The sequence below is a fragment of the Rattus rattus genome, chromosome X (assembly GCF_011064425.1).
Source record: "Rattus rattus isolate New Zealand chromosome X, Rrattus_CSIRO_v1, whole genome shotgun sequence".
In the NCBI taxonomy this organism is placed as follows: Eukaryota; Metazoa; Chordata; class Mammalia; order Rodentia; family Muridae; genus Rattus; species Rattus rattus.
Genome location: NC_046172.1, coordinates 122736242 through 122802789, shown reverse-complemented (window position 1 = coordinate 122802789; position 66548 = coordinate 122736242). Strand labels below are relative to the sequence as shown.

The window sequence follows — 66548 nt, the reverse complement described above, 5'->3', positions numbered from 1 at the left end:
TATTTATTCAGTAGCTTAACTATATACCAGTTAATGTAAGAGAAAATGGGGGAACTAAACAACATAAAATTAAACATATGTGTGATAAACAGCAAGAGAAAATATAGAACATCAATACAGGAATAAAAATTGTCTGAAACCTTGGTCTGAATTATGCTTTGCTTGAGAAATGTAAGCTACACTGAGATCCTTTTTTAAAGACACTTTAGTTTCATCTGTACCCTCTACCTTCTTAACTTCTCTTTTATTCTTTTTTAATTGGATTTTTTATTTACATTTCAAATGTTATTCCCTTTCCCAGTTTCCCAGACATAAGCCCCCTATCCCATCCCCCTCTCCTTCTTCTATAAGGGTGCTCCCTTCCCCAACCACTCCCTTCCCCTCCCTTACACATTCCCCTACACTGGGGGTCCAGGACAATTACTCCTCATATAACAAGCAACAGAGGCTTGCTCCAGGAAATATCTACTCCCTTCATGAGCAGGAAAGAGAAGAAACAGAGAAATGAATGTGGAAAAAGATTCAATTCAATTATAAAAAAGAAGAAACAACTGATTAATCTTTTAGCAGCTAGGAAAAGTCAGCAATATTAAGTTTTAGAATTTAAAGAAAATGAAAATGGAATAAAGATGGATAAGTTCTCACATTTTATGAACTAGCCTCTTAAGTGAAAATATTTTAAATATTTTCCTGTGTAGCTGTCATAATAGATATCATTCTTCAAATCATTTGTATCATGAAGAAAATTCTGTAAGAATAAGTAGCTAGACAGATATTTTAGTGAGATAGATAAATCAGAAGAAATGGTTAGACAATAGGTAAATTAACTAGAAATACATAATCAAGCATATCAATGAAAACTTCCCAATAGCATTAACTCAGAAAATAATTATAATTGAACAATAATTTTCCTGTATACAGTAGCCATGCATTTCAGAAAAGAAAATCAATATATGTGAGATATAGCACTGGTGAGATGGTTCAGTGATCAAAGCTAACTCTGGCCAAATATAACGACCTGGGTTCAATCTCCAGACTCTACACTTGGTGGAGGCCAAAAACCAACACTTATAAGATTTTTCTGAATCCCACTAAGTACTGCAATACACACATGTCCACATGGCCTTCCACTCATTCACAAACCAATAAACAATACACACACACACACACACACACACACACACACACACACACACACACTTTACAATGAATAACTTGTTGGGTCCTTTTGCTCAAGGTTAAAGTCCTCGATGTCTGGTCAGTTCTTATCAGCTTGTTGCAAGATGGAGGATTTTTTTTTTTTATTAACTTGAGTATTTCTTATATACATTTCGAGTGTTATTCCCTTTCCCGGTTTCTGGGCAAACATCACCCTCCCTCCTCCCTCCTTTATGGGTGTTCCCTCCCATCTTCCCCCCTTGCCGCCCTCCCCCAACAATCTAGTTCACTGGGGGTTCAGTCTTAGCAGGACCCAGGGCTTCCCTTCCACTGGTGCTCTTACTAGGATATTCATTGCTACCTATGAGGTCAGAGTCCAGGGTCAGTCCATGTATAGTCTTTAGGTAGTGGCTTAGTCCCTGGAAGCTCTGGTTTAGCTTGGCATTGTTGTACATATGGGGTCTCGAGAGCCCCTTCAAGCTCTTCCAGTTATTTCTCTGATTCCTTCAACGGGGGTCCCGTTCTCAGTTCAGTGGTTTGCTGCTGGCATTCGCCTCTGTATTTGCTGTATTCTGGCTGTGTCTCTCAGGAGAGATCTACATCCGGCTCCTGTCGGTCTGCACTTCTTTGCATCATCCATCTTGTCTAATTGGATGGCTGTATATGCATGGGCAACATGTGGGACAGGCTCTGAATGGATGTTTCTTCTGTGTCTGTTTTAATCTTTGCCTCTCTATTCCCTGCCAAGGGTATTCTTGTTCCCCTTTTAAAGAAGGAGTGAAGCATTCACATTTTGATCATCCATCTTGAGTTTCATTTGTTTTAGGCATCTAGGGTAATTCAAGCACTTGGGCTTATAACCACTTATCAATGAGTGCATACCATGTGTGTTTTTCTGTGATTGGGTTACCTCACTCAGGATGATATTTTCCAGTTCCAACCATTTGCCTACGAATTTCATAAAGTCACTGTTTTTGATAGCTGAGTAATATTCCATTGTGTAGATGTACCACATTTTCTGTATCCATTCCTCTGTTGAAAGGTATCTGGGTTCTTTCCAGCTTCTGGCTATTATAAATAAGGCTGAGATGAACATAGTGGAGCACGTGTCTTTTTCATATGTTGGGCATCTTTTGGGTATATGCCCAAGAGAGGTATAGCTGGATCCTCAGGCAGTTCAATGTCCAATTTTCTGAGGAACCTCCAGACTGATTTCCAGAATGGTTGTACCAGTCTGCAATCCCACCAACAATGGAGGAGTGTTCTTTTCTCCACATCCTTGCCAGCATCTGCTGTCACCTGAGTTTTTGATCTTAGCCATTCTCACTGGTGAGGTAAAATCTCAGGGTTGTTTTGATTTGCAGGGAAAACACATCTTAATTATGGGCAGAGTGTTCCCTGGACAATGAATCCCAGACTCCGAAAGTGAAAATGAAGGAGCTAAGCACTCACATGTATGCATTCCTCATTCTCTACTGGCTACAGACCTAAGCTGCACCTTCAAGGCCCTCACATGGTGACTTCTTCACTATGATGAACTGTAACCTGGGATAGTAACCTTTAACCCATTCAGTTGCTTTTACCAGAGTATTTTGTTACAGCACACAGAAAGGAGACAAGGACACATACCTTTAATGAATATGATAGCACTGTGTTTTTAATTTAGCAAACTATGCTGTATTTAACTATCGCTTGGGATTTAGATTGTTGGTCCCCTTTTCTTTTAATATCTTACATGTCTCTTAGTACTACTATCTTCCCCGGTCTTTTGATGTTTCAAGATTACATTTTGTGTTCCATCAACAGCATCACTTGACTTCCCATTTTCCATGACTGTTGCTACCATCCTTCTGGCTCCAACTCCCTGATACTTGGCAGCAATGGTTTTATTTTCTCAGGACAACATTTTATTTTCCAGTTAACTTAGGTTGCCCTAGTGCAAACTACCATAGAGGCAAGACTGCCCATCTATGCATACTGTATCTTGTTATTTTCTTAATAGTAATACTGTCTGCTTAAGAAAGAGAAATTTAAGCAACAATATGAAGAACAAATTGGCCGACAGCTCATGTTCCTATAATCACATAAAATAACAAAATCTGATGTTTTCCTATATTGATCTCTGCCATTTCTTCAAGTGGTTTTTTTTCAAATATGTGTAAAACCTAGTCTTTGAGATACATCATTTGTGAGGTTCTCAGCAAGAATAACATAGTGAAGAAGTAAGGCCATTTCACTATGCCTTAGTGCTGAATGTTGCAGCCAGTCCCCCATTTCCATTTTATAGCAAACACAAAGTCAGCTAAGTATGCATGGGTGGAATCTGATTATGTTAAAAAGTCTGTATGGTATTTCTAAGTCACAGAGAAAAGGCATAAGGAACTTTTATGGAAAACAAGTTGTATCTCTCATTTGCAAATACATAAACAAGCAGACACATACAAGAAGCATATTATATATTATATATCATATGCATATATTTATTATATATACATGTATATAAATGTCCTATATAGTATGTGTGTTCATATGTGTTTGTGTGTGTGACATAAGAAGTGCTCAGAATAATAGATGGGATCCACATCAGTCAAGGACAATTACACTGATTTCATTTCTATTGCCATGATAAATAGCATGACCAAAACCAACTTGGATAGGAAAGGGTTTATTTCATATTACATTTCAGACTTCACCATAAAGGGGATTCAGCTGAGAAATTCTGAGCAGGCACCTGGAGTCAGGACTAAAGCAGAGGTCATGGAAAGGCTAATTACTGGCTTGTTCCCCATAACCTGTTGAGCTTGCTTTCTTACAACACCCAGGACCACCTGCCCTAAAAAGGCACTGCCAACAGGAAAATGACCCACAGATTTGCTGACAGGCCAGTCTCATGGAGGCATTTTCTCAGATAACACTAGCCTCTATAAACTTTACAAATAACTAACCAGAGAAGCAATGTAGAAAGTCTGGCAAACAGGGGCTAAGGCCAGAAGTATTACAAGTGTGTAAGTCTTCACCAAATGCGAGTCACCCCTGATTCTGCCTATTGGAGTATGGTTAACACGAACCAGATGGTGCCTAAGCGAGCATCACCTAAACATGGATAAAGAAAGAAAGAAATACTGCCTGCAGTAAATTATCAGTGTTAAATTATGATGGATATTAGTGAAAAAATCCAAATAAGATGAACTTTCTTTTTTTTTCCTCCATCTTTATTAACTTGGGTATTTCTTATTTACATTTCAATTGTTATTCCCTTTCCCGTTTTTCTGGGACAACATCCCCCATAATGTATATATTAAAAATATTTCTCTTGATAGCATTTTCCTAGAAATTATTGAGTAGAATAGTATCATCACATTTGAACCAATGAGTATTTTACATCAATGAATTCAAACAATTTTGCATGAAAAAGACTTAAAAATAAATTGCATGTGTATAGAGCATTTTCTATTCAGACATGATTCCTTTAATAATCTATTGCACCTATCTTACACAGCATTCATATCATCAGTGAACTATCACAAATTCAAGTTTGCTTAATGTGTGTAAGAACCAATAAAAATTAAAAGAAAATTATATATCATTTTAGATGAAGTACTTGAATATGTACAATTCGTAGAGTCAAAAAATGCTCTAGAAATAGATCCTGAAAGTTACCAAGGGACTACTGTGCTTACAAATAAACATTCACATAAACTTTCACTTTTAAGAAGAAGCATATTCCAAGAAAATCAAAATGAAATGAGGCATATATTAGAATATACTTGACTTTTGTTTTTGGTCTATTCGTACTCACTTTTTGAATAATATTCATGTTTCTGAAGAGAAAGTTGAATTACCTAAATTCACAACTCATAAAACTCTAAAACCTATAGGGAAGTAAATGAACCTGAAGGACTCTGGGAAATCCAAAAACTCTAAGGACTTGCCATAAGCCACTACCTGCTTCCTAGCTCTTGGAAACACAAACTCTTGGCCTTCACTCTTAGACTCTTGTTTTAGATACCCTCCTCTTTTTATTTCCCTCCTCTCCTACTAAGCACCCAAGGAAGCAGCACTGTAAGGGACCCTCTAACATTGTGGAAGCAACTTCTGCTCCTCCATTATGATTGCCAACAAAATGGTTCTGGTGATTCTATCAGCAAATTTATAGAAGCCAACACCATCACTCATCCTAGCAACCTCCAGCCTCTTACTTCCACAAATTCTGTGGCAGCTGAGACTATCTCAACTACCAAAGATGACACTATTCCAACTGAGGCAGGAGGTGATAACCCCATATGCTTTAGATAACATCACTTCAACTTCTATAGACAGTACTCCAATGGCTACAATTAACAATACTCCAACAGCTACACAAATTACCTCACACAGTGCTGTAGTAAATAGCATGCAACAGGTAGAGATGTCATCATTCTTGCAATGGGTGACAGCACAACAGACAACTAGGATTCACAATGATCTAAGATAGTCAGTACAAGAAGACCGTCAAGTACAGGTCAGACCTACAAGAAGACAAGGCAAATCAAAGTTTAAAAGAATTCTAATGTGTTTTCTTATTAGACTTGGAGATGCATACACACTGTGTGTGTGAGGTATATGGGTGCATGTGTGCTTGTGTGACAACAGATTCCTTGGAACAATCAATGACAAGAAAAGACAGAGTAGGATTTCTACCAGCTTCCAGAGCTGAGCCATGAACAGCTCTCTGTACCCAAACACTGTGGGAAAGACAGCTGGACTCTCAGAAGGGCAGAAAATCTTGAGAACTCAGGGGAAACTTTCATTCCTCTCACATTCCTGCCCCAAGAAGAACCTAACTAGTACCCTCTGGATACAGGAACATAGGAGCAGTCAGTGGCAGAAACCAGAGTTGAAATGGTTCCATGGCTCTCTATACCAAAACCCAGTAGGAGAGAGAGTTGGACTCTCAGAATCCTGAGAGCTCAGAAGAGACAAATACTTCTGCCTACATTCCTGACCCAAGAGGAACCTGCCTTGTGTCCTTTGTGCCCTCTGGACATAGAAACATAGGAGCTGTTAGGGACAGGAGCCTTCTGGTTTCTTCCTGTGACTAGAGCCAAAGTCAGTTGCCAGGAGCAACTGCACTCCTGAGAGCAGAGGTAAAACCAACTCTTCTGCTCTAAGTGAACTGCCTGTTAGGCTCAGGACATGCAAAGGCAGGAGGAGTTTGGGACAGGAGACTTCCCAAACTGGGCTCTGATGATGCCAAGTAGTCTTGGTTTCCATTGCTTAGGTTCCTGCACTTGTCTTTCGCCATCAGGTTGTCTATGGTGTTAGCTTGTCTTGCTGTCTCTGACAGTGGATTGATCCTCCTGTAAGCCTGTGTGTCAGCACTCCTGTAGACCTGTTTTCCTTCTGCCGGATCTGGAAACAGAGAGCTGCTCCGGGGTTCCTGTGTTCTGAAGCCTCCAGGTTGGTCGCTTAGAGCAGAAGAGTTGGTCCTACATCTCCTCTCAGGTATGTCAGTGCTTCTGGCAACTGGATTTCAGCTCTGGGCTCAGGCAGAGACTGGAAATGTCCTGCCCCTGACTCCTCCTGGGATTCTGTATCCAGAGGGCACTAGCCAGGTTCCCTTTGGGCCAGGAATGTGAGGAGAAGTGGAGGTCTGCTCTGAGCTCTCAGGATTGTCTGTGAATCTGAGAGTGTAGCTCTCTCTGACAGGATTTGGGTACAGAGAGCTATGGAGCAGTTCAGCTCCAGGCACAGGCAGAAACCACTGTGGAAAGGATTCAATTCTCATGTATTTATATTTACATAGCAGTTTAAATGTATATAAATTTTAACTATATGAATCATTTGTTGTTTTGGGGTCCGTGGGCATGGAATTTGAGAACCTGTCATTAATACATAATGCAATAGATACTCGAGTCTCCCAAAGTGCCATACTAAGTGACTAAAGCAAATACATATCCTCCAAAAGCATTTCAAATTCTTGCTAGACCATACATAATGATTAATGTTAGTTTTACAATTATAATCACCTCATTTTCACCCTTTGCTTGACTCATGCCAGAGCGTCCCAAATGCCCTCCTTTGATTTCTCTAAAATTCATAGCCTCATTTCTTATTAGCTTTTGTACATGTATTCCAAAATATATAAATGTAACCTCCTTAGTCTCTGTAATGTAACATGTATGTTCATGATCTCAGGGTTATCCAATTGGAAGGCTCTTCCCTGAACAAAACAATTTACCCACTGTCACCACCCCTTTGATATCTATACTTCTTTGTCTAGGATTGATGCTTCATGAACTTTCCCTTCCATGTTAAGATGACTACTGATGTCATCCTTTCCCAGGTCCTGCTTAGATTGCCATGTTGAAGAGACTTCATGAGTATAGTTTCTCTGATGTTTCTAAAGAGCCCAATCTCACAGAAAGCATCGGTTCCTCTGGCACTTACACTTTCTCATCTCTGTCTCCTGCAATGATCCCTGACTCTTACTTATAGGAGATGTACTATTTAGGTTCCAGACGTGACTGGGCAAGACACAGGCTCTTTGTTCTCAGCATTTTGATATATTTTGGTTTTTCATAAGTTTCTCCATCATTGAAAAGAAAAAAGAAATTGTTTGATGATAGGGGAGAACTTCCCTGACCTGTGTGTAGACAAGTTATACTAAGCATGTTTTGGGGGATTACTGTGGCTTACTAAAGCTATGGTTATTGGTTCGCCTCCAAAAATCCTGACTGCGGTAGCATTGGGCATTGAAACAGATACAGTCCCAGACATCATTGCCATCGTGTTGAATGGACGTGAAGTCCAACTAAGCTCTTAGTTATCAACTATCAAGTAGCACTATTGTACCTGTAGAATTACAATGCCATGATAATCATTGATGTATTCATAGGCATCATAGCTGCATAAGTGTGTTGGTTGTTTTCCTCCCTTGAAATCTTGCCTGCTGCTCTGTGGAATAATGAAAGCTAGGGATAGAATTCTTGGGTGATAGCATCTTGAAAACCTGACACCGAATGAGTACTGTGAGAATAGCTGTGCTGCTATGCAGAGGACATTGACAAGAAGAAAGTCTTTTCTCAATATTTAAGATCCCTAGAACACTGGTAATGCTTATAATCTTAGAACCCATGAAAACAGACTCTACACATGTGGAGGGTGAATTGTATATGAAATTCGGTGCCCGCACCAACACAGTACTGATAGCCGGGCGAAAGGCTGCAGGCTTTAAGAAGAAACAGATTCGGGTCATTTGTGTCACAAGAATGCCAAATCTTTTTCTCTATTCACTGAATATATACCCCAAGTTCACCCAGTAGAAAATTCCAGTAAGAACAGTGGGAAAAGCGGCTTAAGTCCTCAGGCACAAAGAACAAAGCACAAAAGACAGGAACAAATTTTCACCCAGGTGTACCACCCAGGTGTGTCTCTACAAGGCCAGGGCATTCTTTGTTAGGAACAAAAGAATTCTACATGCACCAGCATGGCTTCAGCGGGGTCAAACACTGCAGGAGACACAGAAGGGTCTGACAAGTCCCCCTTTTTTATTTTTTATTAAGCAGCACCTGACTTAGGACACTTTGGGGTGCCAAACTCTTGCCTGGCTCTGAAAAACTCTGCCAGTCTCAGAGCTTCCTGTCTTAGCTGGGGATTGGTCCCACAGAGTTGCCTATCTTTGGCTAACTGCTTCTGGTAAAGGGTGAGCCAGGTTTGGGCAGAGGGATTTTCTCCTACAACGGAGAGCAATACCTGCTTAGTTGCTGTCCAGGACTGGGAGTGCTGTTTGAGCATGTGATAAGAAGCACAAAGCCGGTTACTCCGGTGCCCGAGGGATAGACCACTGAGGGCCATAACACTGAGGGCCATTGACCAGCTGTCCCTGTAAGAGTACTGACTGTTGATATACATTCCCAATTGTCAGCAACTTCTCCTGAAATTTTACCCACTGTATTTACCTAAACATCAGATCGGAGGAAGGCAATCCCAGACTCTGAAGACACAGTGGCTGCAACAGCAATGGATGCTTCAATAGCATCGAAGACAATAAAGTCTTTTCCGTGAAAGTGCAGGATCAGTTGACCTTCTCCACAATGACTGGCATTCAATGGAACCATGCCTGAGATTCGCATAACCAGGAAATAGTTCCCTGATACACAGCAGCCTCACGAAGATGGCATTCCTGCGAAGACTCTACAGAATTAGCACCATTTGGGTAACATCAAGATCATCAACCCATTGTTCTAAACGAATAAATCTTCTTGAATACTCAAAACATTAACATTTTTGCTAAATGATCAACAAAAGTAACTACCTTAACTTCTTAGGTTGAAATAATAGTGTTATTAATTAAAAAGGTGTACCACTATACCAGCAATAATTAAACCCACTATCTTATTGTTCCTGTTTAAGCCTGAGTCACTTCTCTAATATTAGTAAGCCTTTTAGACTATCAAGTTCCTAAAGCAATAAAACAAAGGCTGGTTTATGCCAGATTTCAATATAATAACCAAATTAGAAAGTGTACAATCAATATAACTTGCATTAAATATTGCAGAAGAAACAAAATTAACTTTAAAATGACCAATAAATTAAAGATTAGGAGTTTTAATACATGTACTAACGTTTCTTTAAAATCTATATCCTGTATCAATTTCTGTACTGCAAATGGACTTCATACAAGAAAATTGTGAACTTTTAAATGTCCAAAACCAATCTTCCAAATGAAAACTGTTATTTCCAATATTGGATTGACCAGTCTATGACTGAGTCACAATAACTTGTCACATTAATGGAAAGAGAAGAGTCATAATTTCTCTTTGACTTTTTGATACTCACCATATTCTCTGTCCCACTAAGTCTAAAAGCCTGAAGCAAGGCAGCTTATACCATCTGGACTATAGGCTAATAAAGATGGGTCAGGACCCTGCCAAGGGTACTCTTGTTCCCCTTTTAAAGAAGGAGTGAAGCATTCGCATTTTGGTCATCCCTCTTGAGTTTCATGTGTTCTGTGCATTTAGGGAAATTCAAGCATTTGGGCTAATAGTCACTTATCAATGAGTGCATACCATGTGTGTTTTTCTGTGATTGGGTTACCTCACTCAAGATGATATTTTCCAGTTCCATCCATTTGCCTATGAATTTCATAAAATTGTAGTTTTTGATAGCTGACTAATATCCCATTATGTAGATGTACCACATTTTCTGTATCCATTCCTTTGATGATGGGCACCTGGGTTCTTTCCAGCTTCTGCCTATAATAAATAAAGCTGCTATGAACATAGTGGAGCATGTGTCTTTGTTATATGTTGGGGCATCTTTTGGGTATATGTCCAAGAGTGGTATAGCTGTGTCCTTAGGTAGTCCAGTGTCCAATTTGTGAGGAATCTCCAGACTGATTTCCAGAATGGTTGTACCAGTCTGCAATCCCAACAACAATGGAGGAGTTCCTCTTTCCCACACCTCGCCAGCATTTGCTGTCACCTGAGTTTTTTGATCTTAGCCATTCTCACTGGTGTGAGGTGAAATCTCAGGGTTGTTTTGATTTGCATTTCCTTATGACTAAAGATGTTGAACATTTCTTTAGCTGTTTTCTCAGCCATTTGGCATTCCTCAGCACTGAATACTTTGTTTAGCTCAGAACCCCAAAAAGAAGCAAATACACCAAGGAGGAGTAGAAGGCAGGAAATGTTCAAACTAAGAGTTAAAATCATCCAAGTAGAAAGAAAAAGGACCATACAAAGCATCAACAGAAACAAAAGTTGGTTCTTTGAGAAAATCAACAAGATAGATAAACCCTTAGCCAGACTAACGAGAGGACACAGAGAGTGTGTCCAAATTAACAAAATCAGAAATGAAAAGGGAGGCATAACTACAGAATCAGAGGAAACTCAAAAAATCATCAGATCCTACTACAAAAGCCTATATTCAACAAAACTTGAAAATCTGCAGGAAATGGACAATTTCCTAGACAGATACCAGGTACCGAAGTTAAGTCAGGAACAGATAAACCATTTAAACAACCCCATAACTCCTAACGAAATAGAAGCAGTCATTAAAGTTCTCCCAACCAAAAAGAGCCCAGGTCCAGATGGGTTCAGTGCAGAATTTTTCATAGTATGAAGACCTTCATAGTAACCTCATACAAATACTATCCAAACCATTCCCCAAAATTGAAACAGATGGAGCACTACCAAATTCGTTCTATGAGGTCACAATTACTCGTATACCTAAGCCACACAAAGACCCAGCAAAGAAAGAAAACTTCAGACCAATTTCCCTTATGGATATCGACGCAAAAATACTCAATAAAATTCTGGCAAACTGAATCCAAGAGCACATCAAAACAATCATCCACCACGATCAATGAGGCTTCATCCCAGGCATGAAGGGATAGTTTAATATATGTAAAACCATCAACGTTATGCATTATATAAACAAACTGAAAGAACAAAACCACATGATCATTTCATTAGATGCTGAGAAAGCATTTGAAAAATTCAACACTCCTTCATGATAAAAGTCCTGGAAAGAATAGGAATTCAAGGCCCATACCTACACATTGTAATAGCTATATACAGCGAAACAATAGCTAACAATAAACTAAATGGAGAGAAACTTGAAGCAATCCCACTAAAATCAAGGACTAGAGAAGGCTGCCCACTCTCTCCCTACTTATTCAATATAGTTCTTGAAGTTGTAGACATTGCAATCAGACAACAAAAGGAGATCAAAGGGACAAAGATTAAAAAAGAAGTCAAAATATCACTATTTGCAGATGATATGATAGTATATTTACGTGATCCCAAAAGTTCCACCAGAGAAATTCTATACCTGAAAAATCTACAATTTAAAAATTATGAGAGGAAAATGTTAGTTTTGTACAGACTACAAATTCTCTTTAGGAATATGACAAACACTATTTCTAAATGTAATTCCATACTTTCAAGAATTCCTTATATAAAGCTTTGGATTCTTGGTTCTGTAGATCATTTTATTTAGAGGTACTCTACCTATAGATTTGTTTATTCATAGGATCGTGTATATATGTAATAGTAAAATGGTAAACTACCCCTTAAGTCTGTGCCTGTCCTTAATTCTTTTCATATTGTCCCACTTATCCTGATGTTCCTAATGTGTGTGTTGCTGAGAACAGACATTAGAAAGGGGAAAGAGAAAGGTTTGGTGTACTATACCTCTAGTGCTATTCATGAAATTTCCAAAACAATTAAATAAAAATTAGGATGAATCCATGAATACTGTCAAAAAAACATTAAGAGAAGTGAAATTGTTTGATTTACATAGCAGGTTTAGCAAGAAATAGTATGTTTGTTTGTATTCATGAGCATAAGATATTCCTACTATACTAAAAGACCACTTTCCTACTTCATATAAAAAAGAACCTTCAGGTATTAATGTGAAGGGGGATTTTCCTTGTAAATTTTAGGAGGAAGGAAATATGATCCTGTTAAATAATTGCTATACTGTCCATTGTTGATACCATAGATTTTTGACCTGATTTCATTTTCCTGCTAACTTTGGATGTTTGAAATTTCAACATCCTTTGAAAATTTCAGTGTAGGGATTTTGCAAAAATTTGCAGAAGTCAGATGTGTAAGTTTTCTCTGATCTGCCAGCTTTACCCCTAAACACATCTAACAAGGCCAGATGTTTACAGACCAAGCAATGGGAAATTTCCATTTTCTACAGAATTTAAAAGAATTCTATGACTTCTAAAGTATGATAAATATTTGGGAAAGCATTAAACTAGATTGGTTTTTTTTGTTTTTTTTAATATCTTTTTTTTTATTAACTTGAGTATTTCTTATGTACATTTCAAGTGTTATTCCCTTTCCCGGTTTCCGGACAAACATCCCCTTCCCCCCCCCCTTCCTTATGGGTGTTCCACTCCCCACCCTCCCCCCATTGCCGCCCTCCCCCCGACAGTCTAGTTCACTGGGGGTTCATTCTTAGCAGGACCCAGGCTTCCCCTTCCACTGGTGCTCTTACTAGGATATTCATTGCTACCTATGAGGTCAGAGTCCAGGGTCAGTCCATGTATAGTCTTTAGGTAGTGGCTTAGTCCCTGGAAGCTCTGGTTGCTTGGCATTGTTGTACATATGGGGTCTCGAGCCCCTCAAGCTCTTCCAGTTCTTTCTCTGACTCCTTCAACGGGGGTCCTATTCTCAGTTCAGTGGTTTGCTGCTGGCATTCGCCTCTGTATTTGCTGTATTCTGGCTTTGTCTCTCAGGAGCGATCTACACTTCTGCACTTCTTTGCTTCATCCATCTTATCTAATTGGGTGGCTGTATATATATGGGCCACATGTGGGGCAGGCTCTGAATGGGTGTCCCTTCAGTCTCTGTTTTAATCTTTGCCTCTCTCTTCCCTGCCAAGGGTATTCTTGTTCCCCTTTTAAAGAAGGAGTGAAGCATTCACATTTTGATCATCTGTCTTGAGTTTCATTTGTTCTAGGCATCTAGGGTAATTCCAGCATTTGGGCTAATAGCCACTTATCAATGAGTGCATACCATGTGTGTTTTTCTGTGATTGGGTTACCTCACTCAGGATGATATTTTCCAGTTCCGACCATTTGCCTACGAATTTCATAAAGTCATTGTTTTTGATAGCTGAGTAATATTCCATTGTGTAGATGTACCACATTTTCTGTATCCATTCCTCTGTTGAAGGGCATCTGGGTTCTTTCCAGCTTCTGGCTATTATAAATAAGGCTGAGATGAACATAGTGGAGCACGTGTCTTTTTCATATGTTGGGGCATCTTTTGGGTATATGCCAAGAGAGGTATAGCTGGATCCTCAGGCAGTTCAATGTCCAATTTTCTGAGGAACCTCCAGACTGATTTGAATGGTTGTACCAGTCTGCAATCCCCCACCAACAATGGAGGAGTGTTCCTCTTTCTCCACATCCTTGCCAGCATCTGCTGTCACCTGAGTTTTTGATCTTAGCCATTCTCACTGGTGTGAGGTGAAATCTCAGGGTTGTTTTGATTTGCATTTCCCTTATGACTAACGATGTTGAACATTTCTTTAGGTGTTTCTCAGCCATTCGGCATTCCTCAGCTGTGAATTCTCTGTTTAGCTCTGAACCCCATTTTTAATAGGGTTATTTGTCTCCTGCTGTCTAACTTCTTCAGTTCTTTGTATATTTTGATATAAGCCCTCTATCTGTTGTAGGATTGGTAAAGATCTTTTCCCAATCTGTTGGTTGCCGTTTTGTCCTAACCACAGTGTCCTTTGCCTTACAGAAGCTTTGTGTTTTAAGAGATCCCATTTGTCGATTCTTGATCTTAGAGCATAAGCCATTGGTGTTTTGTTCAGGAAATTTTTCCAGTGCCCATGTGTTCCAGATGCTTCCTTAGTTTTTTCTTCTATTAGTTTGAGTGTGTCTGGTTTGATGTGGAGGTCCTTGATCCACTTGGACTTAAGCTTTGTACAGGGTGATAAGCATGGATCGATCTGCATTCTTCTACATGTTGACCTCCAGTTGAACCAGCACCATTTGCTGAAAATGCTATCTTTTTTCCATTGGATGGTTTTGGCCCTTTGTCAAAAATCAAGTGACCATAGGTGTGTGGGTTCATTTCTGGGTCTTCAATTCTATTCCATTGGTCTATCTGTCTGTCTCTGTACCAATACCATGCAGTTTTATCACTATTGCTCTGTAATACTGCTTGAGTTCAGGGATAGTGATTCCCCTGAAGTCCTTTTTTATTGTTGAGGATAGTTTTAGCTATCCTGGGTTTTTTGTTATTCAGATGAATTTGCAAATTGTTCTGTCTAACTCTTTGAAGAATTGGATTGGTATTTTTGATGGGGATTGCATTAAATCTGTAGATCGCTTTTGGTAAAATGGCCATTTTTACTATATTAATCCTGCCAATCCATGAGCATGGGAGATCTTTCCATCTTCTGAGGTCTTCTTCAATTTCTTTCTTCAGAGTCTTGAAGTTCTTGTTGTACAAATCTTTTACTTGCTTGGTTAAAGTCACACCGAGGTACTTTATATTATTTGGGTCTATTATAAAGGGTGTCGTTTCCCTAATTACTTTCTCGGCTTGTTTCTCTTTTGTGTAGAGGAAGGCTACTGATTTATTTGAGTTAATTTTATACCCAGCCACTTTGCTGAAGTTGTTTATCAGCTTTAGTAGTTCTCTGGTGGAACTTTTGGCATCACTTAAATATACTATCATATCATCTGCAAATAGTGATATTTTGACTTCTTCTTTTCCGATCTGTATCCCTTGACCTCCTTTTTGTTGTCTGATTGCTCTGGCTAGAACTTCAAGAACTATATTGAATAAGTAGGGAGAGAGTGGGCAGCCTTGTCTAGTCCCTGATTTTAGTGGGATTGCTTCAAGTTTCTCTCCATTTAGTTTAATGTTAGCCACTGGTTTGCTGTATATGGCTTTTACTATGTTTAGGTATGGGCTTGGATTCCTATTCTTTCCAGAACTTTTATCATGAAGGGGTGTTGAATTTTGTCAAATGCTTTCTCAGCATCTAATGAAATGATCATGTGGTTTTGTTCTTTCAGTTTGTTTATATAATGGATCACGTTGATGGTTTTCCGTATATTAAACCATCCCTGCATGCCTGGGATGAAGCCTACTTGATCATGGTGGATGATTGTTTTGATGCTCTGGATTCGGTTTAGAATTTTGTTGAGTATTTTTGCGTCGATGTACATAAGGGAAATTGGTCTGAAGTTCTCTTTCTTTGTTGGGTCTTTGTGTGGTCTAGGTATAAGAGTAATTGTGGCTTCATAGAAGGAGTTCGGTAGTGCTCCATCTGTTTCAATTTTGTGGAATAGTTTGGATAATATTGGTATGAGGTCTTCTATGGAGGTCTGATAGAATTCTGCACTAAACCTGTCTGGACCTGGGCTCTTTTTGGTTGGGAGACCTTTAATGACTGCTTCTATTTCCTTAGGAGTTATGGGGTTGTTTAACTGGTTTATCTGTTCCTGATTTATCTTCGGTACCTGGTATCTGTCTAGGAAATTGTCCATTTCCTGCAGATTTTCAAGTTTTGTTGAATATAGGTTTTATAGTAAGATCTGATGATTTTTTGAATTTCCTCTGTATCTGTAGTTATGTCTCCCTTTTCATTTCTGATTTTGTTAATTTGGACACACTCTCTGTGTCCTCTCGTTAGTCTGGCTAAGGGTTTATCTATCTTGTTGATTTTCTCAAAGAACCAACTTTTGGTTCTGTTGATTCTTTCTATGGTCCTTTTTGTTTCTACTTGGTTGATTTCAGCTCTGAGTTTGATTATTTCCTGCCTTCTACTCCTCCTGGGTGTATTTGTTTTTTTGTTCTAGAGCTTTTAGTGCTGTCAAGCTGCTGACATATGCTCTTTCCTGTTTCTTTTCTGCAGGCACTCAGCTATGAGTTTTCCTCTTAGCACAGCTTTCATTGTGTCCCATAAGTTTGGGTATGTTGTACCTTCATTTTCACTAAATTCTAAAAAGTTTTAATTTCTTTCTTTATTTCTTCCTTGACCAGGTTATCATTGAGTAGAGCATTGTTCAATTTCCACGATATGTGGGCATTCTTCCTTATTGTTATTGAAGACCAGCTTTTAGCCGTGGTGGTCCGATAGCACGATGGGATTATTTCTATCTTTCTGTACCTGTTGAGGCCTGGATTTTTTGACCAATTATATGGTCAATTTTGGAGAAAGTACCATGAGGAGCTGAGAAGAAGGTATATCCTTTTGCTTTAGGGTAGAAACGCTCTATAAATATCCGTTAAGTCCATTTGGCTCATGACTTCTCTTAGTCTGTCTCACGCCTCTGTTTAATTTCTGTTTCCATGATCTGTCCATTGATGAGAGTGGGGTGTTGAAGTCTCCCTACTATTATTGTGTGAGGTGCAATGTGTGTTTTGAGCTTTAGTAAGGTTTCTTTTTTCGTATGTAGGTGCCCTTGTATTTGGGGGGTATAGATATTTAGGATTGAGAGTTCATCTTGGTGATTTTTCCTTTGATAAATATAAAGTGTCCTTCCTTATCTTTTTTGATGACTTTTTAGTTGAAAATTGATTTTATTTGATATTAGAATGGCTACTCCAGCTTGCTTCTTCCGACCATTTGCTTGGAAAGTTGTTTTCTAGCCTTTCACTCTGAGATAGTGTCTGTCTTTGTCTCTGAGGTGTGTTTCCTGTAGGCAGCAGAATGCAGGGTCCTCGTTGCGTATCCAGTTTGTTAATCTATGTCTTTTTATTGGGGAGTTGAGGCCATTGATGTTGAGAGATATTAAGGAATAGTGATTATTGCTTCCTGTTATATTCATATTTGGATGTGTTATGTTTGTGTGCTTTTCTTCTCTTTGTTTTGTTGCCAAGACGATTAGTTTCTTGCCTCTTCTTGGGTATAGCTTGCCTCCTTATGTTGGGCTTTACCATTTATTATCCTTTGTAGCGCTGGATTTGTAGAAAGATATTGTATAAATTTGGTTTTGTCATGGAATATCTTGGTTTCTCCATCTATGTTAATTGAGAGTTTTGCAGGATACAGTAGCCTGGGCTGGCATTTGTGTTCTCTTAGGGTCTGTATGACATCAGTCCAGGATCTTCTGGCCTTCATAGTTTCTGGCGAAAAGTCTGGTGTGATTCTGATAGGTCTGCCTTTATATGTTACTTGACCTTTTTCCCTTACTGCTTTTAATATTCTTTCTTTATTTTGTGCGCTTGGTGTTTTGACTATTATGTGACGGGAGGTGTTTTTTTTCTTGTCCAATCTCTTTGGAGTTCTGTAGGCTTCTTGTATGCCTATCGGTATCTCTTTTTTTAGGTTAGGGAAGTTTTCTTCTATGATTTTGTTGAAGATATGTACTGGTCCTTTGAGCTGGGAGTCTTCACTCTCTTCTATACCTATTATCCTTAGGTTTGATCTTCTCATTGAGTCCTGGATTTCCTGTATGTTTTGGACCAGTAGCTTTTTCCGCTTTTACATTATCTTTGACAGTTGAGTCAATGATTTCTATGGAATCTTCTGCTCCTGAGAGATTCTCTTCCATCTCTTGTATTCTGTTGGTGAAGCTCGCATCTACCGCTCCTTGTCTCTTCTTCCTTGGTTTCCCATATCCAGGGTTGTTTCCATGTGTTCTTTATTGATTGCTTCTATTTCCATTTTTAATTCCTTCAACTGTTTGATTGTGTTTTCCTGGAATTCTTTCAGGGATTTTTGTGTCTCCTCTCTATGGGCTTCTACTTGTTTATTTATGTTTTCCTGGAATTCTTTCAGGCATTTTTGTGATTCCTCTCTGTAGGCTTCTACTTGTTCTCTAAGGGAGTTCATCATGTCTTTCTTGAAGTTCTCCAGCATCATGGTCAAATATGATTTTGAATCTAGATCTTGCTTTTCTGGTGTGTTTGGATATTCCATGTTTGTTTTGATGGGAGAATTGGGCTCCGATGGTGCCATGTAGTCTTGGTTTCTTTTGCTTGGGTTCCTGCGCTTGCCTCTGGCCATCAAATTATCTCTAGTGTTACTTTGTTCTGCTATTTCTGATAGTGGCTAAACTGTCCTATAGGCCTGTGTGTCAGGAGTGCTGTAGACCTGTTTTCCTCTCTTTCAGTCAGTTATGGGGACAGAGTGTTCTGCTTTCAGGCGTGTAGTTTTTCCTTTCTACAGGTCTTCAGCTGTTCCTGTGGACTTGTGCCTTGAGTTCACCAGGCAGGTCACTTGCAGCAGAAAAGTTGGTCTTACCTGTGGTCCCAGGCTCAAGTTCGCTCGTGGTGCTGCCCACGGGCTCTCCGCAGTGGCAGCGACCGGAAGATCTGCGCCGCCCTTCCGGGAGCCTCCGTGCACCAGGGTTCCAGATGGATTCTGGTGCTTTCCTCTGGAATCAGTAATGTGTGCAGAGAGCAGTCTCTTCTGGTTTCGCAGGCGTGTCTGCCTCTCTGAAGGTTTAGCTCTCCCTCCCACGGGATTTGGGTGCAGAGAACTGTTTATTTGGTCTGTTTCCTTCAGGTTCCGGCGGTGTCTCAGGCAGGGCTCCTGCTGCTCCTGGGTCCTCCCCCACAGGAACCCAGAGGCCTTGTACAGTTTCCTCTTGGGCCAGGGATGTGGGCAGGGGTGGGCAGTGTTGGTGGTCTCTTCTGCTCTGCAGCCTCAGGAGTGCCCACCTGACCAGGCGGTAAGGTCTCTCTCCCACGGGGTCTGGGAGCAGAGAGCTGCTGCGGGCCGGGATCCTCGGGTGTGGGACTTCCAGTAAACACAGGACGTGCCCGGTCCTAGAGGAATTCTGCCTCTGTTTGTCCCGATTCCACCAGGCAAGTCACTTGCAGCAGATAAGTTAGTCTTACCTGTGGTCCTGAGGCTCAAGTTCGCTCGCGGGGTGCTGCCCACGGGCTCTCCGCGGTGGCAGTGACCAGGAAGACCTGCGCCGCCCCTTCTGGGAGCCTCCGTGCACCAGGGTTCCAGATGGATTCTGGTGCTTTCCTCTGGAATCAGTAATGTGTGCAGAGAGCAGTCTCTTCTGGTTTTGCAGCCGTGTCTGCCTCTCTGAAGGTTTAGCTCTCCCTCCCACGGGATTTGGGTGCAGAGAACTATTTATCCGGTCTGTTTCCTTCAGGTTACGGCGGTGTCTCAGGCCTAGATTGTTTTTAATATGAATAAATAATGGAAAATTATTGGTATAATTTCCCAATAGGAAATAACAGTTTTACTTCCACATTTCAACAGAAATAAGTATCTGATGACAGGGCAAATGACAACGAATATCAAAAGTTGCTGTATTGCTGTAAGTGTGCTGATTAAATATATTAGAAAAATGTTATCACCTACTGCATTAGTTTATGTCAATGCAATAGCGTGATTCTCCTGTCCTTTGGATTTCCCATGACAAGAGACACAACTCTATGAAAGTATTTTTCTAGAGAGTATTAGGGCCAATCTTTGAAAGCCATGAGTTGGTGATCATTTCCTTTTTTTTTCAACATGTACTCCTCTCTTTTTGTTTGGTGACCTATATGAGAGATTTTCCTATAAGAAATAGTGCTGCCATTCTTGCACAAAGGTTATGGGAGGAACCAACCACATTTTGACTGGATTTAAGGCCCACAGTATGAGATAGAACCAATAATTGACACTGCAAAAGCTGGTCAAAATCTGATTAGATGGGTCATGGCCCTTAGGGAAAATCTAATAATTTTATTCTCATAAAGAACACAGCAATAAACAAACTCATTACTGACATACTGATATACCACTGTATAAGCACCTCACCAGTCCTCCTTAGAAAGGCTTCCTCTCACAGTAGACTTGAACTAATACACTGACCATAACAGGACAGTATGCTGAGAATGAAAGACTTTGGAGCACTCATCCTAAGTAGGATGTCTTCATCAAAGCCTCCCTTCATACCCATGCAGAAAGACTGTAAGATCCAGAGGAGATTGGGGATTCCAAGAGAACAGGGTCTTCCATACACATCAGGGCTGACACACATGAAGGCAACACATGCAATGCCTACACGGATTCAAGCCCAATGGACTCCTTGCACTGAGACAGGGAGTGTACATGGGCTTCCATCACTACCCAGAAGCTATTTGCAATTAATGCGTGATTGGTATTTTCTCCAAATGTGTCTTACTATGTGTATCAGCCATACTTCAGGGCAGGGTCCCGGAATTATGATGACAACACAAAACTTACTCAGTGTTATTATGTAAACTTTATTTTGTATCATTTAGTGTTGTATGGATTTGTTTGCTTTTGTTTTGTTTGGTATTGGTTTTGTCTGACAAGCGTTTGCATGTTTGTTTTCACAGTATTTAAGCAAAATCTCAAACCAAACACTTGGTTGTAATGTGTGTGTGTGTGTGTGTGTGTGTGTGTGTGTGTGTGTGTGTGTGTGTGTGCTTGGATCATTTTAAAACATTTTCTCAGTTTGATTTGTTGGCAAAAAGCTGTCGCCATGGCCACTCAGTAAATATTGATAGTTCCAAGGCTGTCTAGACCAGGGGTTCTCAAGCTGTGGGAATGATCACTTGGGAACACATATGAGATATCTTAAACTTGAAATACTTACATTATAATTCATAACAGTTATGAAGTACAAAAAAAATGGTTGATGGTCACCAAAATATGAAGAAGTATATAAAAAGGGTCACAACATTAGAAAAACTGAGGAGCAATGACCTACACTATAGCAGTTCAGCCCAAGCAACGTAATGACACACTGACCCAAATTTAAAAAAGAAAAAGTGATCACAAACAAAAACCTTAAGCCTGGTAGAAATACAATGCTCTGGGTTCATTACCAATACTAAACACAAGCAGCTCTGCTAAGTCACCTTTTTATAAATGTGAGAAAAATACATGAGACCACATGGGTAAAATCCTGCAAATTCAAAATTATAACACTACTTCATTATTTAAGATTAAAACTTAAAACTGAGATCCAGACTAAGAAGATGGGTCATTTATTTTAGAAACTATGGATGATATTAGCATGGTATCCTGAAGAGAGGGCGCGGAGGAGAAGGGGGAAGGAGAGAGGGGGGAAGAGAGAGACAGAGACAGAGACAGAGACAGAGAGAGACAGAATGTGTGTGCGCGTTATATAGCAATAGTGCACCATGTATTCAGCAGTGATTTTGATGCTCTTTCTCATTTATCTTACAAAATGCTCACTAGAAAATTTAGTTTTTTAAGTGTTTGTACTTCCTATGTAACAGTATTTTTAAGATGACATAGCAAATATCATGAGATTAACAAATAAGTAGTCATATAAAATAATCACAATGAATAATTCATATCTTTTTTCCCTTGAAGAATATGTCCCTACTGTTCCCCTGAATTTATCTGAAACGACATCACATTTTGACTCACTGTACAGCTTCCCAAGGAAGCTTCAAACAAGAGTGAGTGAGGATATTCAGAAATGATAAAACTGCAGGAACACACTGCCAACTTGGCAAGGATGCTTCCTGTCTGTGAAGCATCATCTGAAGTTGATTTATCTTCCAACTTGTGTCTATTTATTGCCAATGAAATTATCCTACAACATATATAAGAGCTGAGACGACTGGTCCTCCGTATTCCACTACTCAAAATTAACTGACCAGAGAGCTTCTGACCAGCACATTTCCCGGCTTAGAAGTTTCTCCAAGGTAGGTACCTGGGAATATGAAGCCCTTTCACTTTGTGTTAAAAGTGGCCCATCATTCAGAGGGAGCATTTTAGTGGGCTGCTTATAAGATACTCCTGTTTTATCACTGTGAGAATAAGTACCTACATGATTCCATAAGTCATAAAATATATCACATTTACAGCCACCAAAAGTAGATAAGATTGATGAAGCTAAGAAGTGCATGACGACAGGAACCGGATATACATATCTCCTGAGGGACACAACCAGCACATGTCAAATGCAGAGGCGAATGCTAGCAGCAAACCACTGAACCAAGAACAGGACCCCGTTTGGGGGAATTAGAGAACGGATTGAAAGAGCTGAAGGGGCTTCCAACCCCATAAGAACAACCATGACAATGAACCAGAGCTTCCAGGAACCAAACCACTACCCAAAGACTATACATGGACTGGCCCAGGGCTCCAATTGCATATGTAGCAGAGAATAGCCTTGTTGGGCACCAGTGGCAGGGAACCAACCTTGGCCCTGCCGAGATTGGACCCCTAGTGCAGGGGAATGTCTGGGGGTGGGTGGTAAAGGGGGAAGGATGGGGGAAACACACTTATGGGGTGGGGGGGATAGGAGCCTTACGGATGGGAAAGGGAATAACATTTGAAATGTAAAGAAAGAAAAATATCCAATAAAAAAGAGAGAGAGAGAGAGAGAGAGAGAGAGAGAGAGAGAGAGAGACATGTGTTCAAGAGAAATTGAGAAAGGAAGAAAACCACTTGAGACTAGAAAAAGAAAAAAAAACTTATGCAAGCAACAAAAATGTATTTATGTTGATCACTTAGGACAGTGAGTCCACTAATGTCTGCAGTTACCTTTTCTCCTTTCTGTACCCTATGGTTCTTTCACATTCTTAATAAGGAGCTACTCTCAGATGTATTCTGAAAGAGAATTATTCTAAAGTAAACATTTACATCTAATTTTGCTCATTATTGAACTTCATAAAAAATATAGTTTAGGAAACCTAAAATGTGACATTTGCTCATAATGCCTAGTGAGACACTGTTCCTAACATTTTTTCCAGGCTTGCTTTTTTCAGGTCCCACATTTTAAACATCAACAGGGTTAAAAAGGAGTTTACTGACCACTGTGTACAGTACTGTGAAGGAAGAAGTCAGGCCATCTCGCTACAGAAATTTACCACAACCCTTGAGACAACTGAGAAGAAAATGAACCTAAATTAGTGTTTGGTTCTGTCCTAGTTACTGATGTGTACCTATTTGGAACACAGTTGCAGAATAGAAAGCAGGATTGAGAATATTTGTTGTACATAAAAATGGCCCAGTGTACTGTGAAAATGAGTCTATGTATTAAGTCATGCTTTCACCTTTGCTGCATTTAATAGGAAGACGTCTTCCTTACCTATTACTTGTAATAAGATTTGTTTTGATCAAGTTAAAGTGGAAGCATCTCAAATATGAATCCACAGAAGCTTGATGCTATATAACTTCAATTGTAAACTAAAAAAATGAACAAATATAAACTAACCATCTCAAAATGATTAATGAAAATGATTAATGTTAAGTCAAAAGCTTTGTTTTTTAAATCCTCTATTGCTCAGACTCTAAAAGGAAAAAGGTGTGACATTTTCCCTTCAGTTCAAAACTCAAAAATGAAAACTAGCCCTATCACTTCAGAGTCAAATATTATGAGCTGACTATATTATACCACAAATACTCAGTCTAAAATAAGAATCAAAAATTATATTAAGATACACTGCAGAACTTATATGTGTTAGGACACGTCCGAAAATGCAATTTTATTTAAAAAAATAATGCTAACCACCCATTTTGTTACCTGTCAGGGGCTACCAAAGATGAAGTCACTGTATTTGATCTTTGGCCTGTGGATCCTTATAGGCTGCTTCCAGGTGAGTATCAATTGTCCATATCACAAGCCTTCATATTCTCTTACTAAATTTGTATCAGACATTTTAACTTTATTTATCTGTATATCCTAACATATACGAGCTGCAAATTACTGATGAAAGGCCAAACATGTGACTGAATTTCCATTTTGAAAATCTATATTAATTTAAAAAACAGAGATTATTATAAGTCATTACAAAAATGACAGATGTATCCCAGAAGGTTTACTACTACATAATATCCAGGTCAATATCAGGATGTCCAAAAGTTAATACAAAAATATTCAGCAAATTCTTTGTTGCATCAGACATAAAAATAATGTGAACTATTTTCCAAGAGATTAAGCCTAGGTAATTAACAATATAATTTTAAATGACCTTGCAGGCAGGGATCACCATTGAAAATGAAATACCTTGTATGTAATGTCTTCCATGAGTCAGTGAACTAATAAGATAGAGAGAGCAATCATAACATAGGTGTGCCTTGAAAAAATATAGTTTATAGATAATGCAAATAACAGTTAAATTGGTTATTGGGGAAAAGAAGTAATCAGGACTGAGAGGGGTCATGAGACTTGAATAGGCCATATATGCCTGACCTTTCCTACAGAGATGCGAAGAAAGAATGCGGTCAGAGTAAAAGCAGGCAGTGTGAGGATACTGAGGAGCAAGGTCTTTAAAGAAGGAATAAGGTTAATTGATGTTCATTTTCTCAGGAATGTCTCTATTCTCTCTCTGCACTTTAGTTAAGAGTGAGGAAAACAGGTTCAGTTTAGGATTTTTTTTTTTTTTTTTTTTTTTTTTTTTTTTTTTTTTTTCGGAGCTGGGGACCGAACCTAGGGCCTTGCGCCTCGATAGGCAAGCGCTCTACCGCTGAGCTAAATCCCCAACCCCCAGTTTAGGATTTTAAAATGTCATCATAATGATGCAAATAAATTTCAGAAAAGCTGAGAGAGGCTGAGAGCAGGCAAAACAGAATGGAGGAGCAGGTGCAAAGCTCTGCGATGGTGTTGGGGCGCTGGACATAGGTGTGGTCATTTTCTAAATGAAGTGTGCTAGTTAAATGAGGTGACATACAGTTGCAGAGTAAAAGAAAAAAAAGTCAAGTCCCCAAGGAAACAAGGGAGAAGTCAGTCTCTTAACTCATAAGTGACTTTACAGGCTCCTGACCTAGACAGCAAAGTTTATTCCTACCTGCTGCACCCCCTTGGTGAAGTGAGAGGGGAGCCATCTGCAGGTAAATATGGGGGGGGGTCAGGGTGCGGTAGAAAGCTGAGAGAAAGAAAGTTGGTGTCAACATGGAATGTTATAAAACACTAAAATACTGGAGAATGCTGACCAAAGAAACTAGAGAGGAAGGCACTGCAGTGCCTAAGGCCAAAGTCTGGCCATAAACTGTCTATGGGATCTTCTACCACTGCTCACAATATTGACCTTTAACTGACAAGTTTTTAGAGTTAGCTTAAACTTTAGAATTGCAGAAGGCAATGTGTCAGATGACAAACTAGGGAAAGAACTCAACAAATTAGTGAATGAATGGGGATTCTCTCCAACTTATGATCTAGAGACAAGCTGGACTTAGGATCAGCAGCACAGGAACAAGAGCACATACTGTCCCTCTACTTGACATGGCCCTTTATGTTCTAGAGTCTTCCCACCTCATTTCAAAGACTTCCCTGACATTGCAATCATACTACTTAACCTGTCAACTCTACAAACACTCCAACTTCCTAATGCATTTATTTCCTTCATTGCTTTTCTGCGGTGATTATTTTTAATATGGAACCTGAGGAAAAATCACTAAACTGGGTGTTAGCATACCAAGTGAGACACTGAGTGCTCTACAAGTGCTGGACCAAGACAAGCACTGCCTAGACATCTATGCAATATTAAATAACTGACAGCAAATGAGCACTGAATAGGAATAAGGTATGAATCTCAATATCATACAACAAATCATATGACTCTAGGATATGGACACACATATGAATGTCATTTTCTAAAGCAAAAAGAAACCAGAGTTTTATATAAGAATGCAGGTGATAGAGGATACAACCAGAGCAATTACATTATAGAAACAAATAATCTGCCTCTCTTTGGCCAATATTTGAAACATCTTGTATTGTAACTATGCAGTCCATATAGGCACATGAGACTGTTCTGGACCTCCCTGATGCTAGAATAAACTTATTTCTAAAAGTCCAAACTCTGAAACAGGTTTTGGAAGTAGATTTAAAACTCAGAACAGGGGCTGGAGAGATGGCTCAGAGGTTAAGAGCACTGTCTGCTCTTCCAGAGGCCCTGAGTTCAATTCCCAGTAACCACATGGTGGCTCACAACCACCTATAATCAGGTCTGTTGCCCTCTTCTGGCCTGTAGTTGCATACATGCAGGCAGAAAACTGAGAGATGTATACATAATAAATAAATAAATGTTTTTTTAAAAAAAACTCAGAACAATTGTAAGTTCTTAAGTGACAGAGACATTTCCCAGTATTTCTGACATCTACTTCCATTAGGGATTGATTTCACTGACCACATTTATGAAGAGCCAACTTAAGAGTTTGTTCATATTTTCATTCCATTCAATGACATCTAAGCTTTCACTGAGAACCTGTATGCTCACAACAAAAGGGGAAACACATGCTCTGAGTGTCTCTGAAGACTTTTACTTTAAAAAAAGTAACAGGTTTTACTTGCTGCAAAATAAATTACCATAAATTGGAACTGTAAGAAGCCTGTTGTCATAGCAAAGTCTACCCTTGGCATAGACATGTCCTCCTCTCAGGTGACTCAGCAGGCAGGAGAGGAGCCTGAAAGGCAGCTCCATCCTCATCCCAAGGGTAGTTTCATCCCATACTTCAGAAGATTCCATCCTGTATCACAGCACAATACTGTAATGTACACTCACGTGAACAGACAAAAGTAAAATGAGATGCCCCCTTGAGTGGCCCCAATTTTGCTTATTAAAATTGTACTGACATGAAGTAACAAGCTTCTGTGTTAGTGTAGATTTTTATATTCTCTTTTTTTCATATTTGAAATCTTTAATTCCTGCATTTCTTTATACACATAGTAATAGTAATTGTCAAGGATGATACAGAAATGTTTAGGAAAGCATTACATATATAGATTTATGTAATATCCCTATATAACATATTAAATATATACATAATACATTTTTATTTATATATAATATAAAATATATCAAGTATACATAAATAAGTATATATAAACATATATTTATATGTATATATTTAAAATATATTCATACTATGTATTTATACATTTTTTAATCTTTTGTTTTACAAGGCATCAATCATATTTTATTGCCCCCATTGTATAAACAAAGAGTAATATAAAATATGTGGCAAATATATGTTCCTTTTCTTTTCTTTCCTTTTCTTTTTTTCCTTTTTTTTCCCCATCTTTTTTTTTTATTCACTTGAGTATTTCTTATTTACATTTCCAATGTTATTCCCTTTCCCGGTTTCCGGGTCAACATCCCCCTAGATTTTTATATTCTAAGTGGGTGGATTTTCCCTGATCTCAAACGAGTCTGCTCCAACCCAGGTCCATGATCACCTTACACACACTGGACTAGTTTACTCAGTATCATTCTTTTTCAGTTCTATTGAATCCCAACCAGTTTCCCTTACAAGTTTAATTTTTGATTTTAAAATAAATATAATATGAAAATTTAAGAAACACGGGTGGAACTAGAAAATGTAGGAAGCACTGTAATCAGAAAGCAAATACCATGTACTCTCCTTCACTTCATAGACTGTAAGGACAGTGAGTGTATCCAGGTCGGGGTAAAGACCTAGAGAGTACAATGGACCCGTGATCAGCATGGCTGCTTTTGGCAGTCATGAGCCTGAGGCTATCTGATCTCAGATAACCAAATGCCATCTGCATGTGGAACCTTTATTGTATGTCGAAACACTTCCTGTAACTTGAAATCTCTAACTTCTTCTGTTTCAAGTGATACAGAATTTTTTAAAAAGACATGGCTGAAAACTCAGGCTGGCACATATATTTGGAGATGAGGACTTTTAGAAGCCATCTAAAATTATACCTTGCCCAAAATGTGTATATGCTAACAATTCTCTGTGAAATACCTAATTGAAATTTCTTTATTTTCTTTGTCACACAGTCAGGGGAGGGTAAGAGAGGCCCGAGAAGACAACATAATCCTAGAAAACAAGATCCTTCCACTCTTCGTCATTATCTCTGTCTTCAGTCTGATCCCAATGGTGTGCAAATGGAAGAAACAACCAGTATACCCTTAACTATTCAACCACCTAACAGAATTGTTGATCTTCCTGGAATTGTCTCTATATCATCAGTTGATCAACTAGGTACCATTGAATATCATTGTCAGCTAATTGCTCCAGACCCTAGACGTCTAAGCCATCCTCCTACTCAACTTTATTCCACAGAACAAGCAAATACAAAAACAGATGCCAAAATCTCCAACACTACTGCGAATACCCAAAATTCCACTGATATTTTTGAAGGTGGTGGCAAATAACAAATTCCTTTTGGCAGTTAGAATAGCATAAATCAAAACACTGTGTAGTTTTGGGAGAAATAATCTTTAAAGGCTTGAGAAACAACCTTTACCCACGCATTATAGAAAATGACAATAAAGAGCTGAGCAGCATTACACAGCATCTCCTGTTGTCCTCATTGTAACGACGCACCACCTACTGTGTTATTTATATAATTGTAATCCTTCCAGAACCCTTGTTCCAGAAGGCACAGTGGTCATTATGGGAAATACAACTGTAATGTACAATCACGAGAACAGACAAAAATTAGGATGCCCCCTTTAGTGTCACCCATGAAATAATTACTAATACAGACCATGATGTATATATTAAAAGTATTTCTCCACACAGCATGATCCTAGAAATTATAGAGTAGAATAGTATCATTACATTTGATCCAATGAGTGTTTTACATCAATGGATTCAAACAATTTTGCATGAAAAAAACTTAAAAATATATGACATGTGTATGCAGCATTTTCTATTCAGACATTATACCTTAGCTTTGCACTGTGGTAGTATCGTAGCCAATGAGGGTTATCTGAGGGGTGATTATTGCTAACTGAAAATTTTTCCCAGACATGATACCTTTAATAATCTATTGCACCTACTTTACACAGCATTCAAAACATCGGTGAGCTATCACAAATTCAAAGTGTGCTTAATGTGTGTAAGAAACAATAAAAGTTAAAAGAAAATTATACATCATTTTAGATGAAGTACTTAAATATGTATAACTCATAGAGTCAACAAATATCACTCTAGAAATAGATCCTGAAAGTTACCAAGGGACTACTGTGCTTACAACCAAACATTCACATATACTTTCAATTTTAAGAAGAAGCATATTCCAAGAAAATCAAAATAAGATGGGACATATATTGGAATATACTTGACTTTTGTTATGCCGTGTTCGTATTCTCCTTCTGAACATTATTCACATTTCTGAAGGGAAAGTTGAATTACCTAAATCACAACTCATAAAACTCTAAAACCTATGGGTAAGTAAATGAACCCGAAGGACTCTGAGAACTCTGAAAACTCTAAGGACTTGCCATAAGCCACTAACCTGCTTCCTAGCCCTTGGAAACACAAACTCTTGTCCTTCTCTCTTAGACTCTTCTATTAGATACCCTCCTCTTTTTATTTCCCTCCTCTCCTACTAAGTACCCAAGGAAGCAGCACTACAAGGGACCCTCTAACAGTGTGGAAGCAACTTCTACTCCTCCTACGATGATTACCAACACAATGGCTCCTGCTGCTTCCATCTGCAAATTTATAGATGCCAACACCATCACTCTTCCTAGCACCTCCAGCCTGATACTTCCACAAATGCTGTGGCAGCTGAGACCATCTCAACAACCAAAGATGACACTATTCCAACTGAGGCAGGAGGTAATAAACCCATATGCTTTAGATAACATCACTCCAACTTCTATAGACAGTACTCCAATGGCTACAATTAACAATACTCCAACAGCTACACAGATTACCTCACACAATACTTATAGTAAACAGCATGCAACAGGTAGAGATGTCATCATTCTTGCAGTGGGTGACAGCACAACAGACAACTAGGATTCACAATGATCTAAGATAGTCAGTACAAGAAGACCATCAAGTACAGGTCAGACCTACAGGAAGACAAGGCAAATCATACTTTTAAAGAATTCTATGATCTGTTCTAAAACAAAATGATATACCTTCTTCTCACCACCTCATGGTACTTTCTCCAAAATTGACCATATAATAGGTCATAAAACAGGTCTCAGCAGATCCAGAAAGATAGAAATAATCCCATGCATCCTATCAGACCACCACGGCGAAAGCTGGTCTTCAATAACAATAAGGGAAGAACGCCCACACATATGTGGAAACTCAACAATGCTCTACTCAACGAAAACCTGGTCAAGGACGAAATAAAGAAAGAAATTAAAGACTTCTTAGAATTTAATGAAAATGAAGGTACAACATACCCAAACTTATGGGACACAATGAAAGCTGTGCTTAAGAGGAAAACTCATAACTCTGAGTGCCTGCAGAAAGAAACAGGAGAGAGCATATATCAGCAGCTTGACAGCACACCTAAAAGCTCTAGAACAAAAAGAAGCAAATACACCCAGGAGGAGTAGAAGGCAGGAAATAATCAAACTCAGAGCTGAAATCAGCCAAGTAGAAACAAAAATGACCATACAAAGAATCATCAGAACCAAAAGTTGGTTCTTTGAGAAAATCAACAAGATAGATAAACCCTTAGCCAGACTAACGAGAGGACACAGAAAGTGTGTCCAAATTAACAAAATCAGAAATGAAAAGGGAGACATAACTACAGAATCAGAGGAAGTCCAAAAAATCATCAGATCCTACTACAAAAGCATATATTCAACAATGACCAAAATGCGAATGCTTCACTCCTTCTTTAAAGGGGGAACAAAAACACCCTTGGGAGGGAAAAGGAAGGCAAAGTTTAGAACAGAGGCAGAAGGAACACCCATTCACAGACTGCCCCACCATTCATAATAGTCCCAAATAATATAAAATACCTTGGTGTAACTTTAACAAAGTAAGTGAAAGAACCGTATGATAAGAACTTCAAGCCACTGAAGAAGATCTCAGAAGATGGAAAGATCTCCCATGCTCTTGGATGGGCAGGATTAATATAATAAAAATGGCCATTTTACCAAAAGTGATCTACAGATTCAATGCAATCCCCATCAAAATACCAATCCAATTCTTCAAAGAGTTAGACAGAACAATTTGCAAATTCATCTGGAATAACAAAAAACCCAGGATAGCTAAAACTATCCTCAACAATAAAAGGACTTCAGGGGGAATCGCTATCCCTGAACTCAAGCAGTATTACAGAGCAATAGTGATAAAAACTGCATGGTATTGGTACAGAGACAGACAAATAGACCAATGGAACAGAATTGAAGACCCAGAAATGAACCCACACACCTATGGTCACTTGATTTTGACAAAGGAGACAAAACCTTCCAATGGAAAAAAGAGCATTTTCAGCAAATGGTGCTGGTTCATCTGGAGGTCAGCATGTAGAAAAATGCAGATTGATCCATGCTTATCACCCTGTACAAAGCTTAAGTCCAAGTAGATCAAGGACCTACACATCAAACCAGATACACTCAAACTAATAGAAGAAAAAGTGGGGAAGCATCTCGAAAACATGGGCACTGGAAAAAATTTCCTGAACAAAACACCAATGGCTTATGCTCTAAGATCAAGAATCGACAAATGGGATCTCATAAAACTGCAAAGCTTCTGTAAGGCAAAGGACACTGTTGTTAGGACAAAACGGCAACCAACAGATTGGAAAAGATCTTTACCAATACTACAACAGATAGAGGCCTTATATCCAAAATATACAAAGAACTCAAGAAGTTAGACCGCAGGTAGACAAATAACCCTATTAAAAAATAGGGTTGAGTGCTAAACAAAGAATTCACACCTGAGGAATGCCGAATGACTGAGAAACACCTAAAGAAATGTTCAACATCTTTAGTGATAAGAGAAATGCAAATCAAAACAACCCTGAGATTTCACCTCACACCAGTGGGAATGGCTAAGATCAAAACTCAGGTGACAGCAGATGCTGGCGAGGATGTGGAGAAAGAGGAACACTCCTCCATTGTTGGTGGGATTGCAGACTGGTACAACCATTGTGGAAATCAATCTGGAGGTTCCTCAGAAAATTGGACATTGAACTACCTGAGGATCCAGCTATACCTCTCTTGGGCATATACCCAAAAGATGCCCCAACATATAACAAAGACACGTGCTCCACTATGTTCACCGCAGCCTTATTTATAATAGCCAGAAGCTGGAAAGAACCCAGATGCCCTTCAACAGAGGAATGGATACAGAAAATGTGGTAGATCTATCTACACAATGGAATATTACTCAGCTTTCAGAAACAATGACTTTATGAAATTCATAGGCAAATGGATGGAACTGGAAAATATCATCCTGAGTGAGGAAACCCAAACACAGAAAAACTCACATGGTATGCACTCTTTGATAAGTGGATAGTAGCCCAAATGCTTGAATTACCCTAAATGCACAGAACACATGAAACTCAAGAAGGATGACCAAAATGCAAATGCTTCATTCCTTCTTTAAAAGGGGAAGAAGAATACCCTTGGCAGGGAATAGGAAGGCAAAGTTTACAACAGAGGCAGAAGGAACACCCATTCACAACCTGCCCCACATGTGGCCTATACATATACAGCCACCAAACTAGATAAGATTGATGAAGCAAAGAAGTACAGGCTGACAGGAACCCAATGTAGATCTATCCTGAGAGACACAGACAGAATACAGCAAATACATAGGCGAATACCAGCAGCAAACCATCGAACTGAGAACGGGACCCTCATTGAAGGATTCAGAGAAAGGACTGAAAGAGCTTGACGGGACTCGAAACCCCATATGAACAACAATGTCAACCAACCAGAGCTTCCAGGGACTAAGCCACTACCCAAAGACGATACATGGACTGAGCCTGGGCTCCAACCTCATAGGTAGCAATGAATATCCTAGTAAGAGCACCAGTGGAAGGGGAAGCCTTTGGTCCTGCCAAGACTGAACTCCCAGTGAATGGGATTGTTGGGGGGAGGGTGGTAATCGGGGGAGGATGGGGAGAGGAACACCCATACAGAAGGGGAGGAGGAAGGGTTAGGGGATGTTGGCCTGGAAACCGGGAAAGGGAATAACAATCGAAATGTAAATAAGAAATACTCAAGTTAATAAAGATTAAAAAAAAATTCTCTGAAGCCAAATCCAAGAAAGCATCAAGATGATCATTCGCCATGATTAAGCCTTCATCCAAGAAATGTAAGGATGGTACAGTATATGGACCATCAATGAAATCCACAATATAAACTACCTGAACATAGTACAAGCAAACCAGTAGCCAACATCAAATGAAATGGAGAGAAACTTGATGGGATCTCACTAAAATCAAGTAATAGACAAGGCTGCCCACTCTCTTCCTACCTATTCAATAGAGTAGTTTGTCGCGCCCACCTCGGCCGGCAAGGAAGACGCAACATGGTCGGATTCTTCTCAACAGCCTTTATTGCAGGACCACCTGTTTGCTGATACGGGGACCTCGAGCGGCAAAAGCGGTCGCCTTATATACACAGCAGGCTGAGGCTATGCTAATTGTCCTTCAGGGATTGGCAGAGCATGAATCCCTCATTAGCATATTAACCTAGGATAACGAAAACTACCCTCAACAGTAAAAGAACTTCTGGAGGAATCACAATCCCCTACCTCAAGCTGTACTACAGAGCAATTGTGACCAAAAACAACAACAACAACAACAAACAAACTGTATGGTATTGGTACAAAGAAAACCAGGTAGATCAATGGAATACAATTGAAGACCCAGAAATGAAGTCTCACAACTATGGTCACTTGATCATTGACAAAGGTGCTAACACTGTTCAATGAGAAAAAAAGACAGCATTTTCACAACAAATGGAGCTGTGTCAACTGGAGGTCAATTTGTAGAAGAATGCAAATTAACCCATTCTTATCTCCTTGTACAAAACTTAAGTCCAAGTGGGTCAATGACCTCCACATAAAATCAGACACACTCAAATTAATAAAAGAGAAAGTGCCAAAGAGCCTCCAGCACATAGGCACAAGGGACAATTTCGTGAGAGAACACCAATGGCTCATGCTCTAAGATTAAGAACAAACAAATGGGACCTCATGAATTCTCAAAGCTCTGTAAGGGAAAGGACACTGTCAATAGAACAAAACAGCAATCAACATTATTAGGAAAAGATCTTCACACCTGATAGAGGGCTAATAACTAACACATACAAAGAACTCAAAAGTTAGAATCCAGTGAACCAATAACCCTATACAAAAGAGGGGTACAGAGCTAAAGAAAGAATCTCAACTGAGGAATACTGAATGGCCTAGAAGCACCTAAAGAAATGTTCAACAACCTTAGTCATCAGAGAATGCAAATCAAAACAACCCTGAGATTCTACCTCACAACAGCCAGAATGGCTAAGATCAAATGTAAGGTGACAGTTGATGCTGATGTGGATGTGGTAAGAGAGGAACAATCCTCCATTATTTGGTGTGAATGCACCCTGGAAATAAGTCTGGAGGTAACTCAGAAAATTTGAACTAGTACTACCTGAGGACCCAGCTATACCACTCCCAAAAGACGCTAGAACATGTAACAAGGACACATTTCCACTATGTCCTAGCAACCTTATTTATCATGGGACAGTAAACTACACAAAGCTTTGCTTTGTGCACCCTGCCAATTGACCCTGTTCATTCTGCTGCACACATGCTAAGGAATGGGCAAGATCATGTTGGCTTATCCTGCTGGGTGTCACACATAAGAAGGGTCTCCAGGAATCAATACAGCTCTTTTGCACTCGAGGTTTCTGGAGTCTGCAGCTATTCAATACGGCCTCCAGGTTCCAATCACTGTTTTGGGAGTTGGAGAGAAGGCCTGGGATCTTCTGGGAATTTTCTGTCCTCTGCAAGCCTCTTGGTTGGCTCCTGGATTCTAAGCCGACATAGAGAAATCTTAACATAAGTCTCCATGTTCTTTCTGATGCTTCTTCTAATAGCTTTAAAAAAAATCTGCTGTTGCTCAAACTCCCCAAAGACAAATTTGTAGCAATTTTGCCTCATCAGGTCAAAACTCAAAAATAAGTATCCTTATCATTTGAGAGTTAAAAGCTATGAATTGACAATATCATGCCACTAATACTTAGTTCAATATAAAAATCAGAAAATTCTTTTAAGATGCACTGCACTATGTATACACCATGTTTTAGGACATCTGACAAATAATGCCATTTCATTTTTATAAATAATGCTAACCAGCCATTGTGCCACCAAAGGATGAAGGCACTGTATTAAGTCTCTGGCCCCTAGGACCTTAAATGATGCTTCCTGATGAGAATCAATTTTCCATGCCACAATCATATATGTTCTCTTCTTAAGTTTTTCATCATATATTTTAACATTATTTATCTGTCTCTCCTAATATATACAAGCTGCAAATTACTAATGAAATGCCAATCAAGTATGTAGCTATCAATGTGAAAAATCTGTTTTAATTTAATAGTCACAGAGATTGTTATAAATCATTAAGAAAATTACACATATACACATAATGTATAGTACTGCATAATATTCAGAATAATATTTGGATATCCAAAGAGAAACAGAGATATGATCAGCTCATTACTAAGTTGCATCAAAAATAAGAATAACATGAACTATTTGTCCCACATTGTATTCCTAGGAAATTAAAAATAAAATACTAAAAGAACTTCCATGCAGTCATCAACATTTAGAATGGGATACCTTCTATCTAATCTCTGTCAGGACTCAATGAAATAATAAGATTGAGATAGCAATAGTAACATAGATGCATCTTGAAATAATATAGTTCATCAACAATATAAATAAAAGATATAGGGGATTTAGGAGAAAAGAGACAAATAGGACTGAGAGGGGCCACAAGGCATGAACAAGGCATATACACCTGAGCTTTACTACAGAGACGCAAAGAAAAAGAAAGAATGAGGTCAGAGTAAAAGCAGGCACTAAGAAGATCCAGGGAGAAGGGCTTTAAAATAGGTCTGATGCCAACTGATGCTCATTGTCCAAGGAATATCTTTAATCCCTGCACACTTTAGTTAAGAAAGGAGCAAAAGTAGAATGCTTACTTCAGGGTTTGAAAATGTCATTATAATGATACAAATGAAAGATGTAAGACACTCAAAGCAGACAAAACAGAATTGAGGAGCAGGTGCAAAGCTCTGGGATGGTGTTGGAAGCCTGGACATAGGGGTTGACATTTTCTAAATGAAGTGTGATAGTTAAATGAGATGACATATAGCTACAGATTAAAAGAAACAAAAAGTCAAGCACCTAAGGAACAATGTACAAGTCAATCTCTTAACTCCTAAGTGACTTTACAGACTTCAAGGCCTAGAAAAGGGAATTCATTCCTACCTGCTGCCACCTCTTTGTGAACTAAGACAAGAGCCAACTGCACATACATATGGGGGCTTGGAATGAGGTAAAAGCTGAGGGCAAGAAAGTTGTTGACCACTTGGAATGTCACAAACGTCTATGAAATTGAAGAGTACTGACCAAAGAAACTAGAGAGAAATGCAAGCCTGTGTCTAAGGACAAAAGTCTGACCATAAACTGTCTATGGGATCTTCTACCACAGCTCACAAAACTAACCATTAAGTGACAGGTTTTTAGGATTAACCTAAACATTGGAATTGCTAAAGGGAAAGTGTCAGATGACAAATTAGAGAAAGAACTCATCGAATGAAAGAATGAATGAATGAATGAATGAATGAATGAATGGGTATTGTCTCCAAGATATCACCTCAAGATCAACTTGATTTAGGATCAGCAGCAGAGGAACAAAAGCACATATTGTCCCTCTATTTAAAAAAGCCCTTTGTGTTCTAGATTCTTCCCACCTCATTTCAAAGATGTCCCTGCCTCTGAAGCAACTCTTAACCTTTCATCTCTCAGAAGACTCCACCTTCCTAATGCATTTGTTTCCTACATCACTTTCCAGCTGTCATTATTTTTAATGTTGAAGCTTAGGAAAAATCACTAAACTGGGTGTTAGCCCAGAAAGTGGGAGATTGAGTGTTCACCAAGGGCAGAACTGTCAGGGACCAGACTGCCAGACTAAGCAAAGCCAGTGCCCTGCCCTAAGCAGATTCCTGAGAAGGGCTTGACCTTTTCAAAGAAAGAACGTGTCCCCAGAATGCTGTTGCCTCTTTGTCTAAGCAGGATATCTTGAAGTTTAATGATTCACCTTATGTCCTTGGGGACTTCCCAGTACTCCCCCGCCCTAAGCTTCAGTTCCTGCTTCAATTCCTGCTTCAGAGCTTTAAATGCTGTACATTACTTTCAATAAACAGACCTTGACAAGGACACTGCTTGGTCTCACTCCTCTTTCTCGCCCATTCTCCCGCAGGTATGGGTCCCCCTCGACCCCCACGAATAACTGAGTCCCTGCTGGCGGGGGCACAGAACCAAGACAATCACTGTACACAACTAAATAATCCAAGCAAATGAACACTGAGTAGGACTCACATGAATCTCCATATCACACAAATAGTCTTATGATACCAGGATATGGAAACATGTATGGATATCACTGTCCAAAGGAAAAAAAAAGTTTTATTTATGAACAGAGGTCCTATGTGATACAACCACAGTGTTTACTACAGAAACAATTATTCAGCTGCTCTTTGACCTATATTTGAAACATCTGCTATTGTACCTTATCTAAACTTCCCCACTGCTGGGCTAAATTAATTCTCAAAAACCGAACTCTGTAACTGGTTTTGAAACTTACTACTGTTAAATCAACTAATTCTAAGCTCTTGAGTGACAGGGATATTTCCCAATATGTATAGCCATGACTTCCACTTGGAATTGATTTCAGTGACCATGTCTACTAAAACCCAACTTCCAATTTTGTTTATAATATCTTCTTTCCATTCCTTGTCATCTAAGAATTCACTGAGAACCTCTATGCTCAAAACAAAAGGGAAAGCATTTTCTCTGAGTGGCTTTGAAAATTTTACTTAAAAACATGTAACAGGAACTCAGCCTGTATGAGTGTTTCTGTGTGGTATGTTCTGAGCGACTCTTCAGGGTGCTGTGAGTGGAACTCAGGCAAGCTCAGAACTCCAGACAAGTTAAGTGCAAGGTCATGTCCACAAGCAGGAGGAGCAAGCTGCTTTGCAAAGGATACATGAGTAATGGGTCCTCCCAGTGGATGGATGGAATGAAGAATTTCCTTCCTTTTTCTTAAGAGAATTTTTTCAGAGCCTGGCACACATGTGGCCCATACATATACAGCCACCAAACTAGGTAAGATGGATGAAGCAAAGACATGCAGGGTGACAGGAACTGGATGTAGATCTCTCCTGAGAGACACAGCAGGAATACAGCAAATACAGAGGTGAATACCAGCAGCAAACCACTGAACTGACAACGGGACCCCCGTTGAAGGAATCAGAGAAAGAACTGGAAGAGCTTGAAGGGGCTCGAGACCCCATATGAACAACAATGTCAACCAACCAGAGCTTCCAGGGACGAAGCCACTACCTAAAGACTATAGGACTGACCCTGAGCTCCAGCCTCATAGGTAGCAATGAGTAGCCTAGTAAGGGCACCAGTGGAAGGGGAAGCCCTTGGTCCTGCCAAGACTGAACCCCCAGTGAACAGGACTATTGGAGAAGGACGGTAATGCTTCGAGGATGGGGACGAAAACACCCATATAAAAGGTGAGGGGGAGGGGTTAGCAGGATTTTGGCTTGGAAACAGGGAAAGGGAATAATATTTGAAATGTAAATAAGAAACACTCAATTTAATAAAGATGGGAAAAAACAGAATTTATATCTTTCTGTTTAGAGCAACATCTCCTGTGCTCAGGCTTTCCTAATATCATATAGTCAAGATTTATTTGAACACCTAATCCTGCCTCTGCTGTCAGAAGATTGTCGTGCAATTCCTCTCAAGCTGGGCTCTGTCTGGGCAGTAAGGAGAAAAAGATGTGAACGCGAATTGTTCTACCTCCCTATATTAGGAATGACAGAAGAACAAATTAAGAGGGACCTGTATAAGAATTGATTTCACGGACCAACTTTCAAGCAGGTATCATCACAGCCCAGAAAAGGATGAGGAAGAAGGAAGGTGAAGCCTTTCTGCTTTGGTAGTTGTTGGCATTAACCATGAGTAGGCAAGTAATCAATTTTAGAAAATAAGTAAACTTCCATGCTGGCCATCTTGGGGCATTTTACAGATCAGGCCAATGACGAACCTGAAAGAGGAACTGAACTGTTATCTATAAACCAAATTTCTGTATTTTCCCTAGTTTAAAAATAGATCTAGACAAACGGGTATGGCTGTGCATAACAGAAAAATTATTATTACTCATTAAAAATACAAAATGTAAGGAGAAAATTATAATATTTGGTGTGCTCTACTACATACTTTAGTCCCTGAAAAATATCTGAATGTACAGTGTGTTTTGAATTTTAAAAATAACATTTGAGAGTAAGATTAAATCATTTCCTTCTTTTCCTTTCTTCCTGGTGTTAAGTCTGAAACCCTGGGAAAAATGGCTGGGGTGGGGGGGGTCCCTCTTGATCAAAACAAAGCAAACCTGGCCTTCTGATTCTCTCATTAGAACTTCCTCCCTAAACTGTCACAGCATATTGCTGGCATACCTCATCCTCTAGACCAAGAGTAGGGATGCCATTCTCTCACTAACATTTCCATATGTAATCCAACCAGTTGGTAACTGGTCTTTTTCATTTATACTTATTATTCACACCTCTTTGTCTGGCTCTTGCTTCTCCCCTCCTTCCTCTCTCCACAAGTTTCAAGGTTATGTCTGTTCTTGGCTCTCCCAGAAACCCAAAGATCAATCTATGTTTGCTCTTTTGTGTATAATAAAGTGTCTAATCCACCATGAAAAAAAACATGTAACAATTTTGTGTTGCTGCAAAATAAATGACCAAAAATTGGGACTATAAGACTCCTCTTTGTTCTAGCAGAGTCTACACTTGGCATAGACATGTTCTTTCTGAAATAAGTCAGGAGGCAGAAGAGGAAATTGGAAGGCAGTTTTATCATCATCCAAAGGCCATCATTTCATACTTCATTAAATTTGATCCTGTATCAATATTGAGTGGCCCCAATTCTGTTTATTAAAATTTCATTGACATGAAACAAAAAGCTTCTGTGTGGGATCCAGATTGGGTGGATTTACCTTGACCTCATACGAGTCTCCCACAACCCAGATCCGAAATCCTCTCATCCACACTGGACGATTTGTGCTCAGTATCAGTCCTGTCTATTCCTCTTTGACTCCCAACATTGTCCATTTAGTTAATTGTTTATCTTAAAAGTAATATAATATGAAAATTTTAGAAATATATGTAGAACTTGAAAATGTAGTAAGCACAGTAACCCATGCCCAGAATAAAAATATCATATATTCTCCTTCACTTTCTAGAATGCAACATCACTGAGTGGATCAATGTCAGGGGAAATATGGGTAAAGATGACGACAGTAGAAACGGCCATTGGAAGATTCCCGGCAGGTTTGCAGGTCAGGAGACAGAAGCTACTCTTGTCTAATACAGCCTAACTGCCATCTGCTTCTCTCCAGTACAAAGAACCTTTCCTATAAGTCAATAGACCTTATTCTGCAACATGAACTCTCTAACTGTTTATGCTTCCAGTGTTAGAGAAATTTTTAAAAGAACATACCTGAAAACTAAGGTCAGAACATGTCTTGGGAGAACAGGACATTTAGAAGACATATAAAATTACATTGTGCTTAGAAAGTGCATATGCTAACAGCTCTCTGTGAAATAGCTAATTTGAAATTGTGTATTTTCTTTCCCCCACAGTTTAGTGAGTATCACAGGTGCCATGAGGACAACATGATCCTAAAGGACCTCTAGATCCTCCTCATCATCTTCATCATCATCCTCAGCCTGGTCTGTCGGCTACAGAGTTTGGTCAATCACTCACTCTATCTTTTATATTAATTCCTCCAGGTGACAGACTTCCAAGAAATCTTCCTACTCAACCACTTCATATGATAAAAAGCCAATGTAATGCATGCTGCCAATATCTCTTTCACTACTGCTGCAGCCCCACATTCAGATACATGTGAAGGGGTAGCAAATCAAATTTTCATGTTAGCAGTCAGAATAACATAAACCAAACCTCTATCGAATTTTGTGAGAAAAAAAATCTTTAAAGGCTTGAGAAACAACCTTTACAAGAGCATTATGTAAAATGACAATAAAGAGTAGGGAAGCATTATACAGCATCTACTGCTGTCATCATTCTGACGATGCACTCCCTACTGTGTTATTTGTATAAAGGTAATTTTTCCAGAACCCTTGTTCCAGAAGACACAGTGATCAATTAGGGGAAATACAACTGTAATATACAATCATGAAAAGAGAGGAAAAGACAATAAGATATCCCCTGGAGTGTCAAACATCAAATAATTACTGATCACAGATGTTAGTATTTCAATACAGGAATTCCTGAAAATGAACAAATAGGATATAACATAAAATTGGACAAAACAAGTATTATACATTCAGGGACTCAAGCAAGTTTGCATGAAAAAGACTTAAGGAAGTATATTACATATGTACATCACATGTTTATTCTATCATGATACCGTTATCATCTATAGCAGCTACAGTACACAGCATTCATATTATTGTGTGAAGTATCACCAATCCTAACCTTGTTTAATGAGTGTAAGAACGTACACAAGTTAAAGGAAATTCTACATGGTTTGAATGGAACCCTTGAATATCTAAAATTCTTGGCATGCACAAAAGCCCTAGGAAGAGGCCCCCAAAATTACCAAGGGACTGTTGGACTCAGAACCAAACTTTCATATAAACGTGCCTTTCTAAAGAAGCAATGAGGTCAAAATGAGATGGGGCATATATTGGAATTTAATTTACTTTTATTTTGATCTCTTTGTATTCTCTCTGATGACTATGCTCATTTCTGAAGAGAGAATTAAACTATCTAAATCCACACCTCATAAAATTCTAAAACCTATGGGGAAGCAAATGAACCTGAAAGAGTATGGGAACTACGAACACTTTAACTACTCGGTTGATGCCACTACCTGCTTCCTGTTCTCTTGGAGACAGGAACCCTTGTCCTTTACTCTTGGGCTCTTCTTCAAGATACCCTGCAGCCCTCCTCTTTATCTTCCTCTCCTACTAACCACCCAAGGAACCAGCACTGCAAGCCACCCTATGACAATGTGGAAGCCAATTCTGATGCTCCTACTATGGTTGCCTTCACAACCGTTTCTGCTGCTTCTGTCAATTAATGTATAGATGCGAACACAATCACATCTCCTAGCAACCTCAAGCCTGATACTTCCACAAATGGTGTGGCAGCTGAAACTGTCTCAACTACCAAACATGACACTGCTCCAACTTAAGCAGGAGGCAATAACCCATATGCTTTAGATAATACCTCTCCAACTTCTACAGACAGTATTCCAACTAATAAAGTAACAATACTCCAATCGCTACACTAGTTACCTCCAACAATGCTACATGAGACAAAATGCAACAGGAGAGATTTCATCACTCTTACTGTGGGTGGCAGCACTGCAGACAACTAGGATTCACAGCACTCTAAGGTCAGTATACCAACCTACAAGAAGACAGTGCAAACCGTTGATTAAAAAAAAATGCTAACGTATTTCCTAATTAGATTTACGGATGCATACTCACTGTCTGTGTGAGATATATGTGTGCATGTGTGCTTGTGTGACTTCAGATTCCTTTGCACAATCAATAGAAGTGAGGTGCACTTCTTATCCTTTCTTTTTTGTATCTGATTTTTTCAATTACATTTCAAATGTTATTCCATTTCCCAGTTTCCCATCCATAAGCGCCCATCCCATCCTCTCTCCCCCTTCTTTTATGAGGGTGTTTCCCCTCCCCAACAACACCCCTTCCTGTCTTCCCACCCTGACTTTCCCCTATATTAAGGGGGGGGGTGTTGTTCATCCATGGCAGGACCAATGGCTTCTCCCATTGGTGCCGACCAAGGCCATCATCTGTTATACATACAGCTGCAGCCATGGGTCTATCCGTGTGTATCTTTGGATGGTGGTTGAGTCCCTGGGAGCTCTGGTTGGTTGGTTTGTTGTTCTTATGGTCTTACAAGCCCCTTCAGCTCCTGCAATCCTTTCTCTAACTCCTCCAATAGGGTCCCTGTTATCAGTTCAATGGCTGGCTGCTAGCATTACCCTCTGTATCTGTCATGCACTGGCTGAGCCTCTCAGCAGACAGCTTTATCAGGCTCCTATCAGCATGCACTTCTTGGTTTCATCAATATTGTCTAGGTTTGGTGGCACTACACATATGGGCTGGATCCCCAGGTGCAGCAGCCTCTGAATGGCCATTCCTTCAGTCTCAGTTCAAATTTTATCTCCATATCTCCTCCTCTGAATATTTTTGTTTCCCCTGTTAAGAAAGACTGAAACATCTGCACGTTGTTCATCCTTCTTCTTGAACTTTATGTGGTTTGTCCCTTTAAATTTAACAAATTCTAGTCTTGAAAAATCATGGACCTTTTTCTTTATTAACTTGTTATATAAATACTTGTATGTTTATGCATAATTAATAAATATAAAAACATAGTATTTGTTTTTATATAGCAATGATAATGTGTGTAAATTTTAAAGAAAATAATCATTTGTTGTTTTAAGATCCATCCACAGTTCATTCCAGGACCTGCCAACAATACCTAATGAAATAGATATCAAGTATCTTCAAGAGCCGTGCTTATTGACCATAGCATATACGTATCCTCCTGAAGGCATTTGAATTTCTTCCTAGACCAAGCTTAAAGATAAATTTTATTTTTGACAGTTATGATCACTTCACTTTCACATTTCCCTACACTCTTGCCAAAGCTTACCAAATGCCATTCTTTGATCTCTGTAAAAGTCATAGCCTCATATCGTATTAACTCTCATGACAGCTATTCCAAAACATATAAACACAACGTGCTCAGTGTGAGTAGTGTACCTTGTATGTGTATGATCGCAGGGATGACTGATTTAGATTGATTGTCCAATTGGGAGGCTCTTCTATGACCAAAACAATTTGTCCACTTTCACCACCCCTTCGATGTCTGCATTTCTTTGTCTCACATTGAGTCTTCATGGACTTTCCCTCTTCCATGTTAAGATGACTACTGACGTCATCCTTTCCCAGGTCCTGCTTAGATGGCCGTGTTGATGACTTCATGAGTATAGCTTCTCTGATGTTTATAAGAAACCCAGTGTCAGAGAAAGCATCCTGCTCCTCTGGCACTAACAATCTCTCCACTCCTTCTTCAAGGATCTGTGGATCTAAGGTGTAGATCTGTGCTGTTTAGGTTTCAGATGTCACTGGGCAACACACGGGATCTGGTTTTCTGCATTGTGCTTATACTGGTTTGCTATAATGTTCTCCCTCAGTTGAAAAAAGGAAATATTTTAATGAGTCGTGAGAACTTGTAGTGACCTGTGTAGACAAATATATATTAAGCACGGAGTTGGAGATTACTGCGGTTTGTTATAGTGGTGGTTATAGGATCTCCTCAAAAATCTTGACTTCTGGAGCTTTGGGTAGTGACAGAAATCCAGTACCAGAAATGACTGCCTCTTGTAGAATGGGCCTTCAGCCCAACTTAGCTCTGGGTTACCAAGGTAGAGTCACAATGCCAAAGTGACCATTGATGTGGTTCATGGGCATCATAGCTGAGTAAGAGTGTTGGTTGCTCTCCTCTCTTAGAATCCTACATTCTACTCTGTGCAATCATGAAAGCTAGTCCTAGGGAAGAACTCTCGTGTCAGATCATTTTCAAATGCTGACACAGAATAAGTGCTGTGAGCACAGCTGAGCTGCTATGCAGAGGACAATGACAAGAAGAAAGTCTTTATCTAAATACTTAAAACTTCCAAAATGCTAGTAATACTTACAACCTTAGGAACCATGAAAACAGACTCTATACATGTGAAGGACGAGTTATATAAAGAATTATGATAATATTAGTTACCATGAAGAAGTAAAAATTTAGACTTGCTCTAAGGGACACCATAACCTAAAAAAGTTACATTTTTAAAATCATGAGAGGAAAATGTTAATTTTGTACAGACTACAAATTCTCTTTAGGAATAAGACAAACACTATTTCTAAATGTAATTCCATAATTTCAAGAATTCCTTATATAAAGCTTTGGACTCTTGGTTCTGTAGGTCACTTTATTGAGAGGTACTCTAGCTATCGATTTGTTTTTTCATAGGATTGTGTATATATGTGATAGTAAAATGGTAAACTACCCCTTAAGCCTGTGCCTGGCCTTAATTCTTTTCATAGTGTCCCACATATGCTGATGTTCCTAATGTGTGTGTTGCACGGAACAGACATTAGAAAGGCAAAGAGAAAGGTTTGGTGTGCTGTACCTCTAGTGCTATTCATGAAATTTTCAAAACAATTAAATAAAAATTAAAATGAATCCATGAATACTACCAAAGAAACATTGAGAAAAGTGAAATTGTTTGATTTACATAGCACATTTAGCAAGAAATAGTATGTTTGTTTGTATTCATGAGCTTAAGTTCTGCTATACTAAAAGACCACTTTCCTGCTTCATATGAAAAAAGAACCTTCAGGTATGAACGTGAAGGGGAATTTTCATTGTAAATTTTAGGACGAAGGAAATATGATCCTCATAAATACTTGCTATAACTGTCCTTTGTTCATAATACAGATTTTTACCTGATTTCATTTTCATGCTAACTTTGGATGCTTGGAAACTTCAACATCCTTTGAACATTTCAGTGTAGGGATTTTGCAAAAATTTGCAGAAGTCAGATGTGCAAGTTTTCTCTGCTCTGCCAGCTTTACCCCTAAACACATCTGACAAGGCCAGATGTTTACAGACCAGGCAATGGGATATTTCCATTTTCTACAGAACTTTGAAAGCATTCTATGACTTCTAAAGCATGATAAATATTTAATAAAGCATTAAACTAGAATCTTGTTAATATGAATAAATAAGGCAAAATTATTGGTATAATTTCCCAATAGGAAATAACAGTTTTACTTCTACATTTCAACAGATATAAGTATCTGATGACAGAGCAAATGACAATGAATATCAAAACTTATTGTATTGCTGTGTGTGTGTTAATTAAATATATTAGAAAAATATTATCACCTACTGCATAAGTTTGTGTCAATGCAATAGCGTGATTCTACTGTCCTTTGGATTTCCCGTGACAAAAGACACAGCTCTATGAATGTATTTTTCTAGAGAGTATTAGGGCCAATTGTTGAAAGCCATGAATTAGTGATCATTTCTCTCTTTGTCAACATGTACGCCTCTCTTTGTGCTTGCTGACCTATAAGAGAAATTTTCCTTTATGAAATAGTGCTGCCATTGTGGCACAAAGGTTATGGGAGGAACCAACCACATTTTGGCTGGATTTAAGGCCCACAGTATGAGATAAAACCAATAATTGACACTGCAAAAACGGATTAAAAATCTGATTAGATGGGTCATGGCCCTTAGGGAACATCTAATAGTTTTATTCTCATAAAAGAACACAGCAATAAACAAACTCGTACTGACATACTGATATACCAATGTATAAGCACCTCACCAGTCCTCCTTAGAAAGGCTTCCTCTCACAGTAGACTTGAACTAATACACTGACCCGCAACAGGACAATGTGCTGAGAATGAAAGACTTTGGAGCACTCATCCTAAGTAGGATGTCTTCATCAAAGCCTCCCTTCATACCCATGCAGAAAGATTGTAAGATCCAGAGGAGATTGGGGATTCCAAGAGAACAGGGTCTTCCATACACATCAGGGCTGACACACATGAAGGCAACACATGCAATGCCTACACGGATTCAAGCCCGATGGACTCCTTGCACTGAGACAGGGAGTGTACATGGGCTTCCATCACTACCCAGAAGCTATTTGCAATTAATGCGTGATTGGTATTTTCTCCAAATGTGTCTCACTGTGTATATCAGCCATACTTCAGAGCAGGGTCAATACACCTGAAAAATGATGACGACACAAAACAAACTCAATGTTATTATGTAAACTTTATTTTGTATCATTTAGTGTTGAATGGATTTGTTTGCTTTTGATTTGTTTGGTTTTGGTTTTGTCTGACAAGTTTTGCATGTTTATTTTTCGCAGTATTTAAGCAAAAAAATCTCAAACCAAACTCTTTGGTTGTGTGTGTGTGTGTGTGTGTGTGTGTGTGTGTGTGTGTGTGTTGTGTGTGTGTGTGTGTGTGTGTGTTTAATTATTTTAAAACATTTTCTCAGCTTGATTTGTTGACAAAACTGTAGCCATGGCCACTCAGTAGATATTGATAGTTCCAAGGAGGCCTAGACCACGGGTTCTCAACCTGTGGGAATGATCACTTGGAAACACATATGAGATATCTTAAACATGAAATCTTTACATTATAATTCATAACAGTTATGAAGTACAAAAAAACATGGTTGGTGGTCACCAAAACATGAAGAAGTATATGAAAAGGGTCACAGCATTAGGAAAATTGAGGAGACATGACCTACACTATAGCAGTTCAGCCCAAGTAACATAATGACATACTAACCCAAATTTAAAAAAGAAATAGTGATCACAAACAAACAAAACCTTAAGCCTAGTGGAAATACAATGCTCTGGGTTCACTACCAGCACTAAACACAAGCAGCTCTGCCAAGTGAACTTTGTATAAATGTGAGAAAAATAGATGAGAACAGATGGGTCAAATCTGCAAATTCAAAATTATAACACTACTTCATTATTTAAGATTAAAACTTAAAACTGAGATCCAGAATATCTAAGAAGATGAGTCATTTTTTTTAGAAACTATGGATGATATTAACATGGTATCCTGAAGAGAGGAGGTAGAGGAGAAAGAGGAGGAGGAGAGAGGGTGGGAGAGAGAGAGAGACAGAGAGACAGAGAGACAGAGAGACAGAGACAGACAGAATGTGTGTGTGCGTTATATAGCAATAGAGCAACATGTATTCAGTAGTGATTTTAATGCTCTTTCTCATTTATCTTACAAAATGCTCTATTATACTCACTAGAAAATTTAGTTTTTAAGTGTTTGTACTTCATATGTAACATTATTTTTAGGATGACAGAGGAAATATAATGAGATTAACAAATAAGAAAAGTGGTCATATAAAATAATCACAATGAATAATTCATATCTTTTTTTCCCTTGAAGAATATGTCCCAACTGTCCCCCTGAATTTATCTGAAACGACATCACATTTTGACTCACTGTACAGCTTCCCAAGGAAGCTTCAAACAAGAGTGAGTGAGGATATTCAGAAATGATAAAACTGCAGGAACACACTGCCAACTTGGCAAGGATGCTTCCTGTCTGTAAAGCATCAGTCGAAGTTGATTTATCTTCCAACCTGTGTCTCTTTATTGCCAATGAAATTGTCCTACAAGATATATAAGAGCTGAGACGTGTGGTGCTCTGTATTCCACCACTCAAAGTTAACTGACCAGAGAGCTTCTGACCAGCACATTTCCCCGCTCAGAAGTTTCTCCAAGGTAGGTACCTGGGAATATGAAGCCCTTTCACTTCAGAGGGAGCATTTTAGTGGGCGGCTTATAAGATATTCTTGTTTTATCACTGTGAGAATAAGTACCTACATGAATCCATGAGTCATAAAATATATCACATTTTGAAATCTTTGCAAGCAACAGAACAGTATTTATGTTGATCACTTATGATAGTGAGTCCACCAAAGTCTGCAATTCCCTTTTCTCCTTCCTGTACCCCATGGTTCTTTCACATTCTTAATAAGGAGCTACTCTCGATGTATTTTGAAAGAAAATTATTCCATCTAATTTTGCTCATTCTTGAACTTCATATAGAATATAGTTTAGGAAACCTGAAATGGGACATTTGCTCATAATGCCTACTGAGAAACTGTTCCTAACATTTTTCCAGGTTTGTTTCTCTCAGCTCCCACATTTTAAACATCAACAGGGTTAAAGAGGAGTTTACTGACCACTGTGTACAGTGCTGTGAAGGAAGAAGTCAGGCCATCTTGCTACAGAAATTTACCACAACCCTTGAGACAACTGAGAAGAAAATGAACCTAAATTAGTGTTTGGTTCTATCCTAGTTACTGATGTGTACCTATTTGGAACACAGTTGCAGAATAGAAAGCAGGATTGAGAACATTTGTTGTACATAAAAATGGTCCCGTGTACAGATAAATGAGTCTATGTATTAAGTCATGCTATCACCTTTGCTGTATTTAATAGGAAGACTTCTTCCTTACCTATTACTTGTAATAAGAAATTTGTTATGATCAAGTTAAAGGGGAAGCATCTCAAATATGAATCCACAGTAGCTTGATGCTATAGAACTTCAATTTTAAAGTAAAAAGAAATGAACAAATAAAAACTAAACATCTCAAAATGATTAGTGAAAATGATTAATGTTAAGTCAAAAGCTTTGTTTTTTTAAATTCTCTATTGCTCAGACTCTTCAAGGACAAGGGTGTAACATTTTCCCTTCGTCAGTTCAAAACTCAAAAATGAAAACTAGCCCTACACTTCAGAGTCAAATATTATGAGCTGACTCATAATTATACCACAAATACTCAGTCTAAAATAAGAATCAAAAATTATATTAAGATACACTGCAGTACTTCTAAACCATGTGTTAAATTTGTGGTAAATACATGTTCCAAAATGCCATTTTATTTTAAAAAATAACGCTAATCACCCATTATGTTACCTTTCAGGGGCTATCAAAGATGAAGTCACTGTATTTGGTCTTTGGCCTGTGGATCCTTATAGGCTGCTTCCAGGTGAGCATCAATTGGCCCTACCACAAACCTTCATATTCTCTTACTAAATTTATATCAGACATTTTAACTTTATTTATCTGTATTTCCTAACATATATGAGCTGTAAATTACTGATGAAAGGCCAAACATGTGACTGAATTTCCACTTTGAAAATCTGTATTAATTTAAAAAACACAGAGCTAGTAATAAATCATTACAAAAATAACAGATATACCCAAGGATGTTTCCTACTACATAATACCCAGGTCGATATCAGGATGTCCAAGGGAAATACAAAAATATTCAGCAAATTCTTTGTTGCATCAGATATAAAATAATGTGAACTATTTTCCAAGAGTTTAAGCCTAGGTAATTAACAATAAAATTCTAAATGACCTTGCAGACAGGGATCACCATTGAAAATGAAATACCTTGTATGTAATATCTTCCATGAGTCAACGAACTAATAAGATAGAGAGATCAATCGTAAAATAGATGTGCCTTGAAAAAATATAGTTTATCGATAAGGCAAAGGTTATATGGGCTATTGGGGAAAAGAAGTAATCAGGACTGAGAGGGGTCATGAGGCTTGAATAGGCCATATATGCCTGACCTTTCCTACAGAGATGCGAAGAAAGAATGTGGTCAGAGTAAAAGCAGGCAGTGTGAGGATACTGAGGAGCAAGGTCTTTAAAGAAGGAATAATGTTAATTGATGTTCATTTTCTCAGGAATGTCTCTATTCTCTCTCTGCACTTTGGTTAAGAGTGAGGAAAACAGGTTCAGGATTTTTAAATGGTTTAGGATTTTAAAATGTCATAATGATATAAATAAAAATCAGAAAAGTTGAGAGAGGCTGAGAGGAGGCAAAATGAATTGAGGAGCAGGTACAAAGCTCTGCGATGGTGTTGGGTGGCTGGACATAGGTGTGGTCGTTTTCTAAATGAAGTGTGCTAGTTAAATGAGGTGACATACAGTTGCAGAGTAAAAGAAAAAAAAAAGTCAAGTCTGCAAGAAAACAAGGGAGAAGTCAGTCTCTTAACTCATAAGTGACTTTACAGGCTCCTGACCTAGACAGCAAAGTTTATTCCTACCTGCTGCACCCCCTTGGTGAAGTGAGAGGGGAGCCATCTGCAGGTAAATATGGGGGGGTGGTCAGGGTGCGGTAGAAAGCTGAGAGAAAGAAAGTTGCTGTCAACTTGGGATGTTATAAACCACTAAAATACTGGAGAATGCTGACCAAAGAAACTAGAGAGGAATGCAAGGCAGTGCCTAAGGCCAAAGTCTGGCCATAAACTGTCTATGGGATCTTCTACCACTGCTCACAATATTTACCATTAACTGACAAGTTTTTAGGGTGAGCTTAAACTTTAGAATTGCAGAAGGCAAAGTGTCAGATAACAAATTAGGGAAAGAACTCAGCAAATTAATGAATGAATGGGGATTCTCTCCAAAATATGATCTAGAGACAAGCTGGACTTAGGATCAGCAGCACAGGAACAAGAGCACATACTGTCCCTCTACTTGACATGGCCCTTTAGGTTCTAGAGTCTTCCCACCTCATTTCAAAGACTTCCCTGACACTGCACCAATACTTCAAAACAAAACTCCAACTACCTAATGCATTTATTTTCTTCATTGTTTTTCAGCTGTGATTATTTTTAATATTGAACCTGAGGAAAAATCACTAAACTGGGTGTTAGCATAGCAAGTGAGACATTGAGTGCTCTACAAGTGCTGGACCAAGACAAGCACTGCCTAGACATCTACACAACATTAAATAACTCACAGCAAATGAGCACTGAATAAGAATAAGGTTTGAATCTCAATATCATACAACAAATCATATGAATCTAGGATATGGGCACACATATGAATGTCATTTTCTAAAGCAAAAAAACCAGAGTTTTATACAGGAATGCAGGTGATATAGGATACAACCACAGCAATTACATTACAAAGACAATAATCTGCCTCTCTTTGGCCAACATTTGAAACATCTTGTGTTGTAACTATGCAGTCCATATAGGCACATGAGACTGTTCTAGACCTCCCTGATGCTAGAATAAACTTATTTCTAAAAGTACAAACTCTGAAACAGATTTTGAAAGTGGATTTAAAACTCAGATCAATTATAAGTTCTTAAGTGACAGAGACATTTCCCAATAGGTCTGACGACTACTTCCATTAGGGATTGATTTCAGTGATCACATCTACGAAAAGCCAACTTAAGAGTTTGTTCATAATATTTTCATTCCATTCAATGACATCTAAGCTTTCACTGAGAACCTGTATGCTCACAACAAAAGGGGAAACACATTCTCTGAGTGTCTCTGAAGACTTTTACTTTAAAAAAAAGTAACAGGTTTTACTTGCTGCAAAATAAATTACCATAAATTAGAACTGTAAGAAGCGTGTTGTCATAGCAAAGTCTACCCTTGGCATAGACATGTCCTCCTCCCAAATGACTCAGGAGGCAGAAGAGGAGCTTGGAAGGCAGTTCTATCCTCATGCAAAGGGTAGTGTCATCCCATACTTCAAAAGATTCCATCCTGTATCACAGCACAAAATTTGAATGTACAATCATGTGAACAGACAAAAGTAAATTGAGATGCCCCCTTGAGTGGCCCATATTTTGCTTATTAAAATTGTACTGACATGAAGTAACAAGCTTCTGTGTTCCTGTGGATTTTTATATTCTAAGTGGGTGCATTTTCCTTGATCTCAAACTAATCTGCCCCAACCCAGGTCCATGATAACCTTACACACACTGGACTAGTTTACTCTCTATCATTCCTTTTCAGGTCTATTGAATCCATCCAGTTTCCCTTACAAGTTTAATTTTGATTTTAAAACAAATATAATATGAAAGTTTAAGAAACACGGGTGGAACTATAAAATATAGGAAGCACTGTAATCAGAAAGCAAATACCATGTACTCTCCTTCACTTCATAGACTGTAAGGACAGTGAGTGTATCCAGGTCGGGGTAAAGACCTAGAGAGTACAATGGACCCATGATCAGCATGGCTGCTTTTGGCAGTCATGAGCCTGAGGCTATCTGATCTCAGATAACCAAATGCCATCTGCATGTGGAACCTTTATTGTATGTCGAAACACTGCCTGTAACTTGAAATCTCTAACTTCTTCTGTTTCAAGTGATACAGAATTTTTAAAAAGACATGGCTGAAAACTCAGGCTGGCACGTATATTTGGAGATGAGGACTTTTAGAAGCCATCTAAAATTATACCTTGCCCAAAATGTGTATATGCTACAATTCTCTGTGAAGTATCTAATTGAAATTTCTTTATTTTCTTTGTCACACAGTCAGGGGAGGGTGACCGAGGCCCGAGAAGACAACATAATCCTAGAAGACGACAAGCTCCTTCAACTCTTCGTCATTATCTTGGTCTTCAGCCTGATCCCAATAGTGTGCAAATGAGAGCAACAATCACTATACCCGTAATTCTTCAACCACCTGATGTTATTGTTAATATTCCCATTATTATCACTGGACCACCATTGGTTCTACAACGTACCAGTGAATATCAATATCAGTGTCAGCTAACTGCTCCAGACCCTAGACCTCTAAGCAATCCTCCTACTCAACTTCATTCCACAGAACAAGCAAATACAAAAACAGATGCCAAAATCTCCAACACTACTGCGAATACCCAAAATTCCACTGATATTTTTGAAGGTGGTGGCAAATAATAAATTCCTTTTGGCAGTTAGAATGGCATAAATCAAAACACTGTGTAGTTTTGGGAGAAATAACCTTTAAAGGCTTGAGAAACAACATTTACCCGCATTATATAAAATGACAATAAAGAGCTGAGCAGCATTACACAGCATCTCCTGTTGTCCTCATTGTAACGACGCACCACCTACTGTGTTATTTATATAAAAGTAATCCTTCCAGAACCCTTGTTCCAGAAGGCACAGTGGTCATTATGGGAAATACAACTGTAATGTACAATCATGAGAACAGACAAAAAAAATTAGGATGCCCCCTTGAGTGTCACCCATGAAATAATTACTAATACAGACCATGATGTATATATTAAAAGTATTTCTCCACACAGCATGTTCCTAGAAATTATTGAGTAGAATAGTATCATTACATTTGACCCAATGAGTGTTTTACCTCAATGGATTCACACAATTTTGCATGAAAAAGACTTAAAAATATATTACAGGTGTATACAGCATTTTCTATTCAGACATGATTCCTTTAATAATCTAGTGCACCTATCTTACACAGCATTCATATCAACAGTGAACTATCACAAATTCAAAGTTTGGTTAATGTGTATAAGAACCAATAAAATTTAAAAGAAAATTATATATCATTTTAGATTAAGTACTTGAATATGTACAACTTGTAGAGTCAACAAATGGTCTTGAAATAGATCCTGAAAGTTACCAAGGGACTACTGTGCTTACAAATAAACATTAACATAAACTGTCAATTTTAAGAAGCCTATTCCAAGAAAATCAAAATGAGATGAGACATATATTGGAATATATGTGGCCTCTGTTATGCTGTGTTCATATCCTCTCTATGAACACTATTCACATTTCTGTAGAGAAAGTTGAATTATCTAAATCCACAACTCATAAAACCCTAAAACCTATGGGGAAGCAAATAAACCCGAACGACTCTGGAATTCTGAAAACTCTAAGGACTTGCCATGAGCCACTACCTGCTTCCTAGCTCTTGGAAACACAAACTCTTGTCCTTCACTCTTAGACTCTTGTTTTAGATACCCTACTCTTCTTATTTCCCTCCTCTCCTACTAACCACCCAAGGAAGCAGCACTGCAAGGGACCCTCTAACAATGTGGAAGCAACTTCTGCTCCTCCATTATGATTACCAACACAATGGCTTCTGCTGCTTCTATCAGCAAATTTATAGATGCCAACACCATCACTCCTACTAGCAACCTCCAGCCTCTTACTTCCACAAAGGCTGTGGCAGCTGAGACTATCTTAACTACCAAAGATGACACTGTCCCAACAGAGGCAGTAACCTGATATACTTCAAATAGCATCACTCCAACTTCTATAGACAGTACTCCAATGGCTACAATTAACAATACTCTAACAGCTACACAAATTACCTCACACAATGTTGTAGTAAACAGCATGCAACAGGTAGAGATGTCATCATTCTTGCAATGGGTGACAGCACAACAGACAACTAGGATTCACAATGATCTAAGATAGTCAGTACAAGAAGACCGTCAAGTACAGGTCAGACCTACAGGAAGACAAGGCAAATTATACTTTAAAAGAATTCTAATGTATTTTTTTACTAGATTTGGAGATGCATACACACTGTATGTATGAGGTATATGTGTGGATGTGTGCTTGTGCGACAACAGATTCCTTGGAACAATCAAGGACAAGAAAAGAGACAGTGGGGTTTCTGCCTACTCCCAGAGCTGAGCCACTCCCACAGCTCTCTAAACACAAATCCTGTGGGAAAGACAGCTGGACTCTCAGAAGAACAGACAATCCTGAGAACTCAGAGGAGACAAATACTTCTGCCCACATTCCTGACCCAAGAGGAACCTGCCTAGTGCTGTTTGTGCCCTCTGGGCATAGGAACCTAGGAGCTGTCAGGGACAGGAGCCTTCTGGTTTCAGCCTGTGACTAGAGCAATGGCACTCCTGAGAGCAGAGGTAAGACCAACTCTTCTACTCTAAGTGAACTGCCTGTTAGGCTCAGGACATGCAAAGGCAGGAGGAGTTTGGGACAGGAGACTTCCCAAACTGGGCTCTGATGATGCCAAGTAGTCTTGGTTTCCATTGCTTAGGTTCCTGCACTTGTCTTTCGCCATGAGGTTGTCTGTGGTGTTAGCTTGTCTTGCTGTCTCTGACAGTGAATTGATCCTCCTGTAAGCCTGTGTGTCAGCACTCCTGTAGACCTGTTTTCCTTCTGCCGGATCTGGAAACAGAGAGCTACTCCGGGGTTCCTGTGTTCTGAAGCCTCCAGGTTGGTCGCTTAGAGCAGAGGAGTTGGTCCTACCTCTCCTCTCAGGTATGTCAGTGCTTCTGGCTACTGGATTTCAGCTCTGAGCTCAAGCAGAAACTGGAAGTGGCCTGCCCCTGACTGCTCCTGGGATTCTGTATCCAGAGGGCACTAGCCAGTTTCCCTTTGGGCTAGGAATGTGGGCAGAAGTGGAGGTCTGCTCTGAGCTCTCAGGATTGTCTTCAAATCCGAGAGTGCAGCTCTCTCCATCAGGATTTGGGTACAGAGAGCTATGGGAGCAGTTCAGCTCCAGGCACAGGCAGACACCACTGTGGAATGGATTCAATTCTCATGTATTTATATTTATATAGCAGTTAAAATGTATATACATTTTAATATATGAACCATTTGTTGTTTTGGGGTCTGTGGCAATGGAACTCGAGGACCTGCCAACAAAACCTAATGCAATAGATACTCTAGTCTCCCAAAGTGACATACTAAGTGACTAAAGCATATAGATATCCTGAAAAACATTTCAAATTCTTGCTAGATCATATACAATGATTAATGTTAGTTTTACAATTATAATCACCTCTTTTTCAGCCTTTCCTTGACTCATGCCAGAGCATCCCAAATGCCCTTCTATGTTCTCTCTAAAATTCATAGCCTCATTTCTTATTAGCTTTTCTGCATGTATTCCAAAATATATAAATATAACCTCCTCAGTCTCTGTAATGTAACATGTATGTTCAAGGTCTCAGGGATGATCATTGTGGATTGGTTATCCAATTGCAAAGCTCTTCCCTGAGCCAAACAATTTGGCTACTGTCACCACCCCTTCGATGTCTGTATATCTTTGTCTACGATTGAGGCTTCAAGAGCTTTCCCCTTCCATGGTAAGATGACTACTGATGTCATCCTTTCCCAGGTCCTGCTTAGATGGCCACGTTGAAGAGACTTCATGAGTATAGAGTCTCTGCTGTTTCTAAGAAACCCAATCTCACAGAAAGCATCGGTTCCTCTGGCACTTACAGTCTCTCATCTCCATCGTCTGCAATGAGCCCTGACTCTTACTTATAGGAGATGTACTATTTAGGTTTCAGACATGACTGGGCAAGACAAAGGCTCTTTGTTTTCTGCATTGTGATCTAGTTTGGTTTCCTGTAATGTTCTTCATAATTTAAAACAAAAAAGAAATTGTTTGATGGTGGGGGAGAACTTCACTGACCTGTGTGTAGACAAGTTATACTAAGCATGTTTTGGGGGATTACTGTGGCTTACTAAAGCGATGGTTATTGGTTCTCCTCCAAAAATCCTGACTGCTGTAGATACAAGCATCACCAAGAGAATACAAGAGATAGAAGAGAGAATCTCAGAGGCAGAAGATTCCATAGAAATCATTGACACAACACTGAAAGATAATGTAAAGCAGAAAAAGCTACTGGTACAAAACATACAGGAAATCCAGGACTCAATGAGAAGATCAAACTTAAGGATAATAGGTATAGAAGAGAGTGAAGACTCCCAGCTCAAAGGAACAGTAAATATCTTCAACAAAATCATAGCAGAAAACTTCCCTAACCTAAAAAAGAGATACCCATAGGCATACAAGAAGCCTACAGAACTCCAAATAGATTGGACCAGAAAAGAAACACCTCCCGTCACATAATAGTCAAAACACCAAACGCACAAAATAAAGAAAGAATATTAAAAGCAGTAAGGGAAAAAGGTCAAGTAACATATAAAGGCAGACCTATCAGAATCACAACAGACTTTTCGCCAGAAAATATGAAAGCCAGAAGATCCTGGACAGATGTCATACAGACCCTAAGAGAACACAAATGCCAGCCCAGGTTACTGTATCCTGAAAAACTCTCAATTAACATAGATGGAGAAACCAAGATATTCCATGACAAAACCAAATTTACACAATATCTTTCTACAAATCCAGCACTACAAAGGATAATAAATGGTAAAGCCCAACATAAGGAGGCAAGCTAAACCCTAGAAAAAGGAGGAAACTAATTGTCTTGGCAACAAAAAAAAAAAAGAGAGAAAAAAAGCACACAAACATAACCTCACATCCAAATATGAATATGACGGGAAGCAATAATCACTATTCCTTAATATCTCTCAACATCAATGGTCTCAACTCCCCAATAAAAAGACATAGATTAACAAATTGGATATGCACTGAGGATCCTGCATTCTGCTGCCTACAGGAAACACACCTCAGAGACAAAGAAAGACACTACCTCAGAGTGAAAGGCTGGAAATCAACTTTCCAAGCAAATGGTCGGTAGAAGCAAGCTGGAGTAGCCATTCTAATATCAAATAAAATCAATTTTCAACTAAAAGTCATCAAAAAAGATAAGGACTTTATGAAATTAGTAGGCAAATGTTTGGAACTGGAAAATATCATCCTGAGTGAGGTAACCCAATCACAGAAAAACACACATGGTATGCACTCATTGATAAGTGGCTATTAGCCCAAATGCTTGAATTACCCTAGATGCCTTGAACAAATGAAACTCAAGACGGATGATCAAAATGTGAATGCTTCACTCCTTCTTTAAAAGGGGAACAAGAATACCCTTGGCAGGGAAGAGAGAGGCAAAGATTAAAACAGAGACTGAAGGAACACCCATTCAGAGCCTACCCCACATGTGGCCCATACATATACAGCCACCCAATTAGACAAGATGGATGAAGCAAAGAAGTGCAGACCGACAGGAGCCGGATGTAGATCGATCCTGAGAGACACAGCCAGAATACAGCAAATACAGGGGCGAATGCCAGCAGCAAACCACTGAACTGAGAATAGGACCCCCGTTGAAGGAATCAGAGAAAGAACTGGAAGAGCTTGAAGGGGCTCGAGACCCCATATGTACAACAATGCCAAGCAACCAGAGCTTCCAGGGACCTACCTAAAGACCTGTCTCTTATACACATCTAGATGTGTATAAGAGACAGGAGCACATCAAAACAATCATCCACCATGATCAAGTAGGCTTCATCCCAGGCATGCAGGGATGGTTTAATATACGGAAAACCATCAACGTGATCCATTATATAAACAAACTGAAAGAACAAAACCACATGATCATTTCATTAGATGCTGAGAAAGCATTTGACAAAATTCAACACCCCTTCATGATAAAAGTCCTGGAAAGAATAGGAATTCAAGGCCCATACCTAAACATAGTAAAAGCTATATACAGCAAACCAGTTGCTAACATTAAACTAAAAGGAGAGAAACTTGAAGCAATCCCACTAAAATCAGGGACTAGACAAGGCTGCCCACTCTCTCCCTACTTATTCAATATAGTTCTTGAAGTTCTAGCCAGAGCAATAAGACAACAAAAGGAGGTCAAGGATACAGATCGAAAAGAAGAAGTCAAAATATCACTATTTGCAGATGATAATGATAGTATATTTAAGGATCCCAAAAAGTTCCACCAGAGAACTACTAAAGCTGATAAACAACTTTCAAAGCAAAGTGGCTGGTATAAAATTAACTCCAATAAATCAGTAGCTTCCCCTACACAAAAGAGAAACAGGCCGAAAAGAAATTAGGGGAAATGACACCTTCATAATAGACCCAAATAATATAAAGTACCTCGGGTGACTTTTAACCAAGCAAGGGAAAGATCTGTACAATAAGAACTTCAAGACTCTGAAGAAAGAAATTGAAGAAGATCTCAGAAGATGGAAAGATCTCCCATGCTCATGGATTGGCAGGATTAATATAGTAAAAATGGCCATTCTACCAAAAGCGATCTACAGATTCAATGCAATCCCCATCAAAGTACCAATCCAATTCTTCAAAGAGTTAGACAGAACAATTTGCAAATTCATCTGGAATAACAAAAAACCCAGGGTAGCTAAAACTATCCTCAACAATAAAAGGACTTCAGGGGGAATCACTATCCCTGAACTCAAGCAGTATTACAGAGCAATAGTGATAAAAACTGCATGGTATTGGTACAGAGACAGACAGATAGACCAATGGAACAGAATTGAAGACCCAGAAATGAACCCACACACCTATGGGCACTTGATTTTGACAAAGGAGCCAAAACCATCCAATGGAAAAAGATAGCATTTTCAGCAATGGTGCTGGTTCAACTGAGGTCAACATGTAGAAGAATGCAGATCGATCCATGCTTATCACCCTGTACAAAAAGTAAGTCCAAGTGGATCAAGGACCCCACAACAAACCAGATACACTCAAACTATAGAAGAAAACTAGGGAAGCATTTGAAACATGGGCACTGAAAAATTCTGAACAAAAAACCCATGGTTTATGCTCTAAGATCAAGAATCGATAAATGGGATCTCATAAAACTGCAAAGCTTCTGTAAGGCAAAGGACACTGTGGTTAGGACAAAACGGCAACCAACAGATTGGGAAAAGATCTTTACCAATCCTACAACAGATAGAGGCTTTATATCCAAAATATACAAAGAACTCAAAAAGTTAGACCGCAGGGAGACAAATAACCCTATTAAAAAATGGGGTTCAGAGCTAAACAAAGAATTCACAGCTGAGGAATGCCAAATGGCTGAGAAACACCTAAAGAAATGTTCAACATCGTTAGTCATAAGGAAATGCAAAATCAAAACAACTTGAGATTTCACCACACCAGTGAGAAATGGCTAAGATCAAAAACTCAGGTGACAGCAAATGCTGCTGGCGAAAGGATGTGGGAGAAAAGGGGAACACCCTCCATTGTTGGTGGGGTTGCAGACTGCTACAACCATTCTGAAAATCTGTCTGAGGTTCCTCAGAAAATTGGACATTGAACTGCCTGAGGATCCAGCTATACCTCTCCTGGGCATATACCCAAAGATGCCCCAACATATAAAAAAGACACGTGTCTACTATGTTCATCGCAGCCTTATTTATAATAGCCAGAAGCTGAAAGAACCCAGATGCCCTTCAACAGAGGAATGGATACAGAAAATGTGGTACATCTACACAATGGAATATTACTCAGCTATCAAAAAAAAATGACTTTGTGAAATTCGAGGCAAAATGGTTGAACTGAAACTATCATCCTGAGTGAGCTAATCCAATCACAGAAAGACATACATGTATACTATTGATAAGTGGCTATTAGCCCAAATGCTTGAATTACCCTAGATGCCTAGAACAAATGAAACTCAAGACGGATGATCAAAATGTGAATGCAGATCACTCATGAGAGACACAGCCAGAATACAGCAAATACAGAGGCGTATGCCAGCAGGAAACCACTGAACTGGAGAACAGACCCCTGAATGAAGGAATCAGAGAAAATGAACTGAAGAGCTTGAAGGAGCCCTGAGACCTCATAATGAATATCCTATAAGAGCAATGCCAACCAAATAGAACTAGACTGTTGGGGAGAGGGCAATGGGGAGGGGTGGGACACCCATGAAGCCACTACCCAAAGATATAAGAAATATGGAACTGACCCTTAGACACACAATATTTCCTAATAAGACCTTGATCAGAGGGTTAAATGGAACATCCCAGTAAGAGCACCAGTGGAAGGGGCAGCCCTTCCTTGCAGGACTGAACCCCAGAACTAGACTGTTGGGAGAGGGAAGCAAGGGGGAAGGGGAACACCCATAGGAAGGAGGAGGGGATGCCTTGTCAAACCGAAAGGGAAGTAATATCTGAAAATGTATATCAAGTTTACTGTCCTAGTACAAATATTTCCTAATACATTATCACTTGATAGCACTTTTGAAAAAAAAAAAGAAAATTGATGGTTTTGTATATCAAAAAAAAAAAATAATGAAACATAATTGACAACATGGTGGGACTTAGAAGTGATGATGTCTACACGAGATCCTCTAATTCTCAAAACACTGCCTGAGAACTCTAACCCTATAGCTTCTTTCTTCATATTGGGTCCATATCTAGGCAGGCAGTTATCTGATCTTGGTGCCAATATTACTTTCTGTCTTGGAGAATTGGGTAAAAAGAAAATCTGCCATAGTGTCCAGCTACTCTGACCTTAAACAACTGCTATTCAAGTTTTAATTGTCTATCTCAATGGAATCTTTTTCAAAACTTCTGTGCTATGGAACTTGGTTTTGGAGGAAAAAGATAAAATAAAAATAGTCATAATTATAAATTTGTTGCAAATACACATAAGCCGCAAACCAAGAAGGAACTATAGAAAGACATCCATGGATTCACTATACTTCACTAAGAACAAAGACTCAGAACTGGGCTAAGTTGCTCTTAACGAATGGCTACAATCTGAAATGCAATGGATTATATATAATGGATGCATTCTATGGATTCTACCACAATCATTAAAGGGACAAATGGAAGAGTGTAGAGGAAAGGCTCATTACTGTGAGCATTACATGATTGTGAGTAACCTCTAGAAAAATCAAACCTCAGCTACTCAAATAAGATCCACAGGACAACTGGAAAAGCTATCACTTGTGAGCTGCACAAAAATATAGAATATATGATGGTCCCCCAGGAAAAGTGAGAATTCCCATTTTACTGAGAGTCCATCATACTTGAGAAATATAACTTTAGTAAATTACCTATCCTAGAAAAGTCAAGATTTCCCAATTGTGTTCCATAAACCTTCAGGGAGCCCAAAATAGAGGATTAAGGAATTATTGCTGTGTTTTCCACCCAGATTTCTTACCTGGACTATGAGATGAACAGTAATTATGATTAGACTGACACTCAGAATTACACTGACAGGCAACAGAAGCCATTAGAATTGTCTCAAAACCAGAGTCCTCTGGTGGTGAGAAAGTTACTTAAGTCCTGTGAATCTGTTTTGTCACCTTCTCAATAAGACTTTTACATAACATCAGATGAGAGAGCAGAAATATTAGTACACTATAAATTGTTAAGTATTTTATTATGTTAATGTCTCTACCAACAGTAGTCCTGATATGAACTCATTTTTAATGCCCAAATATAAAACTTATAGCTCTCTTGGTAAGCATCACAAGAGTCAATATAAAGTACATGGAGAAAAAATCCAATCAAACTGTTAAGCCAAGAGAAAAATTGAAAACCTGGTTCAAATTAACACACTGGAATTCAAATTAATTTGATGAAAAGGATAAGACTGTAGTGGTGCAGGGTTATATTTGGACAAAGATTGGTTTAACCAAGTCAGGAATTCCATAAATAATCTCAAGAAAACATTATAAAAGATATAACATTGTATTATTTAATAATAACAGTTACCCAATAACCTGATGGGGAATGTCACACTTACAACAGATTTTTCAACAATTCAAAGAAGAGATAAAAATAGTTAGATGTGCAAATACACAGTCATAAATGTTTTTCTAATCTTCGTGTAGCTTCTTTACATAAGCCTAGGTAAGAGGTTAATATAAATGTTATAAATAATCATGTCTGAGACTTAAAATTGATTGTAGATGTTTTTAATTTATAGAACCATTGATAATTGCAATACAGAAAAATGATCATCACAGAAAAGTACTTAAAATTTAAAAATATTTTAAATGAGAATATGAGAGAGGAAGCAGAGAAAGAAATATCACTCTCCTTATCCAGGTTATGAGAAAATCAATATGAAAGATGTAAATGTTGAAGGATGATATAACTTTCCTATAGATGTAAGATTTTAGCTTTGACATGCAAGCAAGAGTAAGGACCCAAAGTTGGCTCAAATAATTTTCTAAAGTAATTTGATGAATGTGATAATAAGCAAACTTCAAAATGTGCATTATCCCAGGCTGGTTGCAGAAGTCTGTAATCTTACTTACTCAGCAAGTTGAAGTAAGCTGTTTGTCAAGAAAGTACAAAAATGTGAAGGAAAAATTTAAACACATAACAATTTGCAAAGAAATTTGATTGGAGGTACTCTACATATGTGTACATGATTTTCTCAGACTACTGGAATTATCAAATAAAATTAATAATATTATCAATGGCAGACACAATATTTCCTTATGAATTTTTATCAGGGGGGCACCAAACACACAAAACAGCGCATGATATTGTCATTACTTTTGTTTGCACACTATATCCAAATGGAAAGTCCCTATTGCTTTATACACTATCTACTTTTACCAAAATAAGTTTGAAACTGACCAGTAAATTCTCTCACTCTTGTTTAGAATTCATACTGCTGGAAGGTACTATGAAACCACTTGAGAAGACATCATTGGTTTTATATTGTGATGGTCCCTACACACTATAGCAATGAACTGCCAGGCAAAATGTCCCTACTGGTTACACAATGATGGATAGAGAGGAAAAACCTATGTGCTTTGTTTTGGTTTGTTTCTTTACATTAAATTTGAGAACCGTTCTATACATTCATATATATTCAACTCAAACATGGAGATTGGAACTCCCCTGTCTACTACCCAAAACTTTTAAATACCTTAATCCTTGATAACCAAACGTATTATCCACAGAGTCAAAACATCAAGAAGGAGAGTTTGTGGGAGGGGAAGAAGAAGAGAGAGGCAGACAAGGACAGAGAGGTCTATTATATTAGGTATATTAGGCAACTTTGAAGTTATTTTAAGTGGAAACTATTGTTCTTTCTATTAACTGTAGCACCAGTAGTAGAGATGATACACTTATTATATTAGAGATCAAGAGGTTTTTATTTTAGTTACATTACTATTTTATTTATCATGTGTTAGAATGTAAAGGATGTTATTTAAGCTCTCTGAGCCTTAGGATTTTTTAATTAAAAGAGCAGTGAGGATGACAGTACTTTCAATTGGAGTATGTTTTAGGATGAAATGAGATCATCTTAAATAAATAAGAGCTAAGAAAGAACAACTGACTGTAGATTCTTATATAACATAATAAATGTTAATTCAGTATTATAACCTCATGCTTAATAAAACCGTCAACTGATTATTCATAGATTTTACTTCAAAAGAGACAATGAATTCCCACAGAATCTTAATATTAGAGTTCCTTGACTGGAAATTCATCTGCATAGCTCGCTTTACCAAAAAAAAAAGTCTGAGTAAGTGATTTTGATTTATGAAGATCATTTAGTTAAAAACGAATATTTAGAAATAAGATTTCAAGAGGTGTCATGTATCTTTTTAGATCTCTTCGCTTAAAAATAGCTGTGGAAATCTTTGACAGTTTCTGTATGAACATGCTGTTTTGCAATGCTTATATAGTGCAGTAACAGTTGCATTGACAGTTTATATACCATGATATAATCTTAGGTTGTGTATGTACATGAGTGTACACATATTCTAGAGAACTCAAATCCTTAAAGAATTGAGGAAGATAGCCATATGTATTAAAATTTGCATACGTATATACTGCATGGAGTGTATGAGTTCCAGAAGACAGTATCTGAATTAATTCAACAGGAAAGCATTTTTTCTTTAAATCATTTTAGATAGTCTTTCTCTCTGATGGAGTTTCAAGAACCATGGAATGCTTCCATATCCAGTCTATCTTATTGCCCTCCCCTTGTAACTCAAATATCACAAGTCAAATCTTGTGTGAATAACTCCTACACTATAACCAAAAGCAGATGCTTTTTGAAACAAATAAAGTTGACATGAGAATCTTTGGTAGTTCCTGGTGTAATATGTTTGAGAACTCTTTAGCAACCTACAAATTAAAAGGATTAAAAACTTTGAAGGTATTTTCTTTTAGTAAAGTGTTTTGAGCATGAAAGATTACTCAGAACAATGGAAAATTGTATCTACAGTTGATATTTAGGAAAAATTTCTTAGTATTTTTATAAGAACTTAGTCATACTTTAAATATGTCAATCTTGACAAGTTTTTTCCACCACTATCTATTAATTGGCAAGCTCAATGTTGCCTAGGAGAAGCTAGTTCGTGTTATTTTAGAATGAATGCATACCAAGAGAGCTACATTAAATATTCAGAGCACCACTGATAAGAAACATTGAAGTAACATCAACAATGCAAGTATGTATGAGTATTTAAAACTATGAAGATGTCTATAAAGTAATCCTATTATTATTAGACTGCAGGTAAATTTCAAATAAAATGTTAAGGCTTTCACTTAAAATGAGAAACCACTATTGCAAGCAGTTCTATTTTATGGCATGTAATTGTTTCCTATCCCTAAGTGTTTATCTTGTCAGCATAATTGACAAAAATAATAAAAATGTTTATATTTCTGGAACTAGTAGTGTGGATTCACTTTTGGAATATAAAATATAGAACATAATGTTAGTCAACATGTATTTATCAATTTATCGATCACTCATGTTGGTTACTGGTCTTGGTCTCATTAAGTTGGTTTATTAACAGACATTTAGTGTCCTTTAAATAACAACCTAGTCATTATCATTCTGAATGCAGCTCTCTGTGAGTTTCTAGTTAGTGGATAATTGCAAGTGTCAAACTC

At 38.6% G+C, this 66548-nt stretch overlaps 2 protein-coding genes and 1 pseudogene across 2 annotated transcripts; all 3 read left to right on the top strand.

Annotated features, from left to right (window-relative positions):
* The first annotated feature begins 22212 nt into the window (after positions 1-22212).
* Positions 22213-28850, top strand: LOC116889356 (SMR1 protein-like). Its single transcript, XM_032890465.1, has 3 exons — positions 22213-22280; positions 24114-24179; positions 28332-28850. The coding sequence occupies exons 2-3, from the start codon at positions 24126-24128 to the stop codon at positions 28707-28709; spliced, it is 432 nt and encodes a 143-aa protein (XP_032746356.1). The 5' UTR covers positions 22213-22280; positions 24114-24125; the 3' UTR covers positions 28710-28850.
* A 379-nt stretch (positions 28851-29229) lies between these two features.
* Positions 29230-29418, top strand: LOC116889567 (annotated as a pseudogene).
* Positions 29419-50169: 20751 nt separating this feature from the next.
* Positions 50170-54014, top strand: LOC116889331 (SMR1 protein-like). The gene is made up of 2 exons (XM_032890449.1): positions 50170-50223; positions 53529-54014. Exons 1-2 carry the CDS (start codon positions 50170-50172, stop codon positions 53913-53915), a joined length of 441 nt encoding a protein of 146 aa, XP_032746340.1. The 3' UTR covers positions 53916-54014.
* The last annotated feature ends 12534 nt before the right edge of the window (positions 54015-66548 follow it).

Excerpts from the sequence above, each read along its gene's own strand:
- LOC116889356 (XM_032890465.1), top strand. The coding sequence starts at position 24,126 with ATGAAGTCACTGTATTTGATCTTTGGCCTGTGGATCCTTATAGGCTGC. Across the intron at positions 24,180-28,331 it reads TCCTTATAGGCTGCTTCCAG|TCAGGGGAGGGTAAGAGAGG; the intron begins GTGAGTATCAAT and ends TTTGTCACACAG.
- LOC116889331 (XM_032890449.1), top strand. The coding sequence starts at position 50,170 with ATGAAGTCACTGTATTTGGTCTTTGGCCTGTGGATCCTTATAGGCTGC. Across the intron at positions 50,224-53,528 it reads TCCTTATAGGCTGCTTCCAG|TCAGGGGAGGGTGACCGAGG; the intron begins GTGAGCATCAAT and ends TTTGTCACACAG.